Below are 72089 nucleotides of genomic sequence, written 5' to 3' on the forward strand. Positions count from 1 at the left end.
GAGCCAACTAACTCCTGCCTTGCCCATGAGCGAGTGCATCGGTGTATCTCTAGTGATTGGCTGCAGCAGGGGCTGACTTGGCAGTCGGTTGCTGCAGCGTCGTTCTGGAGTACATACTGGTGTAAGTCCTGGATATGCCGCTGCCATGGCTAGTCACCTCCCTGAGCATTCCCCCCCCCCATTGCCCTGTGAGTAGCTTTGCAGCAGTGGAAGACCCCCTTGCTATCGTCTGCTGGCATAGAAGTGTCACCTTTTTGGGATCCCTGGTACAGATGGTTCTGCAGGCCTTCAGGAAGCCTTACTCCCGTTACTGGAACTCCAGTTTGCCTGGCGTGATTGGGTTCCTTGGTGTTGCAGAGATAAGAGAAGTCTGCTATTCCAGTGGCTTTGGGAAACAGTTAAATACAAATGGTGACATATCCACAGCACCCAAGAGTTCTGAAAATCATGTTGTTCCATTGGTCTGTGGGGGTGGCTCTGTCTGTCCTATCACCCTGACGGCAACATGGAAAGGCAGGGAGGAAAATAGCTACTTGTCCATGACAGCTTTGTTTCCTTGAAGTCCCTAATGATAATTGCCTGTTTGTAGTCCAGTCAGAGAGACCCAACCCAACATGTCCCCTTCTGGTCTGCCTCGTGTTGCAACACCTGTTGTTTGGAAATAGACGTCTTAGGGGGCAGGAACTTAGAAGACGAACCTCCAGTCACCTTCCCGTGTCTAGTGAAGCTGACCAAGAGTATCTTTAATCAAACCATCTCTGAAATCAATTTGGTTTGCTTGGCAGTGAGGGTGGCAGGGAGAGACTCCTATGTAACCACCACTCTTTTCCTGGTCTGCCCCACCCAGGGTAAACATTCATTTGTGGATAATAATACATATTAAATGTCATACTCTAAAGGCTGCATATTTTAAGTGTTGAATTCATGGTGAATTGTGTAATTATGTGTCATGTCGAGCTGTTGGGAGTGGTGGTGGATGCAGTTTTTAGCATGGATGAGACTCTGAATGTTTTTAATCTTATGGCATGCCTTTGCATCCAGTAGAAAGTCATGTCATAGGACCAGTATGAGCAGTTAAAGTGAGATGTCCTATTACTGCCTAGAAGCCTGGCTTTTCAGTAAGCATCTGAGGAATCCCAACAATTAATCTCTTCCTTGCACAGAAGGAGAGATGGAGAAAATGGACTGTGTCTCAATGGATAATGTTGTGTTTTGGACAAGCATCCATTAAGACAAGACTTTCTGAGGTGCTAGTTTTAATTTTGCAAGCTTCCTCTGTCCAATCTTTAGTTAAAAAGACCATGGTGGTCTCCCATCCAAGTACTACCAAGGGCTGACTCTGCTTAGCAGCCAAGATCTCACGAAATCAGGCTAGCCTGGGCCATCTAGGTCAGGGCAAAAGGGGATCCTTTACACTAAATAAAACAGTGGTTTTCACTTATAGAGTTTATTTAGAAGTATAACATAGTAACAGTTTCAGTATAGTTCATAAGTGTAATAGCTTCAGATAGATACAGTTCACTTCTGCAGGAGTTTATCGTATACCTTGCAGTTGTGGACAAGTTTACATCGGGACCACAAAACGCAGCATACAAACAAGGATAAAAGAACATGAAAGATACTGCAGACTTGGCCAACCTGAGAAATCAGCAGTGGATGAACATGGACTGACACAAACAGGACACAGGGTCTTATTCCAAGACACTGAAAGACTGGACAATTCTACCAACTATTTTGTCAGATTGCACAAAGAAGCCATTGAAATTCATAAACATCAGCACAACTTTAACAGAAAAGAAGAGAATTTAAGAATGAATAAGGCTTGGCTTCCTGTCCTGAAAACCTCCAGACTAACAAAGACTACAGTTCACAATAGCCATGCGGATTATCTTTGGATTTCACACATCAACAGATCACTTCAGGATACAATGGTTCCATATTAACATACCACACCCTCATTAGCACATTTCTTGATACTTACAGGACAATGATTAGCACATTACCTTTGATACTTTTTGCAGCACAATGATTGAGCTCAAACCCAACCTCTTTCTGACTATATATTACTCTTCCTACACACTTGACACTGAGAGACACTGTCCTTCAGTGTTACTCCTCTGAAGATGCCTACCACAGCTGCTGGCGAAACGTCAGGAAAGAAAATAGCAAGACAACGGTCACACAGCCCGGATAACCTATAAGAACCAAAGATACAGTTCTCCTTTCTCTAAAGTTCCTTAGTCACAAAGGCTTCTTGTCCTCACTTGCCACTTAGGCGAATAACTGTCCCAAAGAACACAGATTTCTCTCCCAGCACCTCACTCAGTCTCAGTCTTTATGTGAGCTCCAGGCTTGGGAGTACAGCTGGCCTCCAAGGTTGCGTTGCTCAGAAGTTTGTTACGACTGCTTGTTCTCCGTTTGCGTGATAACTGTAATCTATCATGGGAACCAGGCTCGGCCTGGTATCCAACTGTGCCTTTGTGATGTATATGTTCCAACCTGCCCATTTCCCCTCCATTAGAGTCCTTGTACCTTTCCCTGTAAGTTTCTGCTATACACCTTATGCTTCCTGAATAAACCTGCTTCTTAGACTACCCTGTCTGTACGTCTGGTGATTGGGATTCGACAGGTGAGCTCAGACCTTACACTTCACCTTCTTGACTCTCTCCTTCTCTCACATCGTCCTTCTTCCTCAACAAACCCAGTCAACTCCGCCACCTCGGGTACAGCTGTGATCCAACCATAACAGATTTCAATCACCCATCTAAGCCCCCCTCTTTCTTACTGTAGAAGTCTGCATTTTAAACCACAGCAAAATGCATGTGGTGGTAAGCGCTGTCAAGTCACAGCTGACTTATGGTAACTCTGTAGGAGTTTCAAGGCAAGAGAGGTTCAGAGGTGGCTGGGCCATTGCCTGTCTCTGCGTAGCAACCCTGGACTTCCTTGACCCTGCTTAGCTTATGAGATCTGATGAGGTCGGGCTAGCCTGGGCCATCCAGGTCAGGGCAAAAACGTAAAACTCCACATTAAATCACAGAAATAAAGCACAGTCAAAATATTTACGTAAAGGAATGCCACATCATGTTGATAATTTATCCTTTCTTCTCCTCCTCACTAGAGCTAAATAGCACAGATCTGAAAGACTGTGTCAGTGACAATAGCCTCAGCAGCAATGCCAGCCTCCCAAGTGTCCAGAGCTGCCGAAGGCTTCGTGAGAGGAGAGTGGCAAGTTGGGCAGTTTCATTTGAACGGCTTCTTCAGGATCCAGTTGGTGTCAGGTATTTCTCTGTAAGTAATGGAAAACATGCTAGAGTGATTGAACACCAACAAAGTCATGTTCTTAAATCTCCCTAATTTAATAAACCAGTATGGTTTATCATCAGTGTTATCAGGGTTATTAATTTAATTTTTAAAAGATGGATTTGCATTTTAACCAGTTAGAAGAGAAAGGTTATCTAGTTGCTGGGCAATTGTGGGACGGAGCCCTTAGTCTGTATTTCAGTACTAGAGTGTAGGCCTTGGGTTATTGAAAGAGGGAGCCGTTCCATTTGCATGAAAAAGTGAATTATTTATTTACTTGATTTATACTCTGTGTTCCTCCCCAAGGAGAACCCAAAGCCAGCTTACATCATCCCCTCCATTTTACCCTCTGGATAACCCTGTGAGGTAGGTTAGGCTGAGAGTATGTGACTGGCCCCAGGTCACCCAATGAGTTTCCATGGCACAGTGGGGATTTCAACTTGGATCTCCCAGATGCTAGCCCCAACACTTTAACCACTACACCACACTGGCTTTCTTTAAAAACAAAACAAAAAGGGAGCGATGTAAGTCAAAGGGTAGGTCCCTGGCTCAAGGAGCTGAGAGTCTATGGTTGTTTCCATGCTAGCTGTTTAGTCTGGAATAAACATAATTGGTCCACTCAGTTCTTCCATAGAAGCCTGGCAGGGCTGTTATCGATCCATTTTCCCCACCATAATTTAAGGTGATTTTTAAAATTTAAAATGCAGCTGGAGTGCTAGCTGCCCATGAGTGACAGTGAGCTTCCAGGGGCTACTGTCTCTTTACATCTCATTGCTGTTTTAATCAGCTTCTTTTTCATGTCCTAATTAATTACTTCCTGCTCACCCACAGCCAAAGGGGTTGCTCATTAATTTTTCTTCTGCTTTTTTTGTAATTCTAATTTAATAAGTGCACAATTTTCATCCTGGAAAGAAAGAAAGAAAGAAAGAAAGAAAGAAAGAAAGAAAGAAAGAAAGAAAGAAAGAAAGAAAGAAAGAAAGAAAGAAAGAAAGAAAGAAAGAAAGAAAGAAAGAAAGAATTACTGAGTTTTGGCTGCAAAAGCAAAAGTAGTCATTAAAGTTTCCCCCCCCCCTCAGCTGATTAAGGATCCATTCAGGAATGGTGCTGTGAGTGAACAGTAATTAATTAAATCCAGTTGTTCTTCCCCCTCCTTCACAGTAATAATGGTGAAGAACGTAGGGGGAAAGGGTTGGGTGGGGAGGAGAAGGTGGAGGCTAAGAAGGAAGATGCCCTCTGATCTGCCTCTCTTTTTTCAGCCAGTCTGCACCCCACATTTGAATCTTTCCCTTTCCAAAACTAATCCAGGGCTGTGGGGAGGGAGGCAGGAGAGGGAGAGGCAGTCAGTTGTGGATGGGGCAGGCAGGAGCACCACCATGCCAGTGGTCAGACTGAGAGCAGAAAGACTGGTTAAAGGATGCTATGCTTTACTCTTAAACATGCTTTTTTAGGAGGACATCCGTTGAATCAAACAGCATTTACTCCCAAGTAAGTACTTGGGATCATGCCCATGGAAATACCCATTGTGCAAGTAGTGGGGAGTATGACACTATGTCAGGTGACATTCTAATATTATTTCCAGCTAATAGTGGAAGAATAAGCTTTGGGCAAAGCTCATGGTTTCTGATATGGAAAGGAAGACCTGCTCGTTGACACGAGAAGAGAAAACAAAGGACCGTGGAAGAGGGAGTCCTGTGTGGCAGGGAGGTGCAGTGAGCCCTGTTTTTAAAAGTAGCAGAGAAATTAGTTGGGGGGTTACGTTGGAATTTCTTGTTTTTTGACATTTCAGTGGTACATAAATGGCCTGTTACTGGGGGTTATGTGGTTTGTGAGTTCAAACTATGAAAGACTCCCTGAGAAAGCAGGACTCTCTGGAGCATTATGATTACTTTTTAATTGCTTTTTGGTCATTCTGGGATGACAGCTGACAGCTTGTCTTTATGTAATGTTTATTTTCTTATTCTGTCTAGGAATTTTTGCGCAAGGAATTCAGTGAAGAAAATATTTTATTTTGGCAGGCCTGTGAATACTTTAACCACGTACCCTCTCACGACAAAAAGGAGGTATGCCCCCGTCCTTGCATCCTGATGACAGTTTCTTTAAAGCCATAAAAATTTCTGTCGAAAAATGTTCCTGCAGTTTTATGTCTTTGTTTTTTGGGGGGCCTCAGGATTCTGTCTTGCTTGAGCCAGGCTCAGGGCCTTCTCAGCCCAGGGTTTCTGTCCTGAGACTGACCCTATAAAAGTGTGAGAACATCTATGAGATGGTTCTCTTCCGTTTAGGATGAAACACCAGCGAGTGCTCACAGGGTCACTTTTACCCACATGCTTGTTAACACTCTCAAAGAACTCCAGAAGGTTAGGTGAGGCAGACATTCTCTTTGCAGAAGTCATGCTGCTTCACCTTGGCTGGGGCTTATTGTCAGCTTGCATTTGGGGATGCCCACTTTCTATTTTCATCACCCTAAGAATTATTCCCGTGGTGCATATAGAGTTTCAGGAGAGACCCCCAAGTTCCAGGAACTGGAATCTCCAAAGGTTAGGTGTTCCATAGTGTGGAAATTTCTCTTGTGTGTTTCAGGGGTTGCACTGTGGCTTGCAGGATTGCTGTCAGCTTTGGACAAGTCAGTTCCCTATTAGCCAGGCACCGAATCCTCTACAATACTGCAGTGTTTGCTTGTTTCCAAGGGTGTAATGCTGCTAACACCCTATGCTTAATTTGTAGCTTTCTTTCAGAGCTCGGGAGATCTTTAATAAATTTTTATGTAGCAAAGCTACAACCCCAGTGAATATTGATAGCCAGGCCCAGCTGGCCGATGATGTACTCAATGCTCCACACCCTGATATGTTCAAGGATCAACAGCTTCAGGTAATTTTTGAAATATTATTTCTGTAGCAGTTAGGATATCCAAAAATATGTCGGTCCTGTGAACCCATGAGTCAACTTTCTGAGAGTCAGATGAGTCTGCTGGTGGTTGGGGGGGATGCAGGAAAGATCTACAGTTGTTGCACAGATGGGTCACAGATCATCACAGCCTGATGTGTCCTTGTAATTTCAGCCTCCCAGATAAATCTATTCTGATCATACTACAATTTTGTTTCCAGTTACTCAACACTATTTTGCAGTATTTTACATAACTCCCCCTTCTTTTAAAGCAAACGACTGCCTTAATGCTGAACCTCGGGGGGATTGGAAACTGATGCTTTAAAACTTTTGTTTGCTTCTCAGATTTTCAACTTGATGAAGTTTGATAGCTACACACGTTTTCTGAAGTCTCCGCTTTACCAGGAATGTATTCTGGCGGAAGTGGAAGGCCGCCCTCTCCCTGATCCACAGCATGTTCCCAGCAGTCCTACTTCTAAGCACAGTTTTGGTTCTGAGCGGTCCAGTATTTCAACACCCAAAAAGGTTTCTCACCATTTACAACCTGTGTAGATAAAATGGGACATATTTCTGTTAATTGATTGCCTGAATATGTGTGTGTGTGTGATTTGTTTATATTGTCTGAAGCTGACATAACATTTAATTTCAAAGATTTAGTTACACAATGGTGAAATTATAAAATGATGAACCATGGGGGGGTGGGCGGGGAATCACTGAAGTTGTTGCCTTGCATTGGCAGTCAGTCGTCCCTACTGGGCTGTGGAGATGTTACTGACTTTATCTGTGCTGTTTCTCATTTTTCGTTACTTTTCTTAAAAACAGATATCACTGGAGTGACTGATGGAAATGCAGGTTAATTAGCAGGACTGGTTGGCAGGACCAGAAAGTTTAGGAGCTGCAGTTCTGGGAAAATGAGCATGAGGTTTCCATCCAGTTTTTCTTTTCTTTTTAAATTATATTTTGATGGTAGTTAAGTGGAAAATCAAAGTCGGGGCGATCCTTAAATGAAGAATCTGGAGAGGAAGACTCTGAGCGAAAGAGAAAAGGGACCTTTTTCTCGTGGTCTAGAAGCAAGAGTATGGGACGATCACAGAAGAAAAAGGAGAATGGTGATTATCCAAATGGTTAGTTGTAAAACCCAAGCAGTTTAACATCTATGTTTCAGTGATCTAAGTAAGAGGGGGTTTACAACCCTTTAAAACATCATTCAGATTCGTATAAGAAGATTCTTACAGGTGCTTCTTGTACCTCTGCTTTGAGAGGTCAGGGAGAATCTATTTCAAGTAAAACCACAGAGGAATCCATGGGAATTCACGGAGCAGTGGGGATTCTGCCCCCCCCCCAACCTTCCATCGCCAACCTCCCATCGCTCCCATCTCATTCACTTCCCAGTCCCCCCATCACCACTCTCTTGTTCCCTCTCCAACCCTCGAGTGGACGGTTTGCCCCCCTCCCCTCAGCTGCGCCTTCCATTTTTAGAGAAATGTGCCATTGTGTTGAAGTTGCTAGGCAACCCTATAAGGCCTACTGTGATCTTGTGAGACCTTGGTCAGCATTTTTTAGTCTGCACAGGCATCACTTATCTATTTTTGGAGGGTTTTAACATTCTCCCCCCACCCCACCGCCAATGCTGGGGATGTTTTCTATCTCCCTTCCTGGACCTGGCAATATTGTGAGAATGTTTTTGATCAACCATGTAGGCAGGTTCAGAATTAGATTCACAGTTCTGGATGCTTTTTACTATTTGAAGTGCATTTACTTGGCTGCAGTGGACAGAGACTGTATATCTCAGGTCTTAAAGCACATGAGCACCTTTTAGAGAGAACCGTGTGCATTTCGCTTGAGTTAGAATGTCTTAACAAGATTCTTTCTGTTATAGAATTGTAGAATCATAGAGTTGGAAGGGACCACCAGGGACATCTCGTCCAACCCCCTGCACAATGCAGGAAATTCACAACTACCTCCTCCCCCAACATCCCCCAATGACCCCCTACTCCATGCCCAGAAGATGGGGGAAAAACCCTGGCCAATCTGGGCTGGAGGAAAATTGCTTCCTGATCCCAAAGTGGTGATCAGCATTACCCTGGGCATATAAAAAAGGGCCACAAGAGCCAAACACTGACATCACCCTTCGTGCCCTCCCTCTCATGATCTGACTAAGTTCATAGAATCAGCATTGCTGACATAGGGCCATCTAGCCTCTGCTTAAAAAACTCCAAAGAAAGAGACCCACCACCTCCTGAGGAAGCCTCTTCCACTGAGGAACCACTCTTAACAGTGCATTCCTGAGGCTGGGGGCTGAATCGCATTAGGAGGCAATGTGACCCCTACGCCAGTGTCCGTACCAACTTGTGCCATGCAAACTGGCACAGATGCCAGTTGAGTTGGCCCCCCTGGATGGCTGTGGCAGCATCCCAGGAGGGCTTCCTGGGGCATTCTGGGGGCAGCTTCCTAACCCCTTTCAACCCGGGAACGCCCCATTAAAAAGCAGTGGTGCTGTGGCAGCTTTTTGTTGGCACAGCATCGCTGTTTTCAGTGGGGCTTCCCCCCCCCCCTGCTTTTCTAAATTGCAGTTCTCAGGAATGGGCTGTCACTGTCAGAAAGTTTTTCCTGATGTTTAGCCAGGAACTCTTTTGATTTAATTTCAGCCCGTTGGTTCTAGCCTGACCTTCTGGGGCAACAGGAAACAACTCGGCACCATCCTCTATATGACAGCCCTTCAGATACTTAAAGATGGGTATCATATCACCTCTCAATCGCCTCCTCTCCAGGCTAAATATACTGAGCAACCTTTCCCCATAGGACTTGATTTCCAGACCCCTCACTATCCTCGTTGCCTCCTCTGGACATGTTCCAGCTTGTCTACATCTTTCTTAAATTGCGGTGCCCAAAACTGTTGTTATGTTACTATGGTATTAAGCTAATTGCCACTCTTCATGGCATGATTTTCCCACAGATTCTGTACATGCCAACGGGTTGTCCTATAGACATGAATCTCAAGACTCATTATCATCAGCTGCAAGTCTTGAATTGGTAAGGCCCTGGATTTTTAAATCAAAAATATTATAAGAATTGGTGAGTCTGTCCTTGAGTAACATAAGATATACTCTCTATACTTAAGTCTCAAGGCCAAATTAAGTATTGTGTATGTGTGTTTCCAAATGCAAAAGCTGCCCAGTCAAGGCGTGAATGAGGGCCATTGCCTATGAGGAGATTTAATCCTTGCCCCTACACTGTTTCCCAGTTAAAAATTGCTTCATTCCCCACCCCTGAAAGACAAGTTTGTGGTATACCTGTGTTTTTCTGATGCAGATAATAGCAGGGCTTTGGGGGGGGGGATGGGGGAACAGTTTTGTTTGGTTCATGATGTGGTGGATTAGTGTCCCCCCACCCAACAATGCCAGCCCCCCCCCCCAACACCATGGTCACTAACAGATTTGCTTTTTAATCTGAAAGTAGCCTTTGAGAGATCCATTCACAGATGTCCTACGTAATGTGTACTTTGGCCCTATAGCCCCAACGACCAATTAAAAATACAGTTTGGTAGACACAGTCCGCAGTTGCAAAGGAGAATGCAAGACGCACTTATTAGCTGTTGAGTATTACTCAAAGTAAAAAAGGCCATCTGTAAAAAGAGTTTTAATACCTTGAGAAACTGAAGCATGGAGAAAATATGAAGTGGTGCTGTGGTGAAAATCTTGTTTTTCAGTCATCTCAGCAGTAAGACACTTTTTATAGCTGCCAGTACAGCCACTTGTACTGAAACTTTGCACTTCTTGCGCTTTTCTGTTTTAAGGAACCTTTTTGGTGCCGCTGGGCTACAGTCCAAATGATGCAGCCACAAAAGGGGCTGTGTAGGTCAGGGACATTGTTTTACAGCATTTATGTCATTGCTGAAAATTCTGTTTGTTATGAAATCAAGGCAATTTTGTCCCATTAGCCTGAAACCTGGTGCAGCAGTTTACGTGGAGATGGTTGTGATACAGCCAAATCATCAGAAAATCCCATTCAAAATGACTTTCTTATAGATATATTTTTTAATTTGCTTAGATGAAAGTGCTGAAAGTTTTCAGCTGATTTTTGGACACTCGAAGGCATTTGTGTAATTTTTCCTTTTGCTGGTTTTTGTGAAAGATTGACAGTGTCTTGCTCTCAATGGTTTGGTGAAAGTCTGTTGTAATGAGATTTTGGAATTCCCAGTTAAATTATCAATTGAAGTAAAGTCAAGTTCCAGAAAAGGTGGAAAAGGTTAAATCTGCAGTCCTCTGCAGAGTTACTCCAGATATCAGGCCTCCCCCACCCCCGCTCAGGGTTGCACTTCCCACATCTTATATTTTGTGGTCTGATACTTCTTGCCGAGTTACAATGTGCTCTCCTTGGAGCTCCTCTTTCCTTTGCTCTTCCAGCCCTGCTGCTCCTCCTCTGCAGTGGAGGGGTGCCGCCTAAATACAGAAAAGTTTAATAAGAACAGTGAACGCACATTTGAAGAAATGATTGTAACAATAATACCAATTTAGAAAGAAATCTGAACAAGCAAGGGAAAGTGTAGCAAAATGGGGCCTGGTTATAACTGAGCATAAAATGTCCAATTGTACAATGTCTATACATTCTTCACATGGTGCAGAAGTTTGTGTCGCCTTGGCGTAATGCTGCTTACGTTGGCACTGCTGACTCTTGTCTTAAATTATAGATTTTGTTATTAGAGTGGTCAGCTAGGGGTCCCGGGGCAGGCCTCGCTAGCATGACAGATGTCCTTGACTGTAACTACCAAACAAAGCAAATACTGACTGGTCTTTTCTGGTCTCCCAGCCTGGCAGTTAACATGACTGGCTGGATCTCTTTATCTCTGCAGGAAACTCTTCCCTCCTTCCCCTCTGGAAAGCTCTGGAAACTAACACAACACAACTTTACCTCAATCTTCTCCTCTTACTCCTTTTTCATTTTCTGTGATTAAATTCCCAGCATAGTCAAGGAACCTTAGATCTCTTTTTTTCTATATCCTGAGAGATCTGATTTTTAACAGGAAGATGAAGGTACACTATAATACTAAGTTGCAATACACTATACACTAATCCTTCTTTGGATACTTACTGTAGAGTTGTCATATTTAATCTGCTTCCACATTCTTAACAAACTCTTTAAGGAAAATGCAGCATTATTTCCTTATAGAAAATAATAACAACAACACCTTGTATTGATGTGTGTCTGCTTTTCTGAGTTCCTTTTTTGATGCTGTTCATATCTACATAAATATTAATCTTCTCTCTTGAAAGATTGACTCCTGCAGGGCATCGGTACCAACAGCCGAGAAAGAGAAGTCTTCCAAATGTTGCCATATCAATCTTCCAGATGGCTCCTCTTATACAATGCCAGTTAAAGCTGGGTTCTCAATCAAAGAGATGTTATCGGGGTTCTGTGAGAAACAAGGCATTAACATAGCGGGAGTAGATCTGTTCTTAATTGGTGGAGATAAGGTACTGGTCCTTCTGTTGCCATTATTATGTGCCAAATCACCTTATTATTTCCTTAGTGGTTTTCCCATTCCTGCAACCGTAATTTAGCTACAAATAAAAATGATTAAAATGTATTCCCACAAGAGGAGCAAGTAATCTTAAAAGTATGCCTTTTTCACATTCTTCACTGCAATGGTTGTTATTTCTTTTGTTTTGAATCTGCTTGTATCACTCCTCATTTTATAGAACTGGACTTAAATGACCCTAAATCCTTCAGCTGAGACAGAATAGCTCAGCATCTCATCCAATGGGGCCCTATTGGGTCCTTCCAAAATAGCAACAAATCATATTACTGAATATATATTAATATGTACAAACAGTCTGTTCTTGCTTTATTTAAAGCTCTTCATTAATTCTGCACAGCAGTGCTTTTATGTGGATATATTATTAACTGCAGTTCCACATTAACATGTTCTTTTGCTCCTTCTGTGTTGTAGCCTCTCGTGTTGAATCAGGACAGCAGCATTTTAGATTCTCGAGTTCTTCGTTTAGAAAAGCGTACTTTGTTTCGGTAAGACTCCCCCACTCCCCGTCAATATCTGGTGGTTTTTCAAAGCTACGTCAGTTCATTGTGAGGTTAGAATCTGGACTGGAATCAGGCAAGAGGCAGCTCCCCCCTGGCAAAAGGCATTCCTTGAGAATGTGAGAGTTCTGATGCAGTGCCGCAAAGAGGTCTCCATTCACTTTGGTTGTAAGAACATCAGGCGCTCCTCCATCAGCACCAGGCGAGTTCTTGCATTACTTCATCTGTTTCCGCTGCCTTGTTTGTCACTTCAGTTTGTTTTGTTCTTCTCATCCTCCTGGGAGATTCCCATCAATCTGTTCTTATTCTGTGGCTCTCCTTGGGGCATTTTTCACGGTAGATTTTGCTTCTGTTTTGCCACGGACTAAAAAAACCCACGATTTAAATGTTTTTTTCATGGCCGCGATTTATCCCTGTCAATCTTGATGTAGTTTTGGTTTTTCATGGGAACAAAGCACGCTGTATTTGACAACGGTTTGGTCTGTCCCTTTTGCAGGAGGCCTCCCCTTCCAACAGGCTCATTGTTTATGCCTGCCCCCAGCTCCGCCCCAACTCCGCCCAGCAGATTACCTCATGCGGTTCACCAGCCCCAGCTCAAAAAACAAGCACCAGTCCCTCTGGTCTCCTCCATTTTTCTTCCACCCTCGCTCTGTTCTGCTTTTGGAACAGTCAGATTCCAAATTGGGTGTGGGGGGCAAGGCAGCGCTTTCCTCAAAGCTTCCCTCTATTTTCTATAGGTGTGGAACCCATTGCCCTTTAATGATAGACAGGATCGGGGGGGCAGGGAATCAATGTGCCCAGAGAAGTGTTTAGCTGAAAGTGGGAATGGCGAGGGGGGGGGGAGAGGAAAGAAGGCCCCTGGCTTGCGCGCCGGCCATGATCCGGCCACATTGCATCGTGAGAGACAGGAGGGCTCCTAGTTTGCGCACCAGCCTCGATCCAGCCAGTGTGCATGGCAGTGGTGGGGGAGAGGAAAGAAGGCCCCTGGATTGCGCGCCGGCCATGATCCGGCCACATTGCATCGTGAGAGACAGGAGGGCTCCTAGCTTGCGTGCCAGCCCCGATCCAGCCAGTGTGCATGGCGGGGGGGGGGGGGGGAGAGGAAAGAAGGCCCCTGGATTGCTCGCCGGCCATGATCCGGCCACAGTGCATCGAGAGAGAGGAGGGAGATAAGAGCAGGCTGGCCACCCCTCTTCAGAAGAGTGATGGGAGGGAGTTTCGCCTTGGGTTTTCCGCTCTCAGGATGCACATTTTCCCCATCTGAATTCTCAAAAATCCCCCCTCCCCGCTGGGGTAGAGGGGCATGGCGGGGGGGAGAGGAAAGAAGGCCCCTGGATTGCACGCCGGCCATGATCCGGCCACATTGCATCGTGAGAGACAGGAGGGCTCCTAGCTTGCGCGCCAGCCCCGATCCAGCCAGTGTGCATGGCGGGGGGGGGAGAGGAAAGAAGGCCCCTGGATCACGCGCCGGCCATGATCCGGCCACAGTGCATCGAGAGAGAGGAGGGAGATAAGAGCAGGCTGGCCGCCCCTCTTCAGAAGAGTGATGGGAGGGAGTTTCGCCTTGGGTTTTCCGCTCTCAGGATGCACATTTTTCCCATCTGATTTCTCAAAAATCCCCCTCCCCTCTGGGGCAGAGGGGCCAACAGCCCCTTCCCTTGAACATCCCCCCCACGGGTCCAGCTGCCCTAGACTGAGCTGCCACCACCACCACCCCCAGCGCACGAGGAGCACATGGCGTGGGCCCGCCGGTCTCCCCCTGGAGCCGTCCGTCCGACGTCCCCCTGGGCTTGGAGGTGTGGGCCCAGCTCCAAGGCCCATCCCGGGCAAGGGGTGGGGAAGGTGTGCGGGGATGGAGGGAGAGAAGTGCCAGGATTCTAGGCAGGCAGGCAGGCAGCAAAAGGGGCGGTATTCTTGTCCGAGCGCGAAACTCCCCCAGCCAATCACCGTTCTTGGGGGAGGAGAAAGGAGACGTCCCGGGGAGCGAAGCAAACATTTTTTCATGGGCACCCGAGCAACAAAACACGAGTCCACAGCAAAGATCGTCTCAAAAGTGGTTTGGATTGCCTCTTTTAACGCGGCTTATTTTGCTCAGTGGGGGAAAACACGGATCTGCAGTGAATAACCAAAATTTGACTCCGACAAATCAGCGTCGAAACAGCAGCAAATCTCCGTGAAAAATACCCCCTTGTAATACAGCTCTATCCCTGTCTTTCTGCATTTCTAAACAGTGTGGTCTTTCTGTATCTTCTCTGAGTTTTAGTTCTGAGCTTCATAGTTCCTCCTGATTATCACTTTTTGTGCTGCTTTGAGCATTTCATTTTGGCCAGTGGAGAACTCTCTTCTGTCTTGATTCACAATGACTGTGATTTGCTAATGATTGCGAGACCTGGCAGGTATATGGGAAGGCCAGAATGGATGAACAGCTGCCCGTTTTCCCCCAGTAGCTTTTTTTAGGGGTTTTCATGATTGGATTTTGCCCCCTCTGCTGTTCATTTATGTACAGGGGATAAGAAAATCAGTACAGGATCGAATATTATTAGAAATCAACAAATTCTTATTGTGACTACACACATATATATTACAAAAATAGTCACGTTGACTATCAACATACAAAACGCAACATGCATCAGACACAAAAGGTGGGTAATAAATAGGGTGAGTATACTTCAGTCAATAATCTTTCTGTTTCTTTTTCCACAGGAGCAGGTTTGTATGGACGAAAGGATGTCAATGGACACAAGTTCATCAAGAGGATACGATCGTTTCGAAGTCTCAAAATTCAAATCTTCATCAGTCCTTCCTGCATATCACAACAAATACATCCAACAATTGCTATGTTTCTGCAGCACCACTAAAAATCAATCAGTAAATATATAACAATTTTTTTACTTACATAACAGAAGTCTCATAAATTCCTATGTTATCATCCATGTTGCACAATCCCCTTAGGGTAAGGTTGCCAAAGTATTGAAATATCAAAATATCCCAAGCAGGGTAAAATTCAAAGTTCCTTCCTCTAAGGGTAAGGTCAGAAAAAGGAAGTAAAGGAATTTAAAAGGAGGGATTCAAATTTTTCTTTCCAAATTCGTTCCTTCTCCAACTATAACACTAAATATTGCATTTATTGTCTCTTATGCCCCTGCCAATTAATTTATGTGGGCTCTAGCATTAGACCTATTAAAACACGGATATTAGAACATAGGTCCCGCATCAGGGCGGGCATAACTTCTGCGCCAGTCATAGAACACTTCCCTCGCTTTAAACATAGTTAGAATGACTTGAGATTCTTTATAATTTGGAAGCTAAATCCCAAGAAATTCAATAGAAATGACAATGAAAAGCTGTTAAGGTGTAAAGAATCATACTTCATACACACATTGAACACCATTACTCCTCATGGGTTGAATTTAGAAAATGATTTGTCATGTTTTTTGTAATAAGTGTGATATTTCTTTAAGGCTTCCAGGGTGCCGGCTCTGTGGCACAGATGCATCAGCTGAGCTCTGCATTTCACACACACCTGCTAGGTATTTAACTTATGTGCTTTGCAATAGAAATGAAGCCTTTTTCTGACCTTACCCTTAGAGGAAGGAACTTTGAATTTTACCCTGCTTGGGATATTTTGATACTGCAATACTTTGGCAACCTTACCCTAAGGGGATTGTGCAACATGGATGATAACATAGGAATTTATGAGACTTCTGTTATGTAAGTAAAAAATTGTTGTATATTTATTGATTGATTTTTAGTGGTGCTGCAGGAAAATAGCAATTGTTGGATGTATTTGTTGTGATATGCAGGAAGGACTGATGAAGATTTGAATTTTGAGACTTCGAAACGATCGTATCCTCTTGATGTCCATTGACATCCTTTCGTCCATACAAACCTGCTCCTGTGGAAAAAGAAACATAGAAAGATTATTGACTGAAGTGTACTCACCCTATTTATTACCCACCTTTTGTGTCTGATGCATGTTGCGTTTTGTATGTTGATGGTCAGCGTGACTATTTTTGTAATATATATGTGTGTAGTCACAATAAGAATTTGTTGATTTCTAACAATATTCGCTCCTGTACTGATTTTCTTATCCCCTGGATATTTGTACAGAAGTGTCTTTTTTCCTCCTCCGTTCATTTATGTACAAGCAACCTCTTCCCAAGTCTGGGAGACACTTGGTGGGTGGGGGTGCTGTCAAGTTACAGCCAACTTATGGCTACCCTGTAGGGTTCTTGAGGCAAAAGATGAACAGATGTGGTTTATCATTGCCTGCCTTGGTGTAGCAACCCTGAACTTCCTTGGTGATCCGCCATCCAAGTACTAACCAGGGCTTAGCTTAGCTTCCAAGACCTGACAAGATTGGGCTAGATGGGCCCATCCAGGTCACGGTGCATAATATAACCAGTGTGCAGATGGTGAATGTTTACGTGGACCAAGGTATTCCAGTATTTGTGCTTTCTTTCTTTTTATTCCTCCTTTTTGTTTCCCCTCCCTCACTTCTCCTTCATTCCTTTTTACAACCATGCTGTGATGCTGGTGTGAAGTGAGGAGGGTGGCACTGCATTTGCCTCTGCCTTCTTCTGCAGCAGCTGTTTGGAGTTTGCCTCCATCTTCTGCAGCAGCCACTGTGGGGTGGCGCTTACTACCCCCTCTCGAAATTCCAAAGGTGCCTGCAAATTCAGAAAAGGTGGGGACCCCTGTTCTAGGGCATTTTGGCTTTCCTCTCCTTCCACAGAAACGACTCTGAACCCAGCTAGCTCAGGTGAGTATTCACTCCTGTTTCATAGGATCAGAAGACAATAATTGCTGTAGTTCCTCCAAAATGTGTAAGGTACAGTAGATCTGAGAGGTTTTTGTGTTTATTTACTAATGATGCAAAGAGTAAAAGTCCAGCTATCACAACTTCTTGTTCATTTGATTCTCAAAGGGGATTGTAGCACATTATGAATTGTTTTAATAACAAACACTTACCACAGTTTTTTGTTTTACAAATTCTAGGTTGGATCTTGTTCCTATCAATAGATCCGTTGGCTTAAAGGCTAAACCCACCAAACCGGTAACAGAAGTCCTCCGGCCAGTAGTTGCAAAATATGGTTTAAATCTTAATCATCTTGTGGCAAGGCTAGTAAGTAACTTGTTAAAGTAAGTTAACATTTTTAGTTTTGTTTATCTGCAGAAGAATTTTCAGATATTTGTACTATCTTTGTGCAAAAATCACCATGTGATTGAGGTACAATTAATTAGTAGTCCTATATATACCTGTTTGTTCTTTATTTTTTTTAGATATTTGGCCCCGATTAACATACAAGAATTCTAATCTATTTGTTTTAAGCTCCTTTATTCTCTTTCTGTTACTGATCTTTCTTTCAAGGCTGTACATACACATTTGTATTGAACTGTGGTAAGGTGTGGGGGAAATGTAGTTCAGAAACGTGTGTGTGTACATTTGCATCCATGTAGACATATTTGTTCATATGTACACACCCGCAAATGCAGAACCCACGCCAGCCAGCCAGCCTGGCCATGACTGCCTAAAGCCAGAGCAAATTAAAAAGGCTTACGGTGCTTTTAAACAATGCTCAAGCTTCACATTTTGGTAAGTCTCCTAAGGACGAGAGTTCCATAGTATTGGGCAGTTGCTGAGAATGTCTTTCTTCTTGCCTTTACCATCTGAATATGGCTTTGTTAAGAGGCTGCCAGTGGGGTATAGGAGAGGGCATGGTCTCTGAGGTCCAGCTGAGGACGTGGTCTCTGTAAGTCAAAACCAGCAGTCTGCATTGTGCTGGCATCACCAAGTTGTTTCACCCAGCAGCCTCATATACACATTCAGAAGAAGTCGAAAAGGATGGATCTCAATAGAATCCCAAACAGTCTGTAGTATCTATATAGTTCACTGTTGGTCGTGGTTCACAGCAGCCTTCAAGCTAACTGAATGTCAGCCATCACACGTGTAACATTCAGATCTGCTTAATAATCATGGCTGGTCCCTTTGGCATCCTGACTTACCCAAAGACCATTCACTGCAACTAGATGGAATCATGTTCCAATCATCCCATGGGATCTCTTTTTTGTTAATCTAGATATGTCCCCTAGTAAAAATGATAGTAGCATTGGAACTAGAGTTGAGATTATCCATGTCCAGTTTAATATTAAAAGGATAGCTGACGGTTTCCTCAGATGAGGAATTCGTAATTCTTGCAAATTTGACATTATATCATTCTTTAAATTTCTTCTATAAGCTTTCAAAATAAGTATTTATTCCTCTTCTTCCACTGTGAATTGATTCATAGTACAGTAAGAGTTTGTGACACAGTGAATTTTTAATGCTAGGCTGTAGATCAAGTTGCACTGGAAAATGTTGAAACAAAATTGTGTTTTGACCACAGAATGGTGAGCAGGAGCTGTTAGACCTTGGTGTTCCCATCTCTAATCTAGACGGACAGCGGGTTATTCTTGATGAGAAGTTGCCAGAAAAGGGGAAAGGTAAGCATTGCTGAAATTATGTCACTTCTAACAGTTTAGTGAGCCTAACTAAGTCCTTGTCAATAGAGGCAATCTGCAAATCATGGAGGGCGTTTAGAACATAGAAGGGCATTCTGAATTTTAGACAGTCCCTTCTCCCACTTGCAGTGGCTTCTGACAGCCAGCAAGGAGAGCCGTTTATACTGCTAACCTTGCCCTGAGTATTGTAAATCCCTGATCCCTCCCCCCTCTTTAAAAATAGTAGCACACGTTAAATAGGAATCAAACTGGAATGTCCCCTCCCTGTTTGGATATGTATATGTAGTTGCAAAACAACTACAAAAAAAAAGCCATTCTCAATCCATAAATATACCAGTGTCAATAAAGTCTGCCGTGTTCGTTGCTGGTTCATCCTTGTGGCTCGGGGGACATTTGATATTGCTGCACATTGAGTAGGCAGGAGTGGATTAAAGGCTCAGAACCATGGGCCTGATTCATCTCCTTGTTGCCAGAGGCACAATAACTGAAAGCCAGGCAGGGTCACGTTCAAACTGGGATGGAGGCGTGCAGCTTGGGTGGAATTTGGTACCTCTAATTAGGTTAAAATTCTGAAAAGCTTTCCTTAAAGGAACTTGCACACGCGTTTCTAGCATCCCTACAGTGGAATCTTGTGTATGTTTACTCAGACGCAAGCACAACTGTAATCAGTGGGACTTCCAGGAAAATGTGCATAGGATTGCACTCCTATTTATAGATGTGCATTTGAAACTTACAGGCAGCATCTCAGTAAGGCTCAGAAAGTGGATCTTTGTCGTTTCTCCCTCCTGCAGTCCCCAGTCACTTTCCCTTTCCCACATGATCATAGCTTTAACTGTTGCCTGGTTGCCCTCCTTGAAATCACCCCTGAGTCCCTTTTTGTCCTTTTGGACATTTTTCGGTACATTTTTTACATGTTTAGTTACATAAATGGTACACATTGCTTATCATGGTGTAACTTTTAAAACCTCCTGAAACAGAAATATCTTTGTTTGCTTTTTAAAGTTAAGGGCAGGAGAGGAAATGTTCATATCCGGTCAGCTGTGCAGTCCCACACTGGGACTGGGCACGCCTGCCATGAAGAAGGACTTTCTAGCTTCTAGGGATGGAAAAGGCTCACCCCCACCCACCGCCATGCGAGGTGACATTTTCCTGCCAAGGCCATCATGTGCTGTGAAGTGGGAGCACCATTTTCCCTCGGTTGTTTTTTGCTGTCAAAGAGATCCTCTTCTAGTGTTCTCTTAATTTTGTCTGTCATTCCTTGGATGGCTCAGAAATCCCTGTTCAGAAAATATGCTCAGTGTGGCACTAAGAGGACACAGACCAGTGAACACATGTCGTGACTTCTCTGCCTCGGTGAGGTGCACAGGCTTGCTCCACTGTCAACGGTTCACTCTGAGGCCTGAAGACAGGGCCTCCTGGCAACCTGGCAACCAAACCATCTGCTGCGTGGGAGCTTCCTTCTTTACTAGAATTGGAAAAACCACTTGGATCCAGCTTCAGATCCACTCAAGTTTCGATCCAGGTTCCTGAGTCCTTAGAATTTTCACCAGCGTGAGTCGGAACCACCTCTGGAAAAAGTCAGTTTCAAGGCAAAGCACCTGGAAAAGGTTCAGCCTCAACCCAAGCAGTCAGACATTTTCCTGCTGAAACCACCATTTCCTCAAGCTACTCTCCAGGAACCAATGATTCTAGAAGAGGATTCAATACAGGCTCCTGCATGTGCTCCATCTCCTCACCTTTAAGATTAATAATTCTTTATTGGAGGGTGAGATCCTACAGGAGAAATTTCCTTTGCTTCCCACACCAAAGAAGTCACGTTTGGTTCCACCACAGTCAGTTCCTTATGTTATGCTGTGGCCAACTCCTTTTCTTTCATTTCCATGGCCACCATACCCATAACTGCCTTCACTAGCCTACTGTTGCAGAAGGGGAGACTTCCACTCTCACCAGTAATCAGTTCCACCAGCCGCTTCGGTTCTGTTCCAGCTGCATCCACCTTCAGCTCCAACCCACCTCTCAGAAATCTCCAAGTCATCTGACTTCTGATTCTGAAGGGTATGAGATGGTCTCACACTCGGATCTGGGTTCCGCATTCCCTTCAGACCCATCTCAGTGGGAGATTCCACTGTGGTATCTCCCAGTGAAGACCTATAGCTTTACTTGGAGCAGATGCTTCACATGGCCGAGTCATTGGAAGTGGATGTTATATCCTCCAACCCGAAACCTAAAAACAAGATCTTGAGTTGCTTCTTTTGCAGATCTAGTATGCAACAGAATCATTCATAGAATCATAGCATCATAGAGTTGGAAGGGACCACCAGGGTCATCAAGTCCAACCCCCTGCACAATGCAGGAAATTCACAACTGCCTCCCCCCCACACCTAGTGACCAGAAGATGCCCAAGATGCCCTCCCTCTCATCATCTGCCTAAGGTCACAGAATCAGCATTGCTGACAGATGGCCATCTAACCTCTTCTTAAAAACCTCCAGGGAAGGAGAGCTTACCACCTCCCGAGGAAGCCTGTTCCACTGAGGAACCGCTCTAACTGTTAGAAAATTCTAATGTCTAGACAGAAACTCTTTTGATTTAATTTCAACCCGTTGGTTCTGGTCCGACCTTCCTGGGCAACAGAAAACAACTCGGCACCATCCTCAATATGACAGCCCCTCAAGTACTTGAACATGGTTATCATATCCCCTCTCAGTCTTCTCCTCTTCAGGCTAAACATACCCAGCTCTTTCAACCTTTCCTCATAGGACTTGGTCTCCAGACCCCTCACCATCTTTGTTGCCCTCCTCTGGACACGTTCCAGCTTGTCTACATCTTTTTTAAATTGTGGTGCCCAAGTTCAGACAATTCAAGTTCAGACAATACCACTGCCATGTTCTACCTCAACAAAAAAGGAGGACCGTATCACTGTAATTTGGAATTGGGCAGCACGTCACAACGTTACACTTAAAGCCATATGCATAGCTGGTTCAAACAGCTCAGAGGCACATGTCCTCAGCAGATTGGGTCTGTTGCATCATGAATGGTGGCTGATGAACAAGTATATCCATCTGATTTCCCATCAGTGGGGTTTCCCACAGGTGGACTTATTTGCCATGAGCAAGAATGCCAAGGCCAGGACTTTTTGCTCCAGGTCTGGGAGTAACTGGAATTCCGTTGGTGACGCCTTCCAAATTCCCTGGAAACAGGGCTTGTTTTATGCCTTCCCCCCACACCACTTATAAGCAGGATTTTGTGCAAGATTAGCTCTCAGGGGTCACACTGCATACTAGTTGCACCTTTTTGGCCTTAGCAAATTTGGCGAGGGGCAGTGCCTCTATCTCCCCTTGGCCAGCGATTCACTTCACAGGGGGCCTGTTCTGCATCATGATATTCCCAGACCCAAGTTAACAGCTTGGCGACTGGATCCAGCCCAACAGATTTTTTCTGATGATACCCTAATGGTGCCACTGAATGCATGTAAGCAGTCCACTCATAAATCCTGCTGTCACAAGTTGGAAAGATTTTGCCTTCTGGGAACTGGCAAAGGGTAATTCTCGTTTAACCTGCCCTTTGCCTCTAATTTCTGATTACCTCCTTTCTCTGAGTAAATCAGGTTAAGCACCATCCTTGTTAAAAGTACATATGGTGGCCATCTTAACACATTACGACTCTGTGGATGGCTGCACTTCTTTTCCCCATCACATTTCAAAGCAATTAAAGGTTTATTCAAGTTATTTCCCGCTAGGTACCCTATCGTTCCCCAATGGAGTCTACCATTAGTTCTGGTTCAGCTAATGCTTGCCCCTTTCCAACTCTGGCCACACGCTCCCTTTCCTTACTGTCATTAAAGGTTTGCTTTCTCTTGACTAGAAGAGTCAGTGAACTTGCCACCTGATGGACAGACCCTCCTTTTATACAGTTTTTTTTGACAGTTTTTTTTCTTGGAACCCTTCCTCGCAAGCAGAATGCAGTCTACATGGTTTAGACATTAGGAGAGCTTTATTGTTCTATTTACAAAGGCCATGTTTTCGCAAGAACTTGGGTCTCCTGATTTGCCATTGTGGTCCCCGCAAAGGGCGCACAGCCTCCTGTCAGACTTTGTCTTGATGAATTGTCACGACAATTAAACTTTGTTAATTGCAAGCAGAAGTCTCTTGTCCATTGTCCATTCAAGCACATTCAACCAGAGCTGAGACTTCTTCAGCTGCTTTTATATGTGGCATTCCTCTGGAGGACATGTGCAGGGCTGCTGCATGGTCCTCCTCTGACACCTTCATCGGTCCCTAAGCTGTGGACACAAATTCCAGGGGAAAGTCAGCAGCTGGGAAGGCTGTACCGCACTCTCTCTTTGACTGAGGGGCTTGCTCCCACCACCACTGGTGAGCAGCTTGTTAATCTCCCAGTGTGGGACATCACAGAAGACCAAAGGTGAAAACAGGGCTGCGCTTACCTGTAATGGTTGTTCATCGAGTGTCTTCTGTGCAGGCACACATTCCTCTCTCCGGCCCTGCTGCAAGTTCTCTTATGTTTCCTGAAGTATCCAGCAGCTCAGGAGAGCTGAGGGAAAATGGTACTCCTACCTCAAGGCATAAGGTTTTGGCAGAAAAATGACGCCTTGTGCCGTGAGGGTGGGAAAGGAGCGCCTTTTCAGTCTCTTAAAGCTTGGAAGTTATTCTCTGCGGCTGACCTGCACACACAGTCCCAATGCATGCCTCCACAGAAAACACTTGATGGGCAACAGTTACAGGTAAGTGTAACCCTGTTATATCTCTAAGAAAGGAGAGTCATAGAGAAGGAGCTGTGTTATATCAAGTCATTAGGCTTTGTTAAGAGGTTTCCTGTGGGATATCAAAGGTGGCAGGGTCTCGGAGGTCCAGCAATCCAAGTTGTTTTGGTTTCAAAACCAGCAATCTGAATTGTGCTTTCATTACCCAGTTATTTCACCCAGAAGCCTCATGTGCACATTCAAGAGGGGAAAGTTATATCCAGTCATTAGGTGTTCTGCAGACCAAGCCTGTGTTTTGCATTGTGCTTGGACCTGTTAGTAGCCACTTAAAAGTAAACTATGTTATGCACCTGGTGAAAAACAGCACGACCCAGGGGGCCCGTATGGTCTGGGTGTGTGTAAAACTGCAGAATGGCCAACCAAGGGAAAACTGAGAACCAGAATGTAACTAGATAGAGAATAAAATCAAAATATTTTACCGAGCAGGTGAAGACTTAATCTTATTTGACACTCTACCCCTTTGAAGGATTGGGTAGCAAAAGTTCCAGTCAGGCTAGGTAAAAGAAGCCTGGTTCCTGTCGACGATGCTCAGTCATGTCTTCTGCTTTATTGAGCAAGACTTGTTCAAATGGATTGAGAGAGCAGGTATGAAAGACAGTTGGGATATCCTCAAAAAAGTTCTAGGATCCACCCAACTTTCCTGCATGTTCTTGGTCGGTATGAATTAATCGTAAACCTTGAAGGAAGTGGCATGGTATGCATATGTATTTTTAAATATCTTACATTCACAGACCAGGGAAAGGGGGCATCACTGAAACAGAATGCATCTGCAACATCTAATGCAAGGACTCAAGCCTCTACAGTAAGTTTACTGAAATTATTTGTCACTCTTATTATTATTCAGTTTTTATTTTTCTTCCCAAACTGGAAATTGGAGATGAAAAAAGTATTTATTCTAGTTAATATCACATGCCTTTCCACTTCCTCTGTTCTGTTGCTTTCACTAGCGCATACCCACACTTTCTGTCCTTTGTGTCAACTACAGTCTCAGTCATTTGCCCAAAACTTCAGCAATCAAAGGGTCCAAGTGCGTGTTAGATCCTGTTGCAAGGTATTCTTCTTTGACTCACCCTCACCTCAAAAAAAAAAAGGCAGACGTGGGAGGCTGTGACTTTGAGTGGAGTCTTTGAAGGGGGTGAAGGAAGGAGACGCTGAACCCTTTCCTCTCTGGCTCTTTTTTTCTTAGAATCACCTTCCCTCAGCTGTTTTTCCCTCTGCAGTAGAAAAGGTACCAGTCACTGTACCTTTTTCTGTATTAAGAGAAAAGCTGCTGGGGAGGACAATTGTGAGTGAAATCAGCAGGAGGATTTAGCAGCCCTAACCCCTGCGAGAGCACCACTCATGGCGGCCGACTCCGGCAGCTGCTTCACATGAGGAAGGAGTTGGGGAAAAGTGAGACCCAACAGCAAGTCTCATGTAGCTTGGCCCAAATCCACAGACATGACCCTGCGATTAAAATGGACATGTTGCATGTGTGTGCGTGTGTAGATAGTTTTGATTCTCTCATTGTGGTGGTGGTGGTGCATGATTTACTGAAAATGCTTGCACTACATTTAATTTCAGAACTGTCAATAAAATATAAAATAAAATGTAAGAATTGATTACTTCAACTTTGTACTATAAATTAAATGTAAGTAGCCCTTTAACTTTCCTTCTAATACAGGGAGAGGGAAGAACTCTAGGAAAGTCTAATTCTATTAAAATAAAAGGAGAAAGTGGAAAAAATGCTAGGGATACCCGTCTAGCAAAAAGAGAAGAATGTATTGCACAGACTGGGAAAAAAAAGTGTCACAAAATTAATTTGGACGAAGCCGAGGGTACGTCACTTTTTTAGTATATGAAATAGTACTAGTTTTCCTGGTGAACTTAATATTTTGTGATATGGTATTAATTTGTTTTGTTATTGCAAAAAGCAAGGCTTTGTTATGAAAATCAGCTGTATGTTCTTGTTTTTCATTAATCCACTTTGGAATTACCTGTACTTGTGTGTAAAAGTGTTCATAGAATGCATGCTGGTGATACAAAAACAGAAGTATAAGCTAATTTTGTACTTTTGACCCATTTTCTTCCATTTCTGCAGTGGCTGTAAACGTCTGTCAAATAGTTTTGTTGAGAACAAAATGTTTTCCTTCTGTCTTTCTTTCTTAATAGACAAAAATTTTTTTTCTGAGCTTTAGGATAATTCAAACCAAGCACATCCACCGAAATCCCAGAAGATACTGTAAAAACATGAGCTGCGGCAGAATTTTTGTTGCACTTCATGATGGTTTTTGGAATGCAGCCAGAGTCTGTTCTAGTGGTAGTTAAGCATATGAGTGATGCATAACTGACTTTTAGACTGGTTTTTATACATCAGTACAGGTTAGAGGTTTACCATTAGCCATTCAAGCAGGGTGAGAAACAGCTATTTCAGGACAATTGACTGGCCGGATCCACCACTTGAAAGAGGCACGGGGGGGGCGATAGGGGAGGCTAGTTGTTGTTCAGGGCTGATCTGCAAGCATGCATGACTGCAGAGGTTGTGGTTGAGTGGGGGTCTGTGAAAAGGAAGGCTGAGCTGCAGACAACAGGGAAAGGACAGAAGAGACATGGTATGGGGGGCAGAAGGGCTTGGTCTTAATGTTTCTAGATCTCCCTGCCACTTTTTCAGGGAGGCTTTCCTCATGCATCCTAAGATGGTAAGGAACACTCACCATTTTACCATGCCCGCATGGAAGACTATTGCAGTGTGAGGATTGCGGTGTACACCTAGCCAAAGTAATGAATTCTCCTCCTGATCCTATGAACGGTTTCCAGTCCCCGCTCCCTTGCTGGTGTGGCAAGTCTTCACACATTCATGCAGGTTCTACTAGGCATTACAGCTGGACGTGGAGAGTCACCATGGGAGAGCAGTTTCAGAGGGTAGCCATGCTGGCCTGCAGTAGAACAATTAGATTGGAGTCCAGTAGCACCTTGGCGACCAGCTGTGTCTAACTATATTCTTTATAGTATCCTAAGCAGAGGAACACCCTTCTAGAGTCTGCTGGCATCAGTGGGCTTAGAAAGGTGTAGGTTTGCACTTTTAGAGCCTTACAGTACATTCCTAAGGAGAGTTACTCCAGTATAAGGAGTAAGTCTCCTTAGGAATGCACTGTCAGTGTATTGTTTCAGACTAAGGCACAAATTTGAAAACAACAACTGGTTTTGAATATAGTTTGAGAAATTTCCAGGTATTTTCCAAGGATGTCTTGTGTTCATAGTTTCAGAAAAAACTATAGGTTATCATATTTCTGTGTTGAAATTAGATACGTAAAATTTCTGGGAAAATGGTTGTGTGGTTTTTTGTTTTTAAACAAAAACTGGGCATTTTGGGTAAAATATCCAATTTAATATCAATTCTAAACTTACTTTACTACTTTAAGAATGTATAATGTAGCACACAAAATTGTGTTTTGGGTGTATTTATTGAAGTGTTTAGCAGTGTATCATCACATGCAGTGTCGTGTGTGTGTATGCCCTCAAGTAACAGCTGACTAATGGCAACCCTGTAGGGTTTTCAAGGCAAGAGAAGTTCAGAGGTGGTTTGCCATTGCCTGCTTCTGCATAGGCTGAGAGAGTTCAGAGAGAAATGTGACTGGCCCAAGGTCACCCAGCAGGCTTCATGTGGTGGAGTGAGGAATCAAACTCAGTTCTCCAGATAAGAGTCCGCTGCTCTTAACCACTACATCATGCTGACTCTCTAAGGTGTACTATAGATAGGATTGAATAACATATTGAGAGAGCAACTACAAGCAATATTTAAAAACCTTTCCTTTAAAAGTATTTCATTTTTCATTCTAAAAAAGAGAATATTGCCTAAGAGTTTTCCCCAAAACTTGCAGTAATTTACAAATCCGTGGGGGTGAGATTCCCCCCCCCCATGTTTTTGTATAGGCCTTCATGCCCCTTGTCAAAATTCTTGGGCACCCAGATGCAAACACACACACTGAGGCCTTTTATGCATGGCTGTTTCACTCGCAGTCACTCCTTAAACGACTTGGGGTCTTTGTTTTGATTATTCATGCCGTTTCCAACCATCAGAGGTTGCCTCGCTTTCCCCCTGCATTTCCCCGTGCTTTGCCTGCGTTTTCAAATTTGCGATAAAACAGGTCCCTCAACACACAGGCAAAAGGTGGGGAAATGCAGAGGGAGAGTGTGGCGACCTCTGACGGTCAGAAACAGCATGCATAGTCAAAACAAAAATCCCAAATTGTCAGGAGGTGACTGCAAGGGAAACAGCAATGCATAAAAGGCCTGAGTCATTAAAATGATCGAAAATTAACTGTCAATACTTACACTGCAAAAAAGATAAAATAATATTTCTGCAGAATTGTATGTGGTAATTGCATCTGTACTATTAATATCTTGGAAGTTGTATGATTTGGGAAGGTTGCAACCTATGAGAGTTTACTGAAGATGTTTTATTGTTGTGCTTGAATATTTGTCAATTTAATATAGGGTTAGTACACCGGTGAAATTACAGGTCAAACATTCTCATTTGGTCACCTGTTATTTGTCTTCTGTGCAGTCCCATGTGGGGCTGCGCATGAGCATAGACCTGCCGCGGAGGTATTGAGTTGAAAAGCTTTTTCCTTCTAGTACTTTCCATAGTTCTAGGAGCACTTCCCCTCTCCTGCCTTGATCGGCCTTTCCTGCCTAAACCGACAGGTGACCACGGGGAGGCACTGCGCTCCTTCCCTCAGTCCTTCCTTTGCTGCCAGGGAGGTAGGATGAGTTTTCTTTCCTTCTTCTCCTCTGAGGTAAAATTGGCCTCTGAGGGGAATTTTTTTCTTTTTGGAAAGAAAAGAAGAGGAAGAGAGAGGGCTTGTCCTTATCGGGCGGTTTGCCCTTTCTCTTGTCAGTAAAAAAAAAAAAAAGGAAAGAAAGAAAAATAATAATAATAGTTGAAGTCGTTGGCGTTTAACGTTCTTCAAGAAATGTACTGAATGCGGTACCAAAATGGTGCAAATGGATGATCACTCCCTGTGTCTGTTATGTTTGGGTGAATCCCACAATGTTGGGGCTTTGACGCGTGCAAGCGGTTTACCTCGAAGGCCTGACATAAAAGAGCTGTGTGGCTGAAAGCGGTATTATGGGAAAAGTCTCTGACAGCCCCCGAAGCTCAGCTGCTTTGCTCCATTGAGGGTGAGCAATAGGCCCATGCATACTCCGTGGCGTCAGCGCCTTCCTTGGAGCCAACTGCCTGGCATACCCATAGGTCAGCTGTGTTTCCAAGAAATGCTTCGAAGCCACCACCGAAAAAGTCGAAGCGAAAGCATACCACCGATCCAGCCAGCGAGGAAGTCAATTCCCAGACCCGACGTTGTCCATCCCCCGCCTCATCGAAACCTAGGGTTGCCAGGTCGCTTAGATTTGTGGGCAGTTGCCTACAAATCCATTGCCTGGCTCAGAAGTGGGGATTACTTGCGTGCACGGCCATGCCGACGTGATTGCGTCACTTCTGGTTTACACCCGGAAGTGCCTCATCGCAATGGGCCTTTTACCAGTTTGGGTGGTAAAAGGCCCGTTGCGATGCAGCACTTCTGGGTGTAAACCGGAAGTGACATGATTGCATCGGCGTGGCTGCACGTATGCAATCCCTGCCTCAGCTGCGCCCCAAAAAACACCTGCCGGAAGAGAGGGGGGACCTGGCAACCCTTTCAAAACCTAAGAAGAAGAAGCCTGCTCAGGATCCTGCTTCTTCTGGCCCCATGTTCTGGCAACTGCGTTGGCATCCATGCCCTCCGACATCGAACTATATCAGTGGGGCACACTCTGAGTAGCCAGCAGTTGTGATTTCAACCTATGGTTCTGAGACAGTTGGCTGTCAATTCTGATCCGATGGGTATCCTGTCGGCACCCATCCCTGGATGGCTCTGAATTCAAAGATGATTTTCCATGTTGTTCTGACACTGCCTCAGATGTTGCTTCCGATCCATTGCCAGACAAAAAGGTGGGGGATCTCCCTCTGGTACCTCCCACAATGGACTTGCACCTCTATACGGGGCAGTTGACCGGAATGGCCAAGGGTCTTTAGCTTCTGATAGTCTGCTCGGATCAGAAACCATCAGCTCTGATACTTTAGGTCACATATTCCAGCTTTTGGGGGCAGATCACTATACCCATGCTACAAGGCCTGCTTGAGACTGCTAAGTCCATATGGACCAACCCACCTTTGGTGCAAGCCTCCACCCACAAACTTGACTACATGGACTGGGTGCAACATAAACATTGTGGATACACCCACCTGCGGATTCCCTTGTAGCGGAGGTAATGCATTCAAAGCATAGGGCAGGAGTTCATTCCTCCCCATTAGATAAAGAAGGGAGGAAATTGGATGGTTTAGGGAGAAGGGTCTGTCAGGAGCGCTGGCCTTTAGAGTCTCCAACTACAGCGCTATTCCATCTAGACGTATCAGTTGTTCCTCTGGGATCCTCTTTCCTCCTATCTGGATGCCCTCCCTGAGGACAAAAAGTCATTAACCAGGGTGGTTCAAGTTGAGAATATGAGTCTCAGCATATATCAGATCAACAGAGTGAGACATGCCACCAACTGTGGTAGCTGGGCTATGGCCTTGGTGGTGGTGCTCTGGCACTACTCTTGGTTGTACACCACTGCTCTGCCTCAATAACCAAGGGTAAATGTGGATGATCTCCCTTTTGAGGGAAAAGAGCTGGTTAATTCTCAGACTGATGAGTCCTTGCACAGAATGAGAAAAAAATAAGCTCACAGCCAAGACCTTGGGGATCACAGGGAAGTCGGCCTCATACAAACCCAGATACTTCCCAAGACACTACCAGTACCCCCCTTCGCAAGCTTCTGTGCATTACCAGTTTCCTTGTGAGCCAACACTATTGCTCCTAATATTCCAGTCAGTATCAGGGAAAGAGACACCAAAGGGAAGTCCTTTGGAAGTCTTTAAGCACAGGCTGGATGGCCATCTGCCGAGAGTTTTTATTGTGGGATTCTGCATGGCAGGGGGTTGGACTGGAAGGCTCTTGTGGTCTCTTCCAACCTTGTGAACTTGTGAAGTCCGGGGCAAGAGGCCTAACCAGCCCAATAGCGCTCCTCTGTGCCTCGGGTAGTGGTCAGGTCCTTCACTTGGTGGGTCTCAAGTACAAATTTGCTCCAGGGTTGGCCTTTTGAGGTTCGGCCTCTTGACATTCAGGTCACCTCTGATGCGTCACTTTCAGAGTGGGGGGGCATTGCCTTTCCTTTTCTGTAAGTGGGAAATGATCTGAGTGGGAACGTGGTCTGCGCATTAATCTTGGAGTTGAGGGTGGGTGAAACCTTTCTGCAGGGTAAGAATGTGCAAAAAGCTGCAAAGTTTGACTTTAATAAGCAAGGGGGCGTGGGTTCCCTCCCATGTTTGGAAGCTTGTTGCATAAGGGAATGGCTCATTCCCAGAAAGGTTTCTCTGCATGCTATTCATATTGCAGGGCAAGCCAATGACACTGTGGACACCTTCAGCAGAACCAGTTCCACCAACCATGAGCGGACCCTGGCAGACAAATGTCTTCAACCTACTTTCTTTCTCTGGGGCTTCCCAGCGGTGGACCTCTTTGTCTCCCGGCAGCACAATGCCAAATGCCACCATTTTTGCTCACAGCCTGTGGGGGATGCGTTCCAGTTCGTTTGGCAGGGTTCCCTTTTTTATGCAGTTCCATCCCCATCCTTAACCATTGTGGTAGCCAAACTCAGAACAGACAGATGTCCCTGCATTCTGATAGCTCTGTTTTGGCCACACCAGCTGTGGTTTACTTCCCTACGGGAACTGTCCAGGAGAGTGCACATTCCTCTCCCAGGGGCTCAGGACCTCCTCCGTTGGGGCCCCGTGTGCTTCCATGATGTCAAGTTCCTCCATCTGATGGCTTGGAGGGTGGGTTTTCGAGATCCTGGCCTCTTAAGGTAGTACATGTTTTGACCTCTGCACGCAAACCATCTGCTTGTGCATCCTATGGGTACAAGTGGAGGAGGTTTGCTCTTTTGGCGGGGTATGCCATAGGCTTGGGACCTGGCGGATACTTTTTCTTATGTACTAGAGCTTAAAGATGGGGGTTTATCCGTCTTCTTTATAAAGAGACACCTAACTGCAAAAGGAAAGTCTGAAGCAGTTCGACGCATATAATAGGAACATGGAATGTGAGAAGCATGAATCAGGGTAAGCTTGAAATTGTTAAACAAGAAATGGAACGTATGGACATTTCAGTCCTGGGAGTAAGTGAATTAAAGTGGACTGGATTAGGACATTTTCCATCAGAAAATTACAAAGTGTTTTATTCAGGGAATGACAAAAAAAGAGAAGAAACGGAGTTGCTTTAATAGTGAGGCAAGATGTAGCAAAGGCAGTCAGGAGCTATAATGCAAAGTCTGACCGAATAATATCAATCATACTTCAGGGAAAGCCTATCAACATAAGCATCATTCAAGTTTATGCCCCAACTACAGATGCTGATGAGGATTTTTATGCCAGTGTTCAGGAAGAAATTGATCACACATTTAAACAAGATATGCTGATAATCATAGGGGATTTGAACGCAAAAGTAGGAAACAAAGCAGAATCAAATGTTGTTGGCAGATTTGGGCTAGGAGCACAGAATGAAGCAGGAGAACGCCTCGTAGAATTCTGTGAAGACAACAATCTGTTCATTGCAAACACATCTTTCAGGCAACCAAATAGACGATTGTATACATAGACATCACCAGACTGCAAGTATAGAAATCAAATAGATTATATAATTGGAAACAGAAGATGGAGAAGCTCTATTCTCTCGGGCAAAACAAGACCAGGAGCCGACTGCGGTACAGATCATGAATTGTTAATATCGAAAATCAAGATAAAGCTTAATAAAAACACCAAAACATTCATAGCACCAAAATACAATCTAAGCAGTATTCCGGAAGAGTTTAAAGACCATGTAAGGAACAGATTTGCATTACTGAGTTCAAGTGAATGTAAACCTGAAGAACTATGGGTAGAAACTAGAGATATTATCAAGGAAGAATGTGCAAAGACTATTCATGTAGCCAAAAGAAAAGAAAAACCTCGATGGATGTCTGAGGAAACTCTTAAAATTGCCAGAGATAGATGAGAAGCAAAAGTAGGTGACAGAAATAGAATCAAAAGTCTAAATGCAACGTTCCAGCAACTTGCATGTAAAGACAAAGAGACCTATTATAATAACCAGTGCAAAGAAATAGAAGAGAACAACAAAAAAGGAAGAACAAGAGATCTATTCCACAAGATTCAAGAAATCAAAGGGAAATTTAAAGCACGGTTAGGCATGCTGAAAGATCACCATGGAAATACATTAACTGAACAGGACAAAATAAAGAAAAGGGGGAACAATACACTGAAGAACTATTCAGAAGAGATGAAAGGATAAAAAATTCTTTCCAAGAAGAATCTTTTGAAGAAGAACCTACAGTTTTAGAAAGTGAAGTGAAAGCTGCATTGAGAGCAGTCGGGAGAAACAAATCACCAGGAGCAGATGGGAGCTATTGGAATAGAGCTATTCCAAGCCACAGAAATGGAGTCCATCAAAATCTTGACAAGAATATGCCAACAGATATGGAAAACGAAACAATGGCCCACAGACTGGAAACGATCCATTTACATTCCAATTCCCAAGAAAGGAGACATCAAAGATTGCAGCAACTATCGGACCATCGCATTAATTTCTCATGCAAGTAAAGTGATGCTCAAAATCTTACAGCAAAGGCTGTTACCATATATGGAACGAGAAATGCCTGATGTTCAAGCTGGTTTCAGAAAAGGAAGAGGCATTAGAGATCATACTGCAAATATACACTGGTTACTGGGGCATACGAGAGAGTTTCAGAAGAAAATCAGTTTGTGTTTCATAGATTACAGCAAAGCTTTTGACTGTGTGGATCACGAAAAGCTATGGCTGGTTTTAAAGGAAATGGGTGTGCCACTACATCTGATAGTTTTGATGCGCAACCTGTACTCTGGACAAGAGGCCACAGTTAGAACAGAATATGGAGAAACGGAATCGTTTCCAATTGGCAAAGGTGTCCGACAAGGATGTATTTTATCTCCCTATATCTTCAATCTATATGCAGAACATATAATTAGGAAAGCTGGATTAGATTTAGATGAAGGTGGAGTGAAAATTGGAGGGAGGAACATTAATAATTTGAGATATGCTGATGACACTACATTATTGGCAGAAAATATTGAAGATTTGAAATGACTACTGCTGAAAGTTAAAAGAGAAAGTGCCAAAGCAGGACTACAGCTGAACATCAAGAAAACAAAAGAAATGACTACAGGAGAATTACACAACTTTAAGGTTGGCAATGAGGAAATTGAAATTGTTCAAGACTTTCTATTCCTTGGCTCCACCATCAACCAAAAGGGAGACTGCAGCCAAGAAATCAGAAGGAGATTGAGACTGGGAAGGGCAGCCATGAAGGAACTAGAAAACATTTTGAAGTGTGTGCTACTGGCCACCAAGACTAGATTAATTCATGCCATCATATTCCCTATTACTATGTATGGGTGTGAAAGCTGGACAGTGAAGAATGCTGATAGGAAGAAAATAGATTCCTTTGAAATGTGGTGTTGGAGAAGAGTGTTACGGATTCCGTGGACTGCCAAAAAAACAAATCAATGGGTTCTAGATCAAATCAAGCCTGAACTGACCCTAGAAGGCTGTCGTATTTTGGTCACGTCATGAGACGACAAGAGTCACTGGAAAAGACAGCCATGCTAGGAAAAGTTGAGGGCAGCAGGAAAAGAGGAAGACCCAACAAGAGATGGATTGACTCAATAAAGGAAGCCACAGCCTTCAGTTTGCAAGATCTGAACAAGGCTGTCAAAGACAGGACATTTTGGAGGACTTTCATTCATAGGGTCGCCATGAGTCGGAAGCGACTTGACGGCACTTAACACACACACACAACTGTGTTGTCAGATGAGGTTGACGGCACTTCTGTGTTTTCCCAATGTTATAGCAAAATGATTCCTGAAGGAGATATCTAACTTGTACCCACCCGTTCCCCCCCCCCTTCCACAGTGGAGTTTATCTCTGGTGTTATCTTCATTAACGCATAAATCATTTGAACCCATGGCCATGTGTGACTTGGAGAACCAGCATGGTGTAGTGGTTAAGAGAGGGCTTGGAGCGACGGACTCTGATCTGGAGAACCGGGTTCGATTCCTCCTCCTGCTGCTCCTTCTGCTCCTCCTGCTCCTCCTCCTCCTCCTCCTCCTCCTCCTCCTCCTTCTTCTTCTTCTTCTTCTTCTTCTTCCCCTCCTCCTCCTCGGCTTTCCTAGTAGCTATAACCTTGGCATGCAGAGTGGGTGAGGTCTGACCCCCATTTCACTGGGTTCCATGTGGACCAGGTATTCCTACAGCCCAGTTTGACTTTCCTCCCTAACGTTGTTTCTGCCTTCCACCTTTCTTAAGATATTACCTTGCCAGTTTCTTTCCTTTCCCCCTGTGCTGAGGCAGAACATGCTCTACATTCCCTAGATGTTATAGGAGGAGAGCCAGTGTGGTGTAGTGGTTAAGAGCAGTGGTTTGGAGCGGTGGAGTCTGCTCTGGAGAACCGGGGTATGATTCCCCACTCCTCCACATGAGCAACGGAGGCTAATCTGGTGAACTGGATTTGTTTCCCCACTCCTACACACGAAGCCAGCTGGGTGACCTTGGACAAGTCATGCTCTCTCAGCCTCACCCACCTCACAGGGTGTCTGTTGTGGGGAGGGGAAGAGAAGGTGATTGTAAGCTGGTTTGATTCTGCCTTAAGTGGTAGAGAAAGTCGGCATATAAAAACCAACTCTTCTTCTTCTTCGATCAAAAGACTTTCATCAAGTTCAGCATTTATTCGTCTGTTTTTCTGGCCCCAATAAAGATTGGGGGGTCCCTTCAGTGCAAACAATACCCTGGTGTCTGCTGTAAAAAATGCATATATCGGATCTGAGACTCTTTGCCCCTTTCCAGGGAAGGCGCAGTTCACCAGGGGGCAAGCATCTTCTGTGCAATTCTCAGCAACATCTCCATCACAGAGGTCTGCAAGGCATGAACCAGGTCCACAGCGGCGTCGACATTCATGAAGCACTACTCAAGAGATGCTGGGGCAGCTGTGGGACTAGCAGTGCTGCAGACGTTGTTCCTGTAGCAGCCCCATACCCTCCTCCAGACCGTCAGGTGAGCTTGCTGTTCTCCTGTGTGGGACTGCACAGAAGCCACAAAGGTGAAAACAGGGCTGTGCTTACCTGTAACTTGTTCGTCAAGCGGTCTTCTGTGCAGGCACACATCCCTCCCTCCTGCCCTGCTGCGAGTTCTCTTATATGTAGATCTCTCATTCTAGTCTCCACAGTGGTGATGGGCGGACTGAGGGAAGGAGCGCTCCCCCCTCCCCCTGGACACGTGTCAGTCTAGGCGAGAAAGACCGACCCCAGTAGGGGGAGGCGGAGCTCTCCCAGGGCCATGGAAAGTGCTAGAATGTAAAAGCTTTTAAACTCAATACCTCTGCGGCAGGCCTGCATGCATGGACCACAGTTACAGGTAAGTGCGACCCTGTTTTAGCTGTGCTCCAGTATGCCATGAATCCAGGAATGCTGCTTTACAGGCTTCACGTCACCTTCTGAAAATTTCATTATAGTGACATTTCTTAGCCTTTAATTTTTTTAATTTAAATTTAATTGTATTATCTCACAATAAAGTTAACTAAGTTGGTTTTCTAATTAGCATAGATCTCATACTTCTTGATGAATGAAGTACTTTTTCACTAAAGTTAATATTAAAAATACTTGATAGGCCAGTCAGCCATAGCCTCTTCCACATGGCAACAATTCCAGGGGTTTCTCTGTTGCTGCTGTGGCTGCTGATTCAGTGCAGCGGCGATGGGGCTGCTTCTCAGTGGGTTTTCCTGCATTCTCCATGCCCGTGTCCCCCAGGTCAGCCACCCCCCACCCAGTGCCCCACTGAAGGCCTTTTTGTTTGTTTGTTTTTCTTTTTATTGGCAATTGACGTTGCTGTAATGTTTCTCTCTGTCACACACACACACTGGCAAGGAGGGAAAGTGACTGCTGTGGGGGACTGGAGTGTGTATAATCGCACCTGTGTGGGCAGGACTGGGAGGACCCACACTTTCCCACCCCTGTGGCCATCACTCTGGCTTTGCTGTGATCCTTCCCAAAAGATCATAGTAAAGCAAGTTTTCAAAAGCTGGAGAAAACTGGGAGGTACACAAAAGCACCACAATGCTGTGGGGAAGTGGGGGGAAAAACCTGCCTCCCAACAGAGTCCAAGCCAGGGCAGACAACCAGCGTGGAAGCCCTGTGAGTTTTTCATTGATCAGTCACATGCTGAACCCTAATTTAATATGAACATGTTGCAACATTTAGAAGATTTTATTTGTCATGTAAAATTAAAAAATGAACTAATCTCCCATGTACTTGTTCCTGTTTTGGGTGTGCCATTTTTAGAGTACTTGAGGGATTCACATCAAACTGCCAGTGCAATATCAAACTACTAGTACAATATTTGGGGATTGATATAATTATTTGGTACCTGGAAAATATCAGTCTTGGTGTCTCCATTGCCATAGAGATTAATCTCTTCCTTGTTTCACCAAAAATAGAAATAATACAACATTTCACCCCCAAAAAACTATGAAGAATTGTTGAGCTAAATTGGATTGGGGGGCAGGAGTTGATCAGGGCAGCAGTGTGTGTCTGGGGGTGGGAGGGAAAAATGGAGAGTAGATTGAGAGTTCTGCTCTGGTATGTATAAATTTCTTTCTGGATTTCACTGGGTGGAAGCAAATCTTTTATTTTGCAAGTCTCCTTGGTAGATGAAGATGTAATTCCTGCCCGCCTTTCCGGATAGATGTGAATAATCTGTAGTTTTTCTTTCTGTTCTGCAGTGTAGATGAGGCCAGTGTTCTAGTTACCTCTTGCTTTGTCAAGTTAGCAGTGGAAGCAGACTGTCTCCACTCTTCCCCTGTATAATTATGCCACCTTTAACACAATGTACTGAAAATGCTAACTATCATATAAACAACTAGTCGCTGGTTTAGAAAAAATACAACTATGCACAGCTATTAAAATCATTCGGATTTAATGTTTTTTGTTATCAAAGAATTCAGAGCATAACTGAGTGGTGCAGTGGACATTTACAGTGCTGATTGAGTCTATTCTCTTCTGGGTTTGTTGAATAGAATTTTTTGACCTCATCTCCAAAGTGCAAAGTAACAGAGCGGACGACCAACGAGGGCTGTTGAGAAAAGAAGACCTGGTTTTGCCTGATTTTCTTCACTTGCATCCTTGTTCGGCTGCACCTTCTTCCTCTACCCCTGGAAGATCTCAAGATTGTGAGAAGAGATTTGAACAGCCCGAGGTCAAGGAAGAACGCCTGCCGCCAGCTGGCAAAACGGACTTAATGAAAAACAGCAGTGAAAGTTCAGCATTCAAAATTGGCGTTTCAGAAAGTAAACAGAGACCGGTGGTGCCGGCCACTCCCGACAGCCAGGAGAGCTGCAGCGTTCCTTTCAACACACCCCTCTCTCCAATTCTACCTTTCCAGCCTGCCACTTTGTGGAAAAGACAGTCCAAAGAACTGCTGGCAGAAAGTATACAGACTGTTGAGGATGAGAACATGGCAGATATGATTCTGGTGTCCGAGGGAGACATTAGCAGTCCCAGCAGTACGCTGCTGCCACTGCAGCTTCCACCCACTTCTCCAGACAAAAGCACTCTAACAGAAGCCATGCATTCCCCTCCAGTTTTGCTAACAGGTAATCAAGAAAAATCTGCCAGCAAGAAATGCAATCAGGTATTCCCAGATTTTGACTATCTTTAATGGGAAGTGATTCTCCATTAAATTTGTTGCTCCTCCTGTTTACAACATGCTGAAATCTGTTGGTAGGATCCTTTCAGACAGTGGTTTTGGAAGGGGCAAATAAACATCCAGCACACGAGCTGCCCTCGGTTGCCCTCCTCTGCCAGTGGCTGCACCGTGTGCTGGCACTCTGTTTGCCCTTTCTGCAGGCAGTAGCAAGAGTAAGACCAACTGACATGAGCTGTAGCCCATCCTTGTCACCTGTATTTTCCAAACACCATACTGAGGCTATGGAATGTTGTTTGCTTAGATGTGCTCTCAGTGTTAAAATAGAAGATTTATTGCCTTATTTAATGTTGAGAATAACAATACTTCTGTTGGGAAAGTCCATGTAAAAGGTAGCATGCAAAGTTCCAAAAAATACTCTATAAATGCACGCACACAATATTTGCTTGCCTTTATCTTACTGTGTATTATGATAGAGTCTGGGAAAAGGGAGAAATATTACTTCTTAGAGTCAAGTATGCTCTCATGAGGCATGCATTCTAAACAGAAACTCACTTATGAACATATATCCTGTGACAATTATGAGGAGAAAGCCCCCTAATGAAGAAGCACTCCTCCCCTTTCACCCCTGCCCCACTGAAGAATATGCCACGTTTGGCGGGATCCTTTGGTGGCCGTGCAGAGGGCCTCCCCTTGCCACGTGCCTGTATGGGCCCTCTTGGAGTCTACTGAGCACAGGCTTCATGTGAGTTTCAAGGGTTGGGTCTTCCCTAGAGAAAGTCACTGCACTTGACCATAGTTCACTATTCCAACAGCAAGTGACATACCTGGTGCCAAGGGCACTCTCTTTTGATATCGTTTGGCTAGTTTTGTATTGGTTCTGTCCATGTGATTTGCACATGCCTGGTTGTTATATGCTAGCCAATGCTGAACTCTTCTGTCGGGCTTCTCTGAAGTAGTCAAAGCAGATTCTATAAATGCTGCCATGAAAATTATTAAAATTAAACTTCAGACCATCTTGTAATTGGTCACATCAAAATGAGAATATCTGAAGTGTGTTTTAAGGCCCAGTTATGCACATTTGTGTTGTGTATGTTTTTTGAAAACTTGGGAGTTCTCAAGTTAGATTACTGTTGTTTTAAATGGGATTTCATGACTGACCAGTTGCATTCTTAAGTCTTCGCTGCACTTACCTGCGTTTAGTGCATGCCAGATCTTTATGCATAACCACTGAACGCTTTCACTGTTTCTATCCTCTGCTCTGATTCTGTAGCTACCTTAATGTAGTTCCTGTATACATTTTGTATCTCCCAAGAGTAATAAACCCTGTTCTTAGTTATTCAAGTTCTTATTTTCTTCCTTTATGTGAAAGTATTTTACGTTTAGAAACAGAGAGAGACAGGCCTTCCTTTTCTGAGATTTGAATGTATCGGAACACACAGAAATACAGAAAATGAGTTCCCACACTGGAATAGCTTTCTCATTCAGCTGATTTGGGTGGCCAATCCTGTGTGATCATCAGAGCATCAGGATTTCATTTCAAACAAAGCTAATTTCCTTATTCACATCCTTTATGAATTTGGTAGAGAATTTGCTAAATGGTTATGTCCCGTATCTTGTTATTTATCCCCTCCAGAGACTCCAGTAACATATTCCTTTATTTCATGTCCACTAATAGTTAATAAGCTCCTTCTGTGCTAACCAAAGACCTGCCTGGGCATATGACAGTGCCACTGCTGGACAGCTGAAGCTGCTCCCAAAGAGGTTTTCTCCACTGCTACTGCTTTGGCGTACTTAGTGTATCATCTCACTCCACTTCCCTCAGATCCAGCATGGATTATTGGCCTCCGCTATGTGGATCTCTTGGTCCCAACCCTGAACTATAATATATTGCTGCTTTAAACTGGTCCTTGTATCTCTCATTGCTGGCCATGTCACCATGTCTTAATAAAATATATTCTTGAGGGGTAGTTGTCAGACCTTAGGCATTTGAATGGCCAGCCTGACCAACAACAGAGCCTCATCACCATGGCAGGCTTCCCCGTTTGACTACGTGACTGCAGCAAGCGTGTCGGCACAGGGAGTGCCCTGCACAACATAACATTTTACTTTTGTAGGTGCAAAGGAGGGAAGTCAATATCACGAGACTCTACTTTCAGTCTAACCTGAAGGCTTTACTCTCTTCCTTTTACCAAAGGGGCTTTTGAAATCTAACAAACGCTGCACACGTTGTGGTGGTTTAATTTTCAAGTTTTTATTTCCTCACAACTCAAGTAGTGCCCAATGATAGGAATACGGTCCACCCATTGGCAGAAGCCGCCACCCATAATAGTTTCAGGTGGAATATAAATCTAACCAAGAGCTGCTGGATGCAAAATAGTGACATCATGACATAGTAGTCCATTCTGCTGGCAAGCTTGTGAAAAAGGCAACAGTAAGAAGAAACACATAATAATTATGGGTACATGAAGTTGCCCCAAACTGAACCTCTCCAATTTGAGAGGAATAACCCTTCCTCTTTCTTTTCTTTTTCTTTTTCTTTTTCTTTTCTTTTCTTTTCTTTTCTTTTCTTTTCTTTTTGTAAGGGGGCAGCAAGCAAGAGGAGGAAAATTGCTTTGGAAATAAAAGAGATTTTTGTTGCACTTGATTTATGAAATAACGTTAATTGCAGCGCAGAATAAAAAGAAAATAATACAACATGTTTTGACAGCACCATTTTTGCATGTGAAATATGTACTCATTCTTGCCTCATACAACAAGCAGATTCTATCTCCCAGTCTGTAAGGCTTACAAACTTGGTGGTGTTTCCTGAACAATATGATATAAATTGGTGCAGATCTGTTGTATACACTCTACTCTGACAATCTCAGGGCAGAGTAGGATGAGTCTAAATAAAACAAAACTGGAAACTACTGAGAGAGGCAGGTTCTTTTCTTCTCTTTTTTTGTCTCTTTTACCACTTCAACATCTTCAACTCCTTCTTTCCTTTCTTTGTTTCCTTGTTGCTTTTATGGCCTGAGAGTAGCAAGAAAAAACTGGTCCCTCTTGTTTTAAACCGCTGTCAGGCTGCAGCGTGCCTTACTGCACATGTTCCACGGCTCGCACATCACCGTGTGGGTTAATGATGTCATCAGCCTGCACTGCGGTCAACATTTCTTTCTGACCATGTGAGCATGTGTGGTAAGGCCTGGGGATCTTGCTGTCCAGGTGCGGAGGCCCGATGCCTCGCTTGCATTTATATAGCTGGATCTCACCAACATATTGTCCACGCATGTACAATGAGGCCTAGCAAATCTTCGTTCTGGGCCCAGAATACAAAAGAAAAAATTAATCTAGCCCAGAAGTTCCAGCACATTTTAGACTTAAAAAATTTGTGTCTGTTGAAACTTTCTGGAGAAGAGCCAGGTTGCAGTGTTCTTTTCTGCTTGAAAATAATTGTATTGTCTCTATTTGATCTTCTGTTTCTCTTTCCCCAAAAAAGTGTGACTAGCACAAGTGTGCAAGACGATGACTTGGACATTTTGCTCTTGTAGTTCCCGATTTTTCCTTCAAGATATATTATGCAATTTTGCTAAAACATATAAGGCTCAGTCCCATCTACTGGTGCTGCAATGGCAACATCTGGAGGATTCTCGTAGGGTCAGTGAAATTCTGCTCCCTCTGCCGATGGGAGGGGACATGCACAGGCAGTGTGAGAAGGGGACTCTGGCCTCCCCTGCCCTGCCCAGTCCTCCCCCTCTGCTCAGTGTAAGATGCTGGTGCTCCAGAAATGAGGAATCATTATTTTGGGCTGAATGGGGATAAGGGAAGGACAGGCTGGTTTCCTGGGCAGCCCCTCACTATTGCCTGCTTGCATGCAAAAGGCAGCAAGGGGAAGGGAGACGGGTGGGTGCTGTGCCCACAGTGGGCCAGACTTCCATGACAGTCCATCTTCTGATGTCAGATATTTTGAAGAACTGTAATTGTAACAAATGCAATTAATTTCAGATTTTTTTGTTAAATATATTTAACCCCCTTCCCCCCCTGATAAATAAAAAATCCTAAATAAGAAAACAAGATTCCTTATTGCAAAAGAAAAATGAAATGGCGGACCAGAGTAGGTGTAGCCTGTGTGTGCGGGAGTGTATCTCTTTCTGGGGCTAGAAAGGACCTCTTCCCGGCCCATCCCTTGTCCACAGACTAATAATCCCCATCCTTCAGAGGTGCAGAGTGATGCAGCCACAGGCTCAGCAGAGCCACCTACAGGCTGACCATGGATCTGCAGACAGAGGAAGCCGCGCTTCAGAATGCCGGTGGAACGACTACATGTGCAAATGCCTTCTAAGCTGGAAAAAAAACTCTGTCCAGATGCAAAAAGTAGCACATGGAGGGGGGATCTTCTAGGACCCTTCTTAGCATGCAGGCTTTCCTAGAGGGGGTTGTTTTTTTAATGTGTGGAACTTTCAAGTCTTGTGATTTAGTGATTTATTTTATTCTAGAAATGACATGCTGCTTTTCTATGCTATAAGAGTGCCCAAGGCAGTTCAATGTACAAATAGAAGGCAGTGAAATCCCCCACCCCTCAAGACAAGGCAGAGGTCTCTGCATACTTCAGGGAAAATATTAGTTTGTTAACTAAAACGTGCGCGTGCACACACACACACACACACACACACACACACAATGACCTTACAAAGACAGTTGATTATCCAGTGAAAAGCCAAAACAAAACATAGGGTGAGATTGGCTTGACTGAGTTCCTTGTATTATTCTGGAGGGCATGGAGTTAAGATTGTGGGATACGTGCCATGCAGTGTGCATGCCACATACTCTTGGTTCATTGTCATGGTACCTGTGCAGTCTCACATGGGTACTGCACACACTCAGGCCTACCACAGAGAGGTTTTTGAAGCTCAAGAAACACCCGGGGGTGACCTGTCCCCCTCCCCCATGCTGTTTCCTGCCTTTTGCTGTGTGATAGAGAGAGGAGGCCAGGCATCCTTCCCTTCATTCTCTCTCTCTGCTGCCTCTGAAAGTAGTTTGCCGTTAGGATCTCCATCATTTCTTCAACCATCACAGCACAAACTGATAACAACTCTATCTCATCCTTGCCTTCATAGAGCCTTGTACCCCAGAAATGGCACTAAAAGTTACCCTAAAAACAGTACTCTGAGAAAAGGCTTTATCCGGCGCTTCTCAGGAGAAAGATTTGAGCACAGTGCTGATGTCTAATGCTGATAGACTAATCCAGTCATCCTCAGTTCCAGTTCTGAGACCAAACCTTGGGTCCATCAAAAAAAAAACAGGGAAAGCCTTGAGCTCCACCCCCATGTTTTCAGAGCATAGCGCCTCAGAACCACCCACTAAGAAGGCTCAGCGTAAACATAGAGAAATGCCTCCCAAGTCAAAGTTGTCCACCCTGCTCATTCCCATCCTAAGGACCCAGTTCCTCACAAGCCAGTATTGGAACTAGTTAAGGAGGCAGTCTCCGTTCCAAGAATTGGGTCCCTCACAGTAATCCTATTCTGCCTAAGAAGGTGAAGTATGAAATTTGGAACCCTTTATCCATTGTTGTCAATTGAATACCTCAATCTACCTTACGCATCCACCACACCAGTTGGATCTGACAGATTTTTGTCTTACATCATCCTGCTCACCATACCGAGAGCTTCAAAGTAGCTTCTGCAACCAGGACTGGGATCCAGAAGCTCCCCTCACTTCTGATCAAGTGGGAGCAGACCACTTTCCTCTAGATGACACAGAACTTCCCCCAGATCCACATAAGGAAGCCCAATCCTTCGGTGATCTGGCTTTTGATTACGACCAGACTGCTTATAAGGACATAAAGCCCAACTATGCTTTTGAACCCTCTCCTGATGATGCTATGCCAGAACCATCTATGTACTTCCAGAGCAAAGATTTGCACATCTATAATGAACAATTCATTTGAATGGCTCGATCCCTAGAAATCAATGTATCCTACGCTCCTCCATGGGCAATGGATCTGGTATTCAAAGTTATGCTTCTGGGGAACACAGTACCTGTCACATTCCCCGTGATGAACAGCCTTCTAGAAGTCACAACCTTGTTATGCCTGGCATCGGTGTCAGCTTCTGCTAGGCATACTGAAAACAAGTACAGAGCCAAGCATGAAAGGTGGCCTTCCCTTTTCCAGCATCCCACAGTTAATTCCTTGGTCATGGAGCGCATTCAGGTGAAGAGCTGGGGCCCTCAGTTCTTATCCCTGATTGATAAAGAAGGCCATAAGCTGGACAGGGTAGACAGAAAGATCTGAGCCTCCTCTGCTCTGAGTTATAAGATAGCCAACTATCAGTGCATCATGGTTCAGGACCAGCACTTCCTGTGGGATGGTCCAACACCCTACCTAGAGATGCTGCCAGCTGACCAACGTAAACTGGTGAAACTCCTGGGCTGAGCTTCAAGGCTGTCCAAACACCAGAATTCCTCAGCAAAGCACCCAGCAGACTGTGCAGCCCGCAGCCTCACCATGGCTACCAGCCTGTGTCACCACCCCTGACTCAGATCCACTGCACTTCCCCAAGAAACACAGACTAGAATGGAGGACCTCCCCTTTAAGGGTACAGACCTCTTCAGTGCCAGTACTGAGGAGGTACTCAACAAGATGAGGAAGGACAAGCTTACTGCTAAGGCCTTGGGGGTGATTCCCTTGATGCCTTCTAATACTCAACCCTGGCCATATTATTTATGATTCTGTGATTTAGAGGAATTCTGCATTCAGAGGAAGAAGCCAGCCAATTCCTCGCCCTTCCTATTCCAACAGGCCTCTTTTCACACTGACCACTCAACCTCCTGCCCAGATGAGAAAGAGGTTCCCTACCCTGATGGGCAAGGCCAGATCCAAGATGCCTGAACCCCACCCACCCACCTCACAGGGCTTTGGACAATTACAGCTCACACTCTGTTTGCCAGTCAACAGAGGTGCAGAGCTCCTGCCAACTCATCTGGCAGATCAATGGGTACCAAGCATTGTAACAAAAGGATATGCAATAGAGCTTGCCTCTTTTCCAACCTACTCAGCCCCCCTGTCCCCTCCCCAGAACTCTTTGCAAAGGACAACACCCTCCTTGGCAAAAAAAAAAAAAAAAAGATAATATGACAGTGCCCACCAAAGATCAGCACTCTGTGTTTTACTCCAGACGCTTTTTAGTCTGAAAGAAAGAGTCTCTGTGTGAAATGTATCCTTGACCTGAGAGGCCTGAGCAAATGAAATAGCTCAGAATATTATCGATCTCTGATATCTTTCTTCTGTTATGCCTGGGCAAATGGTTTTTAACACTGGATCTGCTAGACGCACACTTCCACATGAAAATAAGACAAAATCATCATAAAAATCTCCACTTTCAATGCAGTTCTCACCATTTTCAATACATGTTCCTTCCATTTGGGTTGGCTACAGCCCCCAGGGTATTCACCAAGATGGTAGCAATGTTAATTGCCTACTGTGAAAGTTAGGATGCGAGATATACCTTGATAATTGTCTGATCATATCTGATACTAAGCTAAAACTCCAGGTGAACTTGCACCTCATTCTACAGGCAATGAAAGCATTGGCCACTTATGCAGGGGAAATTTGCACTGGGTTTGCTGCTCAGCTTTCTGATCTGAATTCTAAAAACTGTTATTCATGGGGTCTTTTTGCCCTGAAGATCTTCCAGGAGTACCTTGCCCTCAATTATTCATCTCCAGTGAAATATGGAGCTTCTGAGTCCCTCCCCCTGACAACAATGCTTTGTAATTGGCTGTAGTATGTTCTTTGAAATACGTCGCCATCCCCAACAGCCCTGCAGCAGGATTCTTGCATTTGTAATTGTCTGTGTGGTCATTTTACAGCCAAAGCAGAGATGGGTCTGGAAAATCACCCCCCCCCAACCAATTTGTTTCAGGCTAGCTCAATGTAGGAGTTATGACAGAAAAACATTGGCAGGTTCATTTCCATTGCATCTTTCCATTGGCAATCACTCGCAAACAGAAAAAAGGGTTTCATGCCTTTAAGAGGTCAAGTGGGGGGAGGGGATTCTGCCCAGCTGTGTTCACTTCTGATCTCAGAAATTATTTTTAACTGAGCCCAGTAGCATTTTAACAAACACAGCAGACAATCACACCCAGGACACAAGCCTGTTAATTTTTTTTTGTCTGCCAGATCTATTTTACCAATATAACGATGAATCTATGAATAGAAATGAAGACAAGAGCAGCGGAGGGAAAGACACAGCACCCTCCACCCAAATCAGGCAAATAACCACCAAGATACCTGAACTGAGAGAGAGAGAGTGTGTGTGTGTGTGTGGGGGGGTCCCTTCGGCTGTGGGGCTCAGTTAAAAAAGAATCCCTGCGATAAGGAGTGGACACAGTTGGGCAGATCCCCACACACATCCTCTTAAAGGTATAAAACCCTTATTTTCTTTTGCAAGTGGTTGCTAACAAATAAAACCACCAGTGGGGGTGGGTGGATAGGGAATGGAGGGGCCATGGAGTGCCATTGTACAGCCAAAGCAGAGAAGGAATCCCCTCCCCACCAATTTGTTCTTGGCTATCTCAAAGCTGTGACGCGGAAGCCAAGCGGATTGGCAGTCTGTCCAGGATACCCATCAGAAAGTCCACGGCCACATAGAAAAAGTGTAGTTTATTTGTACAGTGCAGAAATATATACAGATACTCCTTTCACACTCTCCGCTCATAACATCCCTCATAGAACTGCGGTTTCACTTCAATATATACACCTGCTGGTTGCAGCCACCAATCACAGTAGATACCCAATTATCCTGGCATTGCTACTACATTGCATCAGCCACCTGGCTATAGCTGGATCAGGCCAGCTTTCTCTAGCTCCCCAGGTACTTTCCAGGCTGATTACATCATCCTTAGATCTCTCTGATCTATCCTGCCCTGTCAAACTAAACTGACAGACTTGTAATCTTGACACTCCTTCTCAAGGATTTCCGATTAGTTTGATTAGTTTCATGAATCTATTGCAATCCACAATTTTTGTAAATAGATCTGCCACATTACCAGCACTGGCACACTTTGCAATACATACCAAGCCTTTGTTCACAGCTTCAATTACATTGACATACTCTTATTCTTATATGTTTACTTCTGCCTTTAAAGTTTTGCTCAGTCACAAGTTGTAGCGCTGATTGACTGTCAGTATACACCTTTACTGGTAATTGTACAGACACATTGAGTTCTTTCATGAGATAGACAAACCATTCCACCTGGTTTATGCATTCACTCACAGCACTATATTCTGCTTCACATGAACTCATGGCTACAAATGACTGTTTTACAGATTTCCAATGTATGGGTGCTTCACCAAAATACAACACATACCCGGTCGTTGATTTTGCGTTCCCCTGATCTGCCCATGATGCGTCCGCATAAGCAGTCAGTTCCCCATTACATGCATTCAAGCATAACTGTTTGTTCACAGATCCCTTCAGGTAACTGAGTACACGCTTAGCTGCTTTACAGTCACTCGGCTTTGGTGACATATTTTTCCTGCTCAGGCAATGTACCACCTGATATATGTCTGGGTGAGTCCAACAAGCAAGATATAACAAACTTCCTATCCTTTTTCCTTTTATCCCTTAGAAGCTCCTTGATCAATTGATCTTGAGCAGCATATATCTAGTGTTGGAGGGATATAAGGACTGAAACAAATCTTGCCACTGACAATGTAGCCTTGGGGTCCCTATCACTTAGTAAAAAAGGCATTATGTCAGTCACAGAGGCATTGGATTTGTATATTAAAAGGGGGGAAATATAGTGTGATCGAAGTTCCTCGTAAAAGAGGCATTCCAAAAGGGCATGGGCTACAAACTTCCTATCAGGGACTGATACAGAGATTTGTCACACTCTTCTTGTTCCTGAGACTCTTCACATAAATAACCTCTGACCATTGGGGTTTCAGCTGCATGAGCATCAAGCATGCTAAACCTTTCCAGCAACTGTTTTATTTTTTCTGTTTGAGACAAGTAAAAAACACCTTTACTGTCTCTGTTTATTTTTACCCCAAGATAATTTCTTATCTCTCCCAAACATTTCAGTTTAAAGCGTTCTCCAAGCTGTTTCTGAAATTGTTCCTGGTCACTCTCATTATTGGTTATTACATATAAATCATCCACGTAAATCAGCATGTATGACTCCTTCTGACCTGTGCACCTTGAAAACAAACAAGGATCAGCAACGCTCTGTGTGAAGCCTAACTTTTAAACAGCATCAATTAAGCATTTGTGCCACTCTCTGGCCGATTGATGTAAACCATACAAAGCTCTGTTTAGCTTTAGTACCTTGGCTTCTTCGTTTAATTCAAACCCTGGAATTTGAGTCATGTATACTTCTTCTACCAAAGGTGCGTTTAGATAAGCTGTCTAAATGTCATAATGGAAAACTTTCAGACCTTTCAACCCTGCAACTGCCAGGGCTGTTTTAATGGTTTCACAACGAACCGTGGGTGAAAAAGTTTCATCAAAGTTAACAAATTTCCTTTGAGCAAACCCTTTACAAACTAGTCTGGCTTTGAGTTTGTAAACCCACATGCAACCTATCACAGGTTGTCCCTTTGGTAAATGCATTGGTATAATTACATTGTGCTCCTTCAAAGCATTCATTTCCACACCCATGGCTTTCAGCCATAAATCTCTCTATCACCAAGAGAAAGCACCTGCTTGTAACTTTCAGGTTCAATTACAGACACGTGGTCACAATCTTCAAAACCATATCTTTGTGGAGGTACTCCTTTATTACTTCTGTCTGACCGTCTGACTACCGTGCCACTAGACTCCCCTCCTTCTGGAGTCTCAACCTTTACTGTTTCCCTGCTTGCAACAACTTCAGGAAAAACACTTTCATCTGCCTCTGGCTGTCCATTAGCCGGCAATAAAACTTCTTCAGAAATCTTCTCAATGCCATGTAATCTTGGCCAATTAAAAGATTCTCCGAAGTTCGCAGATTTGCTAAAAGATACCTGGTTCTGATCATTAGCAAAGCAATAAGATTTTGCAGCATTCTGATATCCCAGAAAAATCAGCGGTTTGGATTTCTTGCCACCTGCTCTGCGGTTCTTTAAAGGTACATTCACCCAAGCCTTTGTACCACTCTTAAATGCTTTAAAGAGGGATTTCTATTGTACAATGCCTTGTAGGGAATATTGTTAATGCTGGAGGTCCAAAGTCTATTAATCAGATAACAAGCCACCTTGATGCCTTCCTCCCAGAACCTGGGTTTTAGATTAGCATCCTCTATCAAAGCTTGCAACATTGACTTTAGATAACCAATCCTCCTCTCAGCCACACCATTCTCCTGAGGAACACAGGGATTAGCCAATCTGTGCTCAATTCCCTTGCTTTCTAACCACTGGGTAAATGCACTAGAGACAAATTCACCGCCTCTGTCAGATTGTATACTAGATACCTTGAGGTCTAGCTGCCTTTCCACCCTTTTAATCCAATACTTGATGGTTTGACATGCCTCACTTTTCTGCTTCAGCAGATACACCCAGCCATAACGAGAGAAATCATCCACAATGCATAAAGCATACCGGTTCTTAGACACACTCTCAGGAAATGGACCACAGAGATCTAAATGAGCAATTTGCAGAGGTCTGGTTGCCACCCTTTGGTTTACCTTAGCCACTGGACTACGTCTGCTTTTAACAGATTTGCAGGCAGTGCAATCTAGGAAAGAATTACATCCATTCAACTTAATGTCATCCTTCCCTAATACACTCAGGGTCTTCTTTAGAATGGAAAAGGAGGCGTGTCCAAAGTGCCTATGTAGAAGGTGTATGCACTCATTATGTGGATTTTTATTCACAGACTCCACTACCATAGAAGTTTCTCCCTTTCTTCTATGCACCACATAGACATCCTTTTGCAAGTGCCCTCCTAACATTACAACCTCTCCCTGGCTTATCTGGCAGGTGTTTCCTTCAAACTGCACCTTAAAACCAGCCTTAGCCAGCACAGAAACACTTAGCAAACTATGCTGTAACTCAGGCACACAAAGTACATCCTGAAACTTATAATTCAACTCTGGGAAAAACACCTCCCCTTCAGAGTGTACCTTTAAGTGTTTCCCATCTGCCAGACTTACATTAGACTTAGCAGACTGCTTTTGGTTAACCAACATGGAAGCTTTGTTAACAAAACATTTACTTGCCCCACTGTCCAAAAGCCAAATGTCCTCTGCTCCCAGTCTCTGCCAGCACAACAGCAGTGTATGTCCCATTCACTGACTGTCTCTTTGGTTGCTTTTTCCTGGCCAACTGGGGACAATTTCTTTTCAAATGTTGTGAGGACCCACAAAGAAAACACTTTCTGACGAACATCACACATTCCTCCTCTTGCTTGTAGCTCCTACTCTTCCGGTCTCCCTCACGTGCTGGCGTCTGAGCCATCTGCGCAGAGTAGAACGCTGCCCCTCTTCGTGGGTTGTATCCCTGCTGGTGGGCTGCTGTCATCGGCGTTGACTTTGAATTGCCTCCCTGCCTGGGATGATTTATACCGAACTGCACGGCACTTGACTCCCGTGACGACTCCAACGTTCCTCTCGGGTGAACTATGAACTCCTGGGCTGCAGTCATCTGCTTACGACCTTCCTCCCGTCGTTCCTCGTCCCCCAGAATTTGTCCCGTCACGTATTCATAGGTTAGCTGCCCTGCTGCCAGGCTCTCCAGCGAGGTTACTAAAACATCAAAGCTCGCATCCAGAGAACTCAAAAGCAAATACACCCGGTCTTCCGCAGCTATATCCTTCCCCTCAACTCCAGCTGTCTAAACAACTCTGCCAGAGTCTTTAAGTGGGCTGCGGCAGGCGTGTGCAGTGATTTATTGCATCTATAAAGACGTCTAATTAGTGCTAGCAGCGTGCCTGCCGAGTCCCGGAGATACACTGTTCGTAGACTATCCCATGCCAACTTTGCATGCTCTTTGCCAACAACAAAAATAAGCTGGTCATCTCCCACCGACAAGGTGATATTGGCAAGGGCTTTTATGTCCTTGGCAATCTCGGCTGCTGTAGTAGGGAGTCTTTCCACCGCATCCCATAAATCTTCCCTTTTCAGATATTGCTCCAACCTCACAGACCAAACGTGGTAATTCTCTGAGGTGAGCTTATCCACCGGGATAAATGATTGCTGTGCCATTACTCACACACAGCCGTCACTCTCCTAGTAGCTTCTGAAAAATCCTGGACTCTGCTTATCTACCACCACACATAAACCTGTGCAGTGTAGCAGAAAACACTCCTGTAACATAGAGGACCTGGGCCCAGAGCCCTGACGCGGAAGCCAAGAGGATTGGCAGTCTGTCCAGGATACCCATCAGAAAGTCCACGGCCACATAGAAAAAGTGTAGTTTATTTGTACAGTGCAGAAATATATACAGATACTCCTTTCACACTCTCCGCTCATAACATCCCGCATAGAACTGCGGTTTCACTTCAATATATACACCTGCTGGTTGCAGCCACCAATCACAGTAGATACCCAATTATCCTGGCATTGCTACTACATTGCATCAGCCACCTGGCTATAGCTGGATCAGGCCAACTTTCTCTAGCTCCCCAGGTACTTTCCAGGCTGATTACATCATCCTTAGATCTCTCTGATCTATCCTGCCCTGTCAAACTAAACTGACAGACTTGTAATCTTGACAAGCTGCGGTCTAGTGCTGGCAAACTTTGAAGAACTCTGGCTGCTAAAACTGACCAGAAAGGTCGCATGTAAGGTATGTGTGGGGACGACGACACCCGGCTACATTCCCGAGAAGTTAAAACACACTACCAAAAATCTCCAAAATGGGGAAGGGGTTTGTAGGAGAGGGAAAAGCGGGAATGGGCATGAGGAAAGAAACCCAAAATTCACACTGTTCACAGGAATTGCCTCGATTAGCTTCGCTTTGGGATCGAGGCAAAATTTACATTTGTGATAACACGGCATCCTGAAACCACAGGACAAGTGCGGGGTGGCCCGAAATGACTCCTGAAAGATGGAAAAACCATGAAGAACTCAAAAGACGACCCGGGGCACTTCTGCGAGGATCACACGGCTGATAACCGAGCATAAATGGCCATTGAACCTATAGGTCAATGCAAAAAAGTTCTAACTAGAACCTGTGCAGAAAGCAATGTTCATACGTGCTATGCTAGATTCCACTCTAGCCAGAGCCTTCCTGCCTCCAGACAGGATCCTGTCAATCAGACTAAATATACTTCATTGCCAGGAACTACGTTCAAAATTCAAAGGCTGCTAGGTTCAAAATTCAACCATGCTGGTGATTCCATACACAAGACTACCTATGTACCCCCTGCAGTCATTGTTTGTCAGGGCATTCAATCCCCTTCGCTACCACCAATTAAAGAGGTTAAACATCCCAGTAGTACGCTCCTTCCACTGATGGACTCTTAGTGCTCACCTCCTGGTAGTTCTTCCCTTCCATCTCTCCTCGATGAAAGTCACACTCACCACAGATGGTTCCTTGTTAGTGCAGGTGTCGATTAGTGGGACATGGTCAGCTCAAGAACAACTCTCCCACATCAGCCTACTAGAACTCAAGGCCATATACAAGTCTGTTAGCTCTTCACACCTACCTATTGGGCAAGAATAGCCACAGACAACCTCACGGCCATGTTCTACATAAACAGGGTGGCACCTCTTCACTAAGGCTTTGTCACCTCTCCACCTAAGCTGGGAATGGGGCATTCACAACTATGCCAACATTCAGGCTGTCCACATAGCCGGGAACAACAACTGGTTAGCAGTCTTCCTCCGCTGCGCCTCCCAGCACCTCATAAATGGCAATACAACTGGGCTCTTCACTCCCCGATTATCCAGCACTGGAGCATACCAGCAATAGACTTGTTTGCCACCAAACACAACAAAAAATGCAAATTATTTTGACCCCAAGGTGCATGGGATCCAATCTCCCTGGGAAACACATTCCAGAGTCTGTGGATGAGGGACCTGTTGTACACACTCCTTCCGTTACCGCTGATCCCAGGATCTTCCGCAAGATGAGGCAAGAACACATGTTGGCCATCTTAACAGCCCCCTTCTGGCCAAGGCAAATGTGGCTCCCGACACTCCTAACCACGTCCCACGACAGGGATATCATCCTTCCCCAGGAGCATGGCCTCTTTCCACAGGGACTTTTCCTGTATCCAAACATTGGCAGCCTACCTTTAGCAGTCTGGCTCATTCAGTGACTAATTGCCAGTTTTCTGAACCCATAAAACAGGTTTAACTCAGTGCTAGAAAGCTGTCCACTTGGCGCTCTTTCTCCACTGACTGGAAACACTTTCATACATGGGCCAGTCACGTCCTACTGAAAAATTATTTGAATATCTCACATGAACACATGAAGCTGCCTTATACTGAATCAGACCCTTGGTCCATCACAGTCAGTATTGTCCACTCAGACCGGCAGAGGCTCTCCAGGATCTCAGGCAGAGGTCTTCCACATCACCTACTTGCCTAGTCCCTTTAACTGGAGATGCTGGAGATTGAACCTGGGACTCCCTGCATGCCAAGCAGATGCTCTACAAACTGAGCCACAGTCTCCTAAGCTTTTAGTCTGGGGGGAGCTCTCATCAGCCTCCATAAGGGTCCACTTAGCCGCAATAGCAGGTTTTCATGTCCACATTGAAGGGAATTCCCTGTTTGTACTAAGAGAATCCAAACAATTTCTCAACGGGTTTCTAAATTAATTTACCCCAGTCCAGTCTCTAATCCCGTAGTGAAGCTTGTTACTTCTGCTTTCAAAGCTCATGGGCCAACCTTTTGAACTCATGGCTACTTGCTCCCTCCATCTGCTCAGCATGAAAACGGTGTTCCTGATTGCCAGCTACAAGGGCCAGTGAACTCCAGGTGCTGCGACATGACCTTCCTTTCCTGAAAGTCTTCAATACTCAAATAGTCCTTTGAACTTCACTCCAGTTCCTCCCTAAAGGACAATCCAAATTCTTTTAAATCTAAGACATCACCCTACTGGTGCTGTATCCACAATTGCAGGACAAAAGGGAGTGATCTCTTTATTCCCCAGATGTACAGAGAGCCCTTCTTCTCTACCTAGACAGAACAAAACTCCTTAGGAAGGATGATAACCTATTAAAGTCCTTTTCCGGCCCTAATCTGGGCAAAAAACTGCCAGTGCAATCCGTCGCTGGTTGGACAGTCACCTGCATTAAACTGTGTAATGAAGGATCGTGAGTTGCTTGTCTGCTGCAGCTTCAGGCTTGCCCTACTCTCGCCCGGTCCACCTCAGCTACCTCTTGCCCCCTGGTCTCTCCGTTGGCTCCATCTGCAAGGCTGCAACATTGTCTTCCTCACGCACTTTTGCAAAGCACTATGTAGACACAGATGCCAGGAGAGACGCAGCAGTAGGCAGCCTAGTCCTGCAGTCTCTTTTCAACTGAGAGGGAGCTCCTGCCCACCTTCCTGAGGTGGTGAGTCAGCTCGATACTCTCCCTTGTGGGACTGCACAGGTACCACGACGATGAAATCAGGGTTGCCCTTACCTGTAACTTATTCTTCGAGTGGTCACCTGTGTAGGCACACATCCCTCCCTCCAGCCCCGCTGTGAGCTCTTAACCCAACAACTATCCCTCACTCCAGGCGGCAATAGAGGGACTGAGGGAAAGGCACTCAGCCCCCTCCTCATCACGCTGGAAAAGGCGGCAACCAGCATGGGGGAGGGGGGCAGAGCACCCTCAGGCATGTTTTGAGCTTCAGAAACCTCTGCACTGTAGGTCTGTGCATGTGCAGCACCCAGGTGGGACTGCACAGGTGACCACTTGAGTAACAGTTGCAGCTAAGTGCACCCCTGTTTTCATCCCAATTCCCTGTTGTTGTAAGCTTTTAAGAACTCTGACTGATGCTAAAAGGGGTGATTCCTGTGATTCTAATCAACTGCATCTCCTTTCTCATAGGCAACGAGGTTGAGCCCATAACAGCTTGTGGTATACTGCAATAGGTTTTGTGTGAAGTTAGGGTCATGTGTTTTGCGGTCAGCCTCAGATCCCCTTTTCCCAAGTCTTCCATTCAGCATGCAGAGAGAGAGAGAGCTAGAGATGCTGCCCGCACATGCTCCACAGTTCAGGTTTGGGGCTAGATGAGTAGCTGCCTACTCATGAGTTAGCACTGTAAGGCAAGTATGCTACTGTGCTGCTCTGCTAGAATGCAGGATGAGGTGGGCAGGCAGCCCCCCACCCCACCCCACCCCGAGCTCAGCAATGCACAATGCAATTGCACAAGCAATTCACCCCTAACTAAGTTTCTAAGTTATTTCTAAGTTAAGATAACAACAATAATGGTGATATCAAATGCAAATAACTTTTTTTCTAGTCAAAGGCTTTCACGGTCAGAGTTCATTGGTTCTTGTAGATTATCCAGGCTGTGTGACCGTGGTCTTGGTATTTTCTTTCCTGACGTTTCGCCAGCAGCTTCAGAGCAACTCCTCTGAAGATGCCTGCCACAGCTGCTGGCGAAACATCAGGAAAGAAAATACCAAGACCACGGTCACACAGCCCGGATAACCTACAAGAACCAACTTTTTTTCTGTTTAAAATATATATATTCATATGCTATCTCTAGACTTCTCATTGTTTTCTGTATTGAGTGTTAGGGTACCGAAGTCATAGTTCACCTAGAGCACCAAAAACATCTGGGCCAGCCCTGACTCCTTCACTGCCTCCAAATACCCCACAGAATAAAACAGGGCACCTCGGCTGCTCTTTTAAAGCCCTGAAGGGAGTGGCTGCAGTTGTGTGGCAATGAGGTGCCCAAGCAAATTGCCCAGCTGCTCCTGCCGGGCCCAGCCAAACCACATGGCAGGGAATGGCCTGGTGGCCCACCACTGGGCACGACTGAGTCAGGCAAGCTGTATGGTAGCAAGGTTCCTGGTGGTGGCTACTGAGCCTGGACCTGGTGAGTCCTCCATTAGGGTTGTGACAGGAGTGGGAGGGGCTTCCAGGGCCTCTTTGTACACCCCTGCTTCTCCCCTGCCTTTAGTTGACTGAAACCAAGGCTTGGAAGACTTGTTGTTTTGTGGTTGCTTGGCAAAGCCAAAAATGGCCATTGAGATCTTCGAATGTACTCTTACGAGCACTCAATGAGCATTTATTTCTTAAAGTTACAGGTGTTGTTTCTATTATATTGGGTGGGGGGTTTAATTCCCCAATGTAATTTTTTATTTAAGTTTTTTTTTTTGCACCCCTCCTATTTGTCCCTGGCTCCATTGGTGGCCTGGTTCAGAATCTGATGTATGGATGGGGTGTGTGGCAGCAGCAATAAGCAGATGGATGCCTTAGACCATGAATAGCTTGAAAGATCAGCATCGGATCCCAGTTTTTGGAACATCATAGTAACCTGGAGGCTAGCTGGCTGGATAAAGGTGACTTGGCCTCTATTGCCCTGGAGCATCTGCTAGGTCCTGCCTGGGGCCCCCATTCCCCACCAGCTGTGAAGCTTCGGGAAAATGAGCGGGGGCGGCTCTTCAGTATTGGGCAAATGTCACTTCCAGAACAACTGTGACATTGCATGTCATAGAGTTTTGGGTAAATCCTATCATGTCACCCCAGCACAATGACATCATTTCTGGGTTTATGCCAGAAGTGAAGTTGTGCATTGGTGTGATGCTGACAAAATTGTCCTTGCTCTCCAAATACTCAAGCTGTTACTGATACTGAGCCATAGCCAAGGTGAGGGCCAGCGGATGCACTGCTACACCTAGCAGGGGTCTGCAAACTGCGGCTCCCGATCCGCATGCGGCTCTTTGGCCCGTTGAGTGCGGCTCTCCGAACTTGGTTCGGAGCCCCTGCTCTCGCGTCCGCTCGCACCGGCAGCCGGGCTGCGGAGCCGGCGCGCCTGAGAGAGAGAGAGAGAGAGCAGGCGAGCGGGCATGCTGTCTCTCCCCCCCCCCACCGTGGAGAATGGCCAGGTCCCCCTTTCCCTTGCCCTCAATGGTTGGGAGGCTAAAGCCTCCCCTCCCCTCTACACGCGCGATTGCTGGGCGGGTGGCTCGGCGGTTCCTGTCCCCCCCCGCCTATCAGCTGTTGGGCGGGGCGGGCTTCCTTTGGTAGACCTGGCCTCCGGCTGAGTCCCATTGGGAGGCCATGTCTACCCACTGGCTTTCTTGGCGGTAGACCTGGACTCCGAGGAGGGGGGAAAAGTCCCCCTTCAGAGGCCAGGTCTACCAATTGGCTTCTATGGGTCTCCGGAGGCCAGGTCTACTGCCAAGAAAGCCAATGGGTAGACCTGGCCTCCCAAAGGGACTCAGCCGGAGGCCAGGTCTACCAATAGGCTTTTATGGCGGTAGACCAGGCCTCCAGACGAGGACTCCAGACGGGGAGGGGGAAATGGCAGGGACTTACAATTTAATTTTTATCAATAAATAAGATCACTATTAAGTATGATATCAAGTTTTATTCAGTGTACCTATAGTTTAATTAAGACTTAAAACTTTAATTAAAGTTTATTAAGTTAATAAACAGTGTACCTACCTATATAGTTTAAGTTTAAGAAATTTGGCTCTCAAAAGAAATCTCAATCGTTGTACTGTTGATATTTGGCTCTTTTGACTAATGAGTTTGCCGACCCCTGACCTAGAGTACTGGTGCATCCCACCTAAACATTTTTTTTTGGGGGGGGGGAGTCTTTTTAATTTGTGACATGACATCCATTTAAAGAATGACAGCTTGTTTTTATAGTTGGAAAATCTATAGTTAAAAAAGACACCAGGGGTGGTCTGGTGCCCACCTCAAAAGGGTAATGCTCTAAAATTCAACTGCCTGACCCACTCAGTTCTACCCACGCAAATTTCCCTCTGACTCAGAGTGAATTTTTCATGATGCTTAAATACTCCTGGGGGAAAAACCTTCCTTAAGCTACCATGACTTTGAGCTATCCAGTTTATACACATCTAATGCAAATATTCCATCTATATATCTAATAGCTAACTATGCCCCGACCTGCGGATACCTAGATCCGCAGATCAGAGCGATTTATGCAGATATAAGATTTTTTGGCAAACTTGGGGGACACTCCAGGCTTACAGAAAAATCGTAAAACAGAAAAAATAGGTGCAGGGTTTTAAAAAATCCCAAATGTGTGAACCATTATCTGTGCACTTCCAGATAACGATGGAAACAGCTGTGGTGGGCCACGACAACAGAAGCTGGCAAAGAGGGGATGAGAGGGCAGGCAAGAGATCGAGGAAGCAGGGCTTGGAGGTCAGGAAAAGGGGCTGGATTGCTGGTGCTGCCGCCCAGCAGAAATGAAGCTGGATGGGCAGAAAGACAGCGGCGATGGCTGGAATGAGGAAGAAGCAGCGTGGCTGTCTCCTTTCTGCGACAAGGAGTGAAGGCAGATAAACGGCAGTGGGAGAAGAGAGGGAGGTCCTCTGGCTGCAGGAGTGAGTGAGGCACACTTCAAAACACTGAGTCCTCCTCTCTCATAAACAGTGTCCGGGTGGGGGATCACCACCCCACCGAGGGCTATAGCCCCTTTGCCGATGGCCATAGTGGCTTTCCTGCCTGGCCCGGTCCACCTTTTTGGGCCACACAGCCCCCTGCGAAGACCACTGCTCCAGCATGTCGGACCATAACAGGGTCATGCCAAGTAGCCACTCCACCAGTGCCCGCAAATCTGCTGCCGCCACAGCTTCTCACAGTTTGGAGCCCTTTCTTCCCCCAGGTCATTCTTGCCCAGCTGCAGGACCAGAACATCCGGGGGGCCCAAATGCCAACTCTGTGCCACACCAGCAATGTTAGGGCATCCCATCGCATCCCACGAATGCCAAACCAGGAGACCTCCAGCCACTTGTCCAACCCCAGGTGACAACCCCAACCGGAACCAGCCGCATAAACCCCTGCCCAGTGAATGATGCTATGCTCACAGATCCAGATCTGTTTCTTCTGCCGCACTGAAACTTCAATGGAGATGTTAAAGGGGGATGCCCTGAGGCCTGATATATGACTTATATGCCACAGACCGCCAGTGACCGATAGCTTTGATATTAGGTTCGGGCAAACCAAGCGCTGCAGCCGTGGTGGCCGCCCCAATCCAAAATGAGTGAGAGCTGTAGTCACCTGCAGAGAGCCCAAGTGTAGACAAGCCTAACTGCAACACGCTGGCAAATTGGTACCTAGTCAAGGGAGAGCCATCTCTGTGTCGTAAAAAAGCATGGTCAGAAATGCAACAGTAGCCCTGACAGGCAAGGCTCGGATGGAGGTGCAACACCCAGACTGAGGCTGCTGCCCCTCCCCGCCTGATCAGTCTTTGACCTGGCGATAGTGAGGTGAACCTCTTTCCTCTTTGCAGACACACCTTGGATCCTCAAAGCCCGGCCGGAGTTAGCATTTGCTGACCCCATGACCAGCTCACCCACCCTCAGAGCCCCCCAAAAGGCCAAGGTAAAGGCCGCCTCAGTGTTGCCTCAAAGGCTGACCAGAGAACTTCAGGCAGTACCTGTAGTAACTGAGACAATATAGCAAGCGTGATGGGGGCTTCCTTGCGTCAGGAACCTGGGGTGGTGAGCCGCTTCCAGCCCTCCACCGCCCTGCAAGCTAAAAAGGAGGTGCAAGGGTCAGGGTGCCCATGGGCCTTGCTAAAAAAGGACATAGCTACAAGAAGCATGCCCATAGTCTAGGGGCAAAGCCTTGTTCCCGCAAGGCAACCAGGTATTGTAGCATTATCCCTTTGGGCACAGGCCACCCACTGGGACCCTCTTTGCTGGCCAAAAAGGAAAGAAAGGCAGAGGTTGACCCTGCATAAGTTCTGAGCGTAGCAGGTGCGATGGAGCTGAATGGCCCCACCCATTAGTGTGCGTTGCCAAGGGACCATCGATCCTCCGGGAAAGGATCCGGGAGCCAGTTCTCCCCAGGGGCCAGGTTGAGAAATGTCTCCTCCTGGAGGTGAGATAATGCTTCTGCTAGGCTGTTGTCTACCCCGGCTATGTGCCTAGCTGAAAAAGTGATGGTGGCTGACAAGCAGGTCAAAACAAACCAGCAAACCAGCCATATCACTTGATCAGACCATGAGGATTGTTTATTGATGACCCTGACCACCGCTTCATTGTCGCACCAAAACTTTACCCTCTTATTCTGATAATGGTCCCTCCAGATGGTAACCGCCACCAGTATGGAGAAGAACTCCAAGAAAGTCAAATCCCTGGTGAGTCCCAGCCCAGCCCTGTCAGCAGGTCACCTCTGATCGCATCAGCGACTCTCAAAGTAGACCCCAAAGCCAAATCTACCGACAGCATCAGACTAGACCCAAAGCACCCCTTTTAAGTCCAATGGCATTTGCCATAGGGAAACCCCATTGAATTTTTTCAGGAAGGATTGCCACACCAGCAGATCCTCCTTCATGCCCCTGGTCAGACAGATTCTATGCTGCGGTTGGGAGGCCTGGACAGTAGCCCTAGCCAATCAAGCACTAAAGGCCCTCCCCGGTGACACCACCCTACATGCAAAATTGAGATGGCCAACTAAGGATTGCAGCTCCTTGAGAGTGCACTTTTTCCGAACCAGGCACATGGACAGGAGGGCCTGCATAGCCAGCAGCTTGTCCTCCGGGGGATGGGACATCCCAGACACAGTGTCAGTTTTCAATGGCCAGGTAGGTTAGCCTATCATAGAATCATAGAGTTGGAAGGGGCTATACAGGCCATCTAGTCCATCCCCCTGCTTAATGCAGGATCAGCCTAGAGCATCCATGACAAGTGCTTGTCAAGCCTCTGATTAAAGACTGCCAGTGAGGGGGAGCTCACCCACCTCCCTAGGTAGCCAATTCCACTGTTGAACAACTGCTACTGTAAATTTTTTCCCCTAATATCCAGCCGGTACCTATCCGCCCGCAATTTAAACCCATTATTGCGAGTCCTATCCTCTGCTGCCAACAGGAACAGCTCCCTGCCCTCCTCTAAGTAACAGCCCTTCAAATACGTAAAGAGAGCAATTGTGTCCCCCCTTAACCTTCTCTTCTCCAGACTAAACATTCCCAACTCCCTCAGCCTTTCCTCGTAGGGCTTGGTCTCCAGGCCCCTGATTATCCTTGTCGCTCTCCTCTCAACCCGCTCGATTCTGTCCATATCCTTTTTGAAATGAGGCCTCCAGAACTGCACACAATACTCCAGGTTCGGCCTGACTGATGCAGTGTACAGTGGAACTATGACATCGTGCAATTTGGATGTTTTGCCTCTGCTGATGCACCCCAAAATTGCATTAACTTTTTTTGTCACTGCATCACACTGGCTGCTCATATTTAACTTACGGTCCACTTGTACCCCAAGATCCTGTTCACACACACTTCTACCCAGCAGTATATCCTCCATCCAGTGTGCACAGGCCTCATTTCTGTTACCCAGATGTAGAACTCGGCACTTATCCTTGTTGAATTGCATCCTGTTCATATCCGCCCACTTTCCCAGTATGTTTAGGTCTCGTTGAATTCTATTTAGTTGCAGGGCCCTCATTTTTTTCATGGCCCAGCGGAACACCCAGCTCCTCCTCCAGTGACTGAAAGGTATTTAACTGGTTAACACAGGTGGTGGAACCTGCAGCCCTCTAAAACAGGAAGTCATCCAGGTAGTGGGTGATGGGCTTGGAACCTGCTCTAATGGACATGGCCCACTCCAAGAATGTGCTGAAAGCCTCAAATGCAGCGCATGCGACAGAGCAACCCATGGGAATTGCCTTATCCACATACCAGCTCCCCTGGAAATGAAAACCCAACAGGGTGCACAGAAAGCAGCCTGAATGCGGACTAGATGTCACACTTGGCAAGCAAAGTTTGGGTCACTCACACTGCCTCGTCAAAGGAGGCATACTGCACTGGACAGAATTCAGGAGGAATGGCCTCATTGACCAACGCCCCCTTAGGGTAAGACAGGTGATGGATAAGGCGATACTCCCCTGGGGCTTTCTTGGGATCTTCACCCAAAGGGGACACCCTAAACTTGGACAGCAAGGGCTCCTGAAAGGGACCCATGACCCACCCTGTTGAGCACTCCTTGGCTATCTTGGCCTCCATCACACCAGGCAATTTCTTACCAGATTTCAAATTGCCCTAATCCATAGCCACCTGGGGACCCGTGAACGGGATGCCGAAGCCCACTGTGAAACCCTCCCAGAGAAACTGGGCTGCCTCCCTGCATGGGTAACGTGTTAGCCATGGCAAGAGATCATCACGGTTAATTGGGATCCTGGCCAACACCCCCCCAGAAAAGCTTTGCTATTTGCTGCTTGCCGCAGGGCTGCTGGCACGCCCCATCCTTGCGGGTGGGGGGCCACTCCCCGAAAGGGCTGTTGACTGCCATCCCCTTGTTGAAACTGGACTTGTATATATGCTCAATCTTACACCACGAACACTTACACTGCCCTTGGCTGAACTCCCAGTCCTTCCCTCCCCTCCCAGCCCTCCTCCACCAGACCCAACCTGGGAATCCAGGTTCGTCCACTGTGGCCTGCCAATAGCCTGTGGAAACCCTGTCTGATTTGTCCCTAGATGAGGAATCACCTGGTGCTCCATCACAGTCAGTCCTCCCTCAGATGCTCCCCCTTCTTAAAACATCTTAAAAAACATCTCCCAGACCCCAAGCTTCCTGGGCTGGAGGATGATGAGCCCCCTTCTCCTGCGGTTGCCTGTGCTCCTGGTGTGATCCCTGACTGCCCCCTCTGAAGACCCGCCAGGTGCGTCCGGAGTGTCTTTTGCCATGTCCTCCACCAGACATTCCACTAGCTGAGTGAGCCCCCGCAAGGAGGACCCTCTAGCATGTGATGGCCCTACAGGCAGGGAGAGACCTGTTGGCTGTTTCCCCTGGTTCTTGTGCCGCACTGGATTCCCTTCTGCCCCAGGTGCCAAAGTTCCCCATGACTTTCTTGGCCCCCCTGCCTTGCTGCTGGCTACTATGACAGGGCCTAGAGGCTGAGGCCTTCCCTGATGTTGCTTCCTGGCACTGGTATTGAGAGGTTTACTGAATGTGGAAGTTCTTGTTAGTCATCATAGATGTCTCCTCCATCTGTCTAACCCCCCCCCCCCAAAGCTGCCTATGCCTATGGCCATCACAACATCTTCTGGCAGTGAATTCCACTTTTTAATCACTTGCTGTGTAGAGAAGTCGTTCCTTTTGTCCATCCTGAATCTACTGCCCATCAACTTCATCAGATACCCTCAAGTTCTAGTATTTTGGAAGACAAAGAAAATTTTCTCTTTGTCACCTCTCTCCACCCCATGCATAATTTATAAATCTCTATCATGTACCCTTGTAGTCCTAGAGGGTGACAGGAGAACCAAGCCAATCTCCTTCTCCTGTGGAAAATAACGGTTGAGCAAATTACCCTAGAAGGGCTTTCTAATCATACCTTTTAAAATAATCCTGATTGTTCTATGATTCTATGATTAGCTACTATGAGCTTTCTAAAAGCTAACCCCAAACCATTCCCAACTTTCCAAAACAAAATTTCCTTAGTGCAAAACGTATCTTTCAATCTCTGCAGCTTTGCCACATCTCTAAATGTTTCTTTTGTGAGCCTTAGCAAACAGACATTGGTCTTTTATGCATGGCTGTTTCCCTCACAGTCACCCCTCCAATGACTTTGGGTCTTCGTTTTGATTATGCATGCCATTTCCAACCATGAGGTTGCCTCACTCTCCCCCTGCGTTGCCCCACATTTTGCCCACATTTTCAAATTCGAGATAAAACAGTTCCCTGAAAACAGACAAGTGCTAGTGGTATGAGAAATGCTCATACCAGTGGGCGGGGATCTCACAAAGATCCAATAATGCTGCCAAGGGCTCTGTATAAGACAGACCACTCAGCACAGAATTCATAAGCAATAAAGTCCAAATTCATTAGCCCGCATTCTCCACCAAATCTGTTACGCCAAGCATAGAGGCCTCCTTTATTTGGGGAAATTACCTGGAGACTAGAAAGAGCTATGCGAGAGGCTGGCGAGGGAATCTTTTAACCAATTCAGCCCCAGGTGAGCAAGCCAGATGTAGAGAAACCCAATAATGAGGAGGCTTTTGTGAATTTTAAGGGTTTTATTAAAATTAACCACATAGGGTAAAAAAAACACACACACAAACAAACAATTTCCAACACACACAGAGCTAAGAAAGTAAAGGTTTGAGATTCCCAAGTGGGCTATAGTCACCTTCCTGCAGAATGGGATCCAGAATGACCACTGCACAAGGGGAAGGGGGAAAAGGACTGCACTCCAGGTGTAGAGCTTACATTTTGTGTAAAATGGCAGCCAGCTACTGTGGCAAAAAGGAGATATTTTTATACCCAGGGAAGGGAGGAGGAGCAGGTATGGTCTCCCTGCAGTTGGCAACGCTTGGTGAGGGCTGAGAGTGACTGGTCATTGCCACTCAAACAAAGGTTTGGTTGCTTCTCAAGTATTAGAATATTATAGAAAGAAAAGACAGGAGCTGGGGCCATAGAGATTTAATGCACGGTTGATATCAGCCATTGATTAGCTACGTATAAGCATGGGGTGGAGAGGATCTACAAGATGGGATTCACCAGCTGTCAGGTTGTCCCAGGAAAGGAATGCAAGGTGTGAGAGGGAGCGGTCATTGTTTTCTCTCCAGTTGTCAGGCAGATCTTGATAGAGCCGATTTGATGGCTATGCAAAATGTAGCAGAGTCCTTCCATTGTTTGAGAAGGCATCATCCTTCCACAACTCTGGGGGTGGCAAGGTGAAGAGAAGAGGTTCTTTTCTCCAGTGGAGTCCAAGTTGCTTCCTGTCCTTGGCATCCAGCACTGCATGCCTATGGAAAGGTTTTGCTCCAGTCCTGCACACTTCCCTCTGTCCAGTTCTATATGCCAGGAACTCTGGGTCCTTTTCCAGCTCAGCGTGCCTTCTGGATGGTGCTGCTCCAGTCCTGAGCACTGATTCGTGGGTGCCAGGATTGCTGGGTATGCAGGGGTCCTGCCACAGCAGGGGGAGAGCGAGGCGACCCCTGATGGTTGGAAACGGCATGCATAATCAAAACAAAGACCCAAAGTTGTCAGAGGGGTGACCACGAGGGAAACAGCCATGCATAAAAGGCCTTTAACTATTTTGTCACTGGGAATAAGAAATACTTGATTGTTTTTGCCTAAGACTATACTATTAAGGCTACATCAGCTAAGATCATCTTAGTTACATCAACCTTTAGTACTGTGTTTCAAAAAGTATGACAGCAAAATAATCAAGCTGGTTACTGAGAAAGTAAAATTGGACTAATGTAAGCCAATAAATATTATCTTCCCTTTTTTTGTGTGTTCATTCTAGGTGTCACCCACAAACGGAAAACCCGTGTGCATGTAACCAGAGACACCCTTCATGAACACAGCTTAAAGGAAACTAATAAAGGAGGAGAAAAATCTGGTAGAATTAAGAAGAAAACCTTCAGAAACGAACTCCCTGTAAATGGCATCATAGATGTGGATAGAATTGCACCGGAAGATGGCCAGGGACGATCTTGTGATGACTCAGAAGGGAGCCTCAGTTTTGAAGGCTACATGTCAGAGCTGAAATTCTGCCAGGGGAGGATGCGAACTGGCGTTTACAGGACATCAGAGCTCCCGTCTCTTATTGCTGTTAAGAATGAAAAAAATAAGGATGACGGGAAGCAATACAAAGCAACATTTGTTTAAAGTTGTTGCTTGTGTTGTTCCAGTATTTCCCCCCATCCCCCCCCAAGCATTACAAGCATGAGTTTACTTAACCCATCAGTTCCATCAAGGTACTAACAGACCTTAATGCCTCTTGCTGAAATACACACGTGGGCCAGCGCATGGTTAGTGGGAGAGGGTGACGTTTTTGAGAAACTCTAAGCAGGAGATCAATCTTGTTAACAAAATGTACCTGAATTAATTTGCCAATGTTACCACTTTGATACTTAGAATTGTCCCAGGTGAAGGCAGGCACCCTTTCTTCCAAAAGAAACCCAGAGCTGACTTTGGGAATCCCGAAGTGAGCGCTTCACCTTGGTCCTTGTCTGCAGTGAAAGGGTGTTCATCACATTTAGACTACAGTGAATGGAAATGCTGAAATGCCTCATTCCATCTGAAAAACCTGGATATGCTCTACAAACCAACATTGTGAGGTAAATGAAGAGCTCCAAACAGCATTGGTGATCTCACTGGTCAGCCCTGCTGCTAGGGTTGCCAACTTGGGGTTGGGAAATTCCAGGAGATTTGGGGGTGGAGCCTGGGGATGGGAGGGTTTAGAGAGGGGAGGGACCTCAGCCGGGTCTAATACCATAGAGTTCACCCTCCAAAGCAGCCATGTCATCCAGGGGAACTGATCTCTGTAGTCTGGAGATCAGTTGTAATTCCTGGAGATCAGCGGGCTCCACCTGGAGGCTGGCAACCCTACATGCTGCATTTACATATTGTTAAAACAAGGGTGTGGGAACAGTTTAACTATATTGAGATGAAGATCATTTACTTTTACTTCTGTGGCAGAGCCTCTGTTTTAAAAGTTATCAGAGATTTTCCAGAACAAGAATTACACTTCTCTTTGACATGATAGTCTTCCTGGGGTGGTTTACCTGTGGGGTAGATTGTACTCCAATTGCTGGATTTGATTGAGAAGGCAGCCCAGGCAGCCCAGGCATTCGTGATGTCAAAGAATTTTCTTTCAAACTTTCTTGGCAAGATGCCTGGAATGAACAGGATGATGAGCCAAAAATAGGCCATGTGGGGAAACGGCTCTTCGCCTCCTCTGGAATTAAACCTGTCCGTGGCCCTGAGCTGCGTTTCACGAACCAGTCCAGACTGTTTTGCGACGCAGAGATCTGTGCAGAGGCAAGGGTTGGGGGGTGGCAGCAATCGCATATCCCTGATGTCAGAGTGTGATGCGTTCCCTCTGTTCTCTCCCTGTAGTCTAGTCAGCGTGGCAGTGCCAGGGAGCCTTCTTGTGCTGCCGGGTGGCCCTGCCCTACCTCATTAGCCTATGCAGCTTTTGGCCTTTTAAAAGTCCCATCCTAGACAAGTTATGTTGTATCATATTTGTGGCACAGCCTGTTGAGAACCAGCGTGGTGTGGTGGTTAAGAGCGGTGGTTTGGAGCAGTGAACTCTGATCTGGAGAACCAGGTTTGATTCCCCACTCCTCCACATGAGTGGCAGACGCTAATCCGGTGAATTGGTTTTGTTTCCCCACTCCTACACATGAAGACAGCTGGGTGACGTTGGGCTAGTCACAGCTCTCTCAGCTCCACCTACCTCACAGGGTGCCTGTTGTGGGGAGGGGAAGGAAGGTGATTGTAGGCTGGTTTGATTCTTCCTTAAGTGGTAGAGAAAGTCGGCATATAAAAATCAACTCTTCTTCTTCTTCTTCTTCTGTCTTAGAATCATGTCCAGCACATCCCCAAGGTCTCTCTTTCTTTCTCTCAGCTGCATGTGCCACCCCAGGTTCGGCCATTATGCTAAACAGTGTATAATTTTTAATTCTTCTGATGTTGGAGGAAGGAAGACTCGCATTTTAAATGCCGTCACCAGTTTGGTTCTCCAGCACTGGAGATAGGAACAGGAGCCCACCACGTGGGGGCTCCTGGCCCCAATCCTGTAACGTATCCAGAAGCCAGTCACACTGGCTGAACTGGCAGACAGTTGCCAGTTTCAGACCCTAAGCAAAGGCCTGCTTCACCCACCCTGAATCCGGTGGGCGTCTCACGCAGGAGCCTCACGTTTGGGGGTTGGTCATTTCCCTCTAAGACAATGACTGATCCATTGGACTGGAAATATTTTCCTTCTGGAAAAGAAATCGGATTCTTATTCTGAATTTCACTAATAAAGATCTGTAATTTGGGGAAATGTAATGTTAATATCTTACTATTTGTTACTCTACAACCTGTTTCTGGAGGAAAATCATAATACTAACATTTTTACAAGGCAATGTACATCATTTCAGTGTACAAGGCAATGTACATCATCTTCAAAACTTGGGTTTTTTTGTTCTTTGTTTTTTGTGGTAAGAAACAAATTATGTAACTGGAGTGTCAGATTTCATCCATGTGTTTGCAAAACAGGAATTGAATTTAGCATAATTAAAAGTAAAACCATCTTTCCACTGATGCATGATAAGGTACAAATACTCATATAATCTTCTGCAATGGTATTAAAACGATGTTATTGTTGGTAAATGTTATTTTTACCATCAGGACCTAATGAAAATAACTGGTTTGTGATGAAACAGGACTCACATTTACACCACCAGCGCCGAGTCACCTGCACATCGAGCCAATGTGAGTTCCAGGTTTGGGGGGTCTCTGGCAAAATGCCCTCAAGCTCCCCTCCCCCCAACTGAACCCACAATACACATATGTGTGCATATAAACTCTCCTGGACGATGGAGCTGTGAGCACTTGTCCTGTGGTAGTCCCACAAACAGCATCCAGAGACAAAGAGTCCAAAAGAGAGCTGATTTAATGGAAAACACACAGGTATGCAGAGCTTACAGGTACATTGGCACGAATGGCAATTGGGAGCACGGGGTAGGCCTATAAGGGAAAGCATTAGTCACAACAGGTCAAGGCGCCCCCCCTTCTACTGAGGAACCGTTCCCACTGGAGATAGCACTGGAACAGGAATTCAGCAGTTAGCAAGCTTGGCCTTGAGAGGCACCTGGTAGAACCGAAAGTAAGCAGTCAGAGTCTGACAGGCTGCTTAGAGCTGTGGAAAGCAGGCCTGACATTCTGCCCTCCTTTAGGCCCCCTCCCACCGTCCACCACCGGTCCAGGCTTGTCAGGGAAGGCAGTATGGAATTGGCGGACCAAGCGGGGTGCTGACACGTCACGTGCGCGTACCCACTCATCGTGGGCGGGACCGAAATGTTTCCAACGGACCAGGTAGTGGAGAGATCCGTGACGGACGCGAGAGTCTAAGATTTTTGCAACCTCAAAATGTTCCTCCCCCCCAACCATCACCGGTACATCAAGAAGTGGTACAGGATGCCACTCGGGGGCAGGCACGTGTGGCTTCAGCAAACTGACAGGAAAGACAGGATGGACTCTCCTGAGTGATTTTGGGAGTGAAAGTTCCACAGTGACTGGGTTGATGATATGAGCAATGGGGAAGGGACCCACGTACTTGGCACTGAGTTTGTTACACGAGCGGTTGGACCGTAGATTCTTGGTGGACAAATAAACCATGTCTCCTACTGAATAGTCCTTGCCTGGTGAGCGATGCTTATCGGCTTGACTTTTGTATTTACGTTAAGCTCGCTCTAGATTACGTACCAGCCAAGGCCAGGTTGTCTGAATTGTGTGAACCCAGTCAGCAACACTTTCTCTCCCCTCCACCCTGGAGACATCATTATGGCTTATGGGACCAAAGTCTTGCCCATAAATGGCCCGAAAGGGGCTAAATCCAGTTGATTGATGCACAGCATTATTATACGCATATTCAGCAAAGGGTAACAATTCAACCCAATCATCCTGATGATAGTTAACATAACAGCGTAAGTAGCATTCCAATACAGCATTTACCCGTTCGGTTTGGCCATCAGTTTGGGAGTGGAAAGCACTTGAGAGTCCTTGTTCCACCCCCACTAATTTTAAGAAAGCTTTCCAGAACTTAGCCACATAGCTACTTCCGCGGTTGCTGATCACCTTGCGCGGAAAGGAATGTAGACGGAAGACATGTGACACAAAGAGGCGGGCCAGTTTTGGGGCAGATGGGATACCTGCACACGGGACCAGATGCACCTGTTTAGAGAACAGGTCCATGATTACCCAAAGTACAGTTTTCCCCTCGCTGAGGGGGAAGTCAGCCATAAAATCCATAGCAATAACCTCCCAAGGTCTAGTGGGGGTCTCCAGCGGCTGCAACAATCCAGGAGGCTTCCCTTGGCCCCTTTTTACCGTAGCGCAGACTGGGCAACTGCGAATGAAGGAATCTACATTCATTCGCATGCCCGCCCACCAAAACTGCCTCCGTAACAAGTGCAATGTTTTTAGAAACCCAAAGTGTCCCGCGGTCCTGGCTCCATGGACCAGCTGTAGGACTTCTTTTCGGAGCTCTTTAGGCACGTACAGCTTAGAGTCTTTGTACCATAAGCCTCTACATTCAGTTAGAGCAGAGGGGCAGGTTTGTTTAGAGAGTCTGGCTTGGTACGCGGAACGAAGTGAGGTTAAAAAAGAGTCTGTGAGATCCAACCCATCTGGCGGTGTGGGCTCTGTGGTGGAAGGAGGGGACGTCCCTGTGGGGGATTGGACGGCTGGATTGTCTGAGTGACTGGGCGCCGACGAAGCTGGCGAAGGAGGCGAGGGGGGTGGCACGGTCGGGCTGACTGGTGTGGTTGGGCTTGAAGTGTCCCCCCCTTGTGGGGGTTGCGGTGGGAGCCGGGTTTGCGCTCTGGTTTGGACTGCTAGAGTGGGCAGCAAACCCCTTTGAGCAGGAGTGAACAGGGACTCCGTGGGGCGTTCAACCTTGGTTGGATATTGGGGAAGTCTGGATAGAGCACCAGCCAGGACATTTTGTTTCCCTGGGACATGTTTCAATACGAAACGGAACTGAGCAAAGAAGTCTGCCCATCGAACTTGTTTTGCAGACAGTTTCCGGGCTCCTGTGAGTGCTTCCAGGTTTTTGTGATCGCTCCACACTTCAAAAGGGACTTTAGACCCCTCCAAAAATTGTCTCCACACCGTAAGGGCATGGTGGACGGCAGCCGCTTCCTTTTCCCAGATTGGCCAGTTGAGCTGAGATTGCGCGAACTTTTTAGAGAAGTAAGCGCAGGGATGCAGAAGACCATTCCCCCCCACTGTAAAAATGTCCCCCCATCGCCACGTCTGAGGCGTCAACCTGAACTATAAACATTTGATCAGGATCGGGATGCTTCAACACTGGTTCAGAGGTAAGCAGTCGTTTGAGAGTATCAAAGGCGGTTTGGCACTGGGGGTCCAGTTGATTTTGGCTGAGGGCAATGTGGCGGCGGTGCCCTTCCCCGTACTCTAAAGGAGATCCATGATGGGGAGTGTGATTTGAGCGAAGTTGGGAATGAACCCCCTGTAGAAGTTAGCGAACCCAAGAAATTGCTGAACCTGTTTACCGGTGGTGGGTGGTTCCCAATCGGTTTCCGACTGGACCTTGTCAGGATCCATGGTAAGTCCATGGTGTGAAATTATATAGCCCAGGAAGGTTAACTGTTTTTGGTGGAACTCACATTTAGACACTTTAGCAAAGAGCTGATTGTCTCTGAGGAGTTGCAATACTTCTCTCACCAAGGCAACGTGTTCGTCCATAGTTTTAGAGTAAATAAGAAAATCATCCAAATAAACCACCAAGCCCCTATACAACAAGTCATGTAGGACCCATTAATGAATTGCATGAAGACCCCGGGGCCCCTTTTAATCTAAAAGGCATCACTAAGAATTCATACATGCCAAAGCAACTGGAAAAGGCAGTGAGAGGCACGTCGCTCTCTCGAATCCTGATCCTGTAGTAGGCTTCTACCAAGTCAGGTTTTGTAAAAATGTGCCCTTCCTTTAATTGTCCCAAGAGATCCGAGATCAGAGGGATGGGATAGGCATTGGATTGGGTGACTGCATTGAGTTTCCGAAAGTCGATGCATAAGCTCAGGTCACCCGTCTTTTTGCGCACAAAGAAGGCAGGGGCCGAAGAAGGGGTGGTAGACAGCCGAATGAAACCCCTCGCTAAATTCTTGTCCAAAAATTCACGTAACACGGTACGGTTCGGTAGCGCTCATGGGATAAATCTTACTTTTGGGCAGTTTTTCATTT

The 72089-nt window shown here is 45.7% G+C and overlaps 1 protein-coding gene across 1 annotated transcript; it reads left to right on the forward strand.

The window, feature by feature from the left end:
• The first annotated feature begins 272 nt into the window (after nt 1-272).
• On the forward strand, nt 273-37983 carry LOC130482418 (regulator of G-protein signaling 12-like). Its single transcript, XM_056855124.1, has 15 exons — nt 273-411; nt 3119-3288; nt 5268-5360; nt 6022-6165; nt 6526-6705; nt 7151-7304; nt 9137-9213; nt 11454-11654; nt 12131-12204; nt 17215-17341; nt 18603-18699; nt 24227-24297; nt 25159-25312; nt 37710-37908; nt 37977-37983. Exons 1-15 carry the CDS (start codon nt 273-275, stop codon nt 37981-37983), a joined length of 1887 nt encoding a protein of 628 aa, XP_056711102.1.
• Nucleotides 37984-72089: the final 34106 nt, after the last annotated feature.

The sequence above is a fragment of the Euleptes europaea genome, chromosome 9 (assembly GCF_029931775.1).
Source record: "Euleptes europaea isolate rEulEur1 chromosome 9, rEulEur1.hap1, whole genome shotgun sequence".
Classification (NCBI taxonomy): domain Eukaryota; kingdom Metazoa; phylum Chordata; class Lepidosauria; order Squamata; family Sphaerodactylidae; genus Euleptes; species Euleptes europaea.

What these genes read in the sequence shown, in the direction of transcription:
- LOC130482418 (XM_056855124.1), top strand. Translation starts at nt 273, where the DNA reads ATGGTTCTGCAGGCCTTCAGGAAGCCTTACTCCCGTTACTGGAACTCC. An exon ending in CAGCTGCAAGTCTTGAATTG is followed by an intron (nt 9,214 to 11,453) that starts GTAAGGCCCTGG and finishes CTCTCTTGAAAG; the next exon opens with ATTGACTCCTGCAGGGCATC. An exon ending in GAAAAGCGTACTTTGTTTCG is followed by an intron (nt 12,205 to 17,214) that starts GTAAGACTCCCC and finishes TACAAATTCTAG; the next exon opens with GTTGGATCTTGTTCCTATCA.